This window comes from Taudactylus pleione, unplaced genomic scaffold, assembly GCF_031769625.1.
Source record: "Taudactylus pleione unplaced genomic scaffold, aTauple2 ptg000258l, whole genome shotgun sequence".
NCBI lineage: Eukaryota > Metazoa > Chordata > Amphibia > Anura > Myobatrachidae > Taudactylus > Taudactylus pleione.
In genome coordinates this window covers 3,565,757-3,637,845 of record NW_028284660.1, presented here as the reverse complement: position 1 = coordinate 3,637,845, position 72,089 = coordinate 3,565,757, and the positions used below count along the sequence as shown (strand labels likewise).

General features: G+C 46.5%; 1 long non-coding RNA gene across 1 annotated transcript; it reads left to right on the top strand.

Moving 5' to 3' along the window:
* The first annotated feature begins 13,328 nt into the window (after positions 1–13,328).
* On the top strand, positions 13,329–41,284 carry LOC148514816 (uncharacterized). The gene is made up of 3 exons (XR_015879454.1): positions 13,329–13,573; positions 17,036–17,089; positions 41,201–41,284. It is a non-coding gene; the product is annotated as an uncharacterized LOC148514816 (long non-coding RNA).
* The last annotated feature ends 30,805 nt before the right edge of the window (positions 41,285–72,089 follow it).

Sequence of the window (72,089 nt, the reverse complement as noted above, 5' to 3'; positions counted from 1 at the left end):
AGCAGGAGATATCTGTGATACTAGTGTATGGGGACAGCGGGACATTCCGGGAGAGGAAGGTAAGCAGGAGATATCTGTGATACTAGTGTATGGGGACAGCGGGCCATTTCGGGAGAGGAAGGGAAGTAGGAGATATCTGTGATGTTAGTGTATAAGGACAGCAGGCAATTCCGGGAGAGGAAGGTAAGCAGGAGATATCTGTGATACTAGTGTATGGGGACAGCGGCCATTCCGGGAGAGGAAGGTAAGCAGTAGATATTTGTGATACTAGTGTATGAGGGCAGTGGCCATTCCGGGAGAGGAAGGTAAGCAGGAGATATCTGTGATACTAGTGTATGGGGACAGCGGCAATTCCGGGAGAGGAAGGTAAGTAGGAGATATCTGTGATATTAGTGTCTGAGGACAGCGGACCATTCCGGGAGAGGAAGGTAAGCAGGAGATATCTGTGATAGTAGTGTATGGGGACAGCGGGCCATTCCGGGAGAGAAAGGTAAGTAGCAGATATCTGTAATACTAGTGTATGAGGACAGCGGCCATTCTGGGAGAGGAAGGTAAGTGGGAGATGTCTGTGATAATAGTGTATGGGGACAGCAGACCAATCAGGGACAGAAAGGTAAGCAGGAGATATCTGTGATATCTCCTGCTTAACCTTATTGATGAATGGCCCAGACACTTAAGTTTTACTAGTTTTTGTTGAAATTAAGTGATGATGAAAAGACCCCCATCTGTGTCTCTATTCAACCTGACCATGTGTGCCTCTGCTTACACTGATCATGTGTGCCTCTGCCCACATGTGCCTCTGCTCACTCTGTCCATGTGTGCCTCTGGTCTCCCTGCCCATGTGTGCCTCTGGTCTCCCTGCCCATGTGTGCCTCTGCTCACCCTGACCATGTGTGCCTCTGCTCCCCCTGCCTATGTTGGGATTTTATATGCCCTGTACTATTACATTGGGCATTGGCCTTGGCAGACAATGTTGATGCCATTTCATCGTCTATGTCAATAATGTCATGACTAGTGGCAGCAGCTTCAGCACTAGGAGGAAGTGGTTCTTGATCTTTCGCTATTTTATTTTTATCTGACAAACTTGTCCTCCATTTATGTGATATTGATATACTTGCTAAGGCACACACAAACAGAAAAAAAATATATATATTTTTTTGGAGCACTTTGGGGGTTACACCACCCTTCAACAGACGAGCAGCCGGCCCTTGACTTATGACACAGGCGCACACTTGACTATGCAACTTTGTTGATGAACGTGCGGCTAATGCGCACACAAACAGAAAAAAAATATTTTTTTTTGCAGTTGGGGGGAGCACCCCTGATGGACAGAGCACCCCCTGGACAACACTACAGCACCCCTTTAGGACTACAGCCTTTATGGGACAACAGCACTGCACAACACAGCCCAGCCAGCCCCTATGGACTTTGGACACAGCTCCTATGGACAACATCAGCACCAGCACATAAAACCCCCACCCTCCCTATTCACTGTCCTCAGCCTGTGTGAAAAATGGCACTGACGCGGGGACCTTTTATAGAATCCAAAACCCGCGAGAATGTGACAGCGGGATGATGACGTTTTGCCTCGATTTCAGATCTGAGCTAGGCGGGAAAACCCGAGCCGGCCTCGGTTCCCGGCTCGGATCGGGGGGGCTCCGGGGGGTTCGGATTTCAGAAATCCGAACCCGCTCATCCCTAGTAGTAACTATTAAGTATAGGGATATATGGCATGTAACATAGGAGATGTTAGTAATTATATATGCTTTGTAATGTTTGATACACAGTATTCCCTAAATTCTTATAGATAGATAGATAAATATAGTACACTGTATTCAATAGTCAAATAAGAGATCTTTCAATTATCCACCCCTAAAGAGTGATCCCTCTCTCTTTAGAGATGTATTTTATGTAAATTACACTTATGGAGTCAATTATGTTGGAATATGAGTTTTTGATTTTCTGAACATACACATATTCACAGTATAGTAAACTGAAGAGAGAATACTCATTTATGCCTCAGGTCTTTTTCCCCCTCCCTATCCCTAATCTATACCCCTACAACCCCTTAGCCTAACCCTACTCTCCCCCTACTGCCTAACCCTACTCTCCCCCAACTTCCTAATCCTCCCATCCTGCAGCCTAACCCTACTCTTCCCCTACTGCCTAATTCTAACCCCCCCATCCTGCAGCCTAACCCTACTCTCCCCATACTACCTAACCCTAACCCTCCCATCCCGCAGCCTAACCCTACTCTCCCCCTACTGCCTAACTCTAACCCCCCATCCTGCAGCCTAACCCTACTCTCCCCCTACTACCTAACCCTAACCCTCCCATCCCGCAGCCTAACCCTACTCTCCCCCTACTGCCTAACCCTAACCCTCCCATCCCGCAGCCTAACCCTACTCTCCCCCTACTGCCTAACACTCCTGACCCACAGCCTAACCCTACTCTCCCCTTACTGCCTAACCCTAACCCTCTAATCCTGCAGCCTAACCCTACTCTCCCCCTACTACCTAACCCTAACCCTCCCATCCCGCAGCCTAACCCTACTCTCCCCCTACTGCCTAACCCTAACCCTCCCATCCCGCAGCCTAACCCTATTCTCCCCCTACTGCCTAACCCTAACCCTCTCATCCTGCAGCCTAACCCTACTCGCCCCTTACTGCCTAACCCTAACCCTCTCATCCTGCAGCCTAACCCTACTCTCCCCCTTCTGCCTAACACTCCTATCCCACAGCCTAATCCTACTCTCCGCCTACTGCCTAACCCTCCCATACCGCAGCCTAACGTTAATGTTGACATTCTAAGAAAGTCGCGATTTCACATGTCGACATTTCAGATGTCCATATTATGAACATGTCAACATTCTGAGGATGCCGACATGTTGGCTGTCAAAATTTCAACAATTCTACATCATAACTATCGACATGATTGCCTACATTGTGAATGTCAACCATATGCCCGTATCCTGTAAATTGCCACACTATAGGTCAGGCTATGCATACTATATGCTTTTATTTTTATCTTACAGTCTGAGAACACTTTTTGGAAAGTCCACAATGTTTAGGTAATTTACATACTGGGAACAAGAAGTAGAGAGAGGGGCTCTCAGGCAGCGCTTCTGGGGAAATTATTCAAATAACGCTCTTCACATTCATTTTTTCATTTTTCATCTCTCACATCCTGATCTTAGTTTCACCCTCCAGAAATGTCGCCTGTGATGCTGACTCTAGAATTACATCTGTCACTTATATAATAAACTTTTCATTTAAAAAAAAAAAAAAAAAACTTTGTAGCTGTATATGGATTTCTTTCACCTTGCACAATATATTCTTTGTTTACACATTATTATTCTTATTACAATAATAATAATAATAATAAATATACTCGGTAAATCACAGGTTGTCTGTCTGTGGCCTCAGGCTTGCAGAGTTATGGTATATATTATTATTTATTATTATTATAAATTATTAGGATACTGTATACAATTCATTTGTATGTCCGGATAGACCTGCCATGTAACATGTAATGAGGCAGCCAATGATGAATCACCTGCCACCATTGCTGTTAAGGCCCCTCCTCAAATGACCAATATATCTGGATGGTAATAGGACAACAACACATTAGCATGAACAGGGGCGTAGAGAGGCCCGACGGGCCCAGACGAAGGGGGCGTGGCCTAATTGAGGGAGGCCTGGCCACGTCCCCTTAGTATTTAAAAGAAAAAGTTTTTTGCAGCCCTGCGTAGCGGCGCTGCACGCTGGGGAGGGGCGCGCAGCGAGATCACCACCCCCCCACACACACACACAGGCATTGGAGACTGCTGCAGCTCCCAATGCAGCCCAGCACCTGCAGCTCCCTCTCGGCCCCTTTGAACATGGATAGATTTTAACACTGCCACATCAAGTCAACCATATGCTCCTGCAATACAGAGAACTGATCACTGCACTGCTCTGGATCATAGGTGGAGAGCAGGGTGAGGACAGGATCTGCTGAGTCTATACCAGCCATCTCTGGAAGAGCCCTGCTATTGGACACGCTCTCACCCATGTATCCCCCTCAATGCTGCCCCTTTATAACCCACAGGAGGAAAACTTTCTATTTCAAGCACTCTGAATATTATTCCCTAAAATTCAAAATGTATAGAATGATATATGAGCACGCACACAGTGGGGATGGTACTGAGTTGGGCACAAAAACAAAAGAAAGAAAGTAAAGGTGCGTACACACGGACAGATATATCGTTACGATATGAATGATAACGATTTCGTTCAACGATATATCATTCATATCTGTCATTTTTTATTCAGTGAATGACCAACGATGCGCGTTCCTGCATGAATGATAACGATATCTATGATCGTCCGTACATGCAGGCCAATCTGGACAATATCGTCAACTTTGCCTGTTCAGAGATGTGGCAGGATGACTCACTGAAAGATATCTTTCAAGTCATTGGTGGTACAGATCGTACCGTGTGTATGCAGCTTAAAGGTGCATACACACGGTCAGATATGTCATATGAACGACTTAACGATTGAACGATTTGCAAACGATTGAACGATAAAATGAATGGAAATAAGTCCAAAACTGACTGCAAACACCTATCTTTCTCAGTACACGTCATCTCCAGGAAGTGTGTGATTAATCGGATACATCGAGAGCCATTGGAGCTGCACGCAGCGCTTGAGGTAGACCCTTCCCCGCCGCAAGCACTGCGATCACTGCAGTGAAGTGTACAATGACGCTTCATTGCTAATTATGCACACCCATAAAACTCTGTTTTGACTCCCAGACATGCCTGCATTTGCAGCACCACTCCCCATTCACAAGCACCTTCTCCTGTCACCACCCACAAACGGCGCTGTCACTCAAAGTAGCGTCCAGTCTGTGTACTACGAGCGCATGATTCCCAGATGCAGTGGCTGATTCGAGCATTCGTACTTTGATGCATACGCATGCGCAAACGTGCTATAATCACCCATAGCGTGCTTTCACAGCTTAGCGAACGGGTCTGATTCAGGCCCACTGTACCATACAGAAAGAATTCTAGTTGCAGATACATAGCACAGGGAGCATCGAAAAGACCCAAATAAAATATAGACACCAGGGCCGTAACCAGGGTGGTGCGGTATGTGCCACCGCACAGAGGGCCTGATTCAGAGCCGCTCGTAAGCGGCCGCTCGTTCGCTCCGAGCGATGTTCGCACAACTTCGCATGCGTACGGGTTTTAGTACGCATGCGTGAACCAGTCAGTGCGGCCGAAAATCGTGTGCTTGCAAAATAGCGAATGCCTGCTAATTTGAGTGACAGGATGAGGCGTTTGTGGGTGGTAACAGGGGAAGGTGCTTGAAAACGGGGAGTGGAGATCCGAACGCAGGCGTGCTTAAAGGTCAAAACAGTTGTTTTAAAGGGTGTGCATAATTAACAAAACAGCGTCATCGACCACGTCAGTTGGTTGTCTTTTAGCCAGAACTGCTCGCATGATTGCGGTAGGAAAATGCAACCACAAGAATAGCGAGCAGTTCATTCGCCTTTCGATGTACTCGATTAATCAAATAAATAGCAGAGATGACGTATGATGCGAGCAGCCAGGGGGTGTTTTTTTCAAAATAACGACCGCATGTTTTGTTCGCTCGTTCAGACATGGAGGCGTCAACAGACCGCAAAGAGCAAACGCTCAATTTAAATAGCCAGCCCCTTTTTATGAACGAGCGAGCGCAAATAGCGGGTTGCTCTGAATGAGATCCAGGGCCAAGGCTGGCTGTGTGCACCAGCTTGACAGAGCAGCTCCTCGCTAAGATCAGTGATCAGTGCTCCTGCTCACAGGGAAGCAGGCACACACACTGTCAGCTTCATATTTCGTTTGTTTCCTCACTTCTCATGTAGAAGCTTGGGATGGGAATCATTTGATGTTTCATCGGAAACATCAGTTAAATGGTTTCGATGTTCGATGTTTAACCCTGCAATGTTTTTCATTCAATGTGTCATTACCATCGCAAGATTTCTCCCCCGATGTTTTTCCCTGCTTTTCCAATGTTTTTTTTTTTTATGTGACACTGTGTGTGGTGCCGTCACTGCTGTGTGACACTGTGTGTGGTGCTGTCACTGCTGTGTGACACTGTGTGTGGTGCTGTCACTGCTGTGTGGCACTGTGTGTGGTGCTGTCACTGCTTTGGGCTGCCAGCTGGCTCTCTCCTTATTTTATAGTCCGTTACAACTTAGGAAAAGAGTACAAAACACTGACTGGGCTATGGCTGCTGTGTGCATGCTGCTGCTGGGGGAGGTGGCTGACAGAGTGACAGACACTCTAGTCAGCCAATTAGCAGCAACACATAGGACAGTCCAACCCCTGGCTCACTGTCACTGGTGCTGCTCTCAGTGAACACTGGTTGGCTGATGGGGGTCTGGCTGCTGCAGCTATTGGTAACTGAGCAGTCAGTCTCAGTGTCACTGTCAGGCACTCACTGGACTGCATGTGACAGACCCAGTGGTGCCAAGTGTCTGGTGTGACATCATTAGTGAGGAGCTGAGAGAGCGAGAGGGAGGACTTGAGGAGACAGAGGGGGCGATTCAATGCAACGCGAATTGAATAGCGCCAGGAGCGAGCTCCCGGAGCTATTCAATACAGTGCGCTGTATGGTCGGAGAATGCTGGTTATCACGCCTTAACAAGGGTGTTAAGGCACGTTAACCGGCAATTTATGACCAAAGTGTCGGGCGTATGGCTGTTAGCGCCACACTAAGCAGAAAAACAGCTCTCTCACTTCCCCTTCAGGAGCCAACATGTATGAGACATGAGAAGCTGCAGTGCAGCCCCAGCAGTGGCAAGGGTCCAACACAGTGGCAGAACTATGGGAGACAATAGAGGCACCTGCCGCAGGGCTCCAGATCTGAAGGGGCACCTTCTCCATTGTACACAACATATTCACCCCACTTAAGTCTGTAAATATGTACCCGGAGTGAACCGTAACAGCCACCCAATACATGGCACCTCTTCCTGGCACCTGAGAAGCCACCATAACCATATACTAGTGGAGGGCTCTGTGCCAGACCATCAGTTGCAGCTATCATCTACAGTATCTACAGTTTATAGCCCTTGTCCCTGCTCCTCAGCAGCTTTTTTTGCTAGTGAGATATGTTTGAAAAAGGGTGTTTTTGGGGTATATCCTGCAAATTAAATTGAGTAACTAGGCCTAATGGAAACATAGGACCTGATTCAGACCCGCTCAATAGATGTGTTTGCACGCACCCAGCGTGTGCAAATCTGGCCAACCCACAGCAAGGCAGGCGATCACACGGCAAGGCATTAGCACGCCCACTATGTCTTGGTGTGTGTTTGCTTTGTGTATGCAGACGCCCACCAGCCTGTCTTAAGATGCCCACTTGTGCACGTCATCTCCAGGAAGTTTATGCAACCATCGGTACCATCGGATGCATACGCAGCGCTTGTGGTTGACCATACCCTACCGCAAGTACTGCGAGCACTTCAGTGTAAAATTCAACCAAGTGATGTGTACTATGACACTGCCTCTTAATTATGCACGCCTCTGAAATGGCGTTGAGACGCTCAGGCACGCCTGCATTCACACCTCCACTCCCCCGTTTTTAATGTCCAGCCCCTGTTACCATTCACAAATGGCTTCTCCTGTCACTCATTCAGTCTGGCTGTCTATACGCGGTGAGCGAACGCTTCCCGATCGCTCGCACAGGTTTAGCGTAGCGTTCCCGCTAGGCTGTTTTAGCGGGGCGCGGCTCCCTGCCCTCCTTCTGGAAGGCAAAAAGCGCCCTGCCCTAACAGCCTACGGGTGCCGTCTTCACCCGCGGGGGTAGAAATGTGCGGTGACCTGGTCACCACCGGAGAATAGACGCCGGGCGCATGCGCCCGGCAGCTATTCTCCCTGTCTGCAGCACTTGGGGGTTGCCCGGCGTGTCCGTAAGTGCCGGGCACGACCCCAAGAGTGACGAAAAGGGAACGCGTCTTATAGACACGCCCCCTTTTCAATGGCCACGCCCCCGCACAAACGTGCCATATCTAGCTCCGGCGCCCTGCCTGCCGCCGGAGCTAGAGTGAATACTATTAGCGTACGTGCACTGCGATGCGTATGGATGCGCATGATGCAAATATCGGCAGCCTACGCGCAAACACTTCCTAGTGAGTGTGTCTGAATCTGGTCCATGGTCACATATTCGGGGGTGGGGAGTGTCTAAAATTACCTTTAACAGGTGTTGTTCCATAATAAGTAATATACTCCAAACCAGTATACTTAAGAATTTGTCATTTTATTAATTAATTAAATAATTAGATCAAGCCCTTTTAACTGGGACATATTCTCCCAGGGTTATAATGCAGGAATAACAATGATTGACATTGTCACACAATACTTATACATTATTACAATATTCAGATTATACGCCCCTTTAACGCCCACTACCATTATCAGATAATAGACAAAGCTTATTTTTGTTAACTCCTCCTTGACAATCAGAATAGAATCTGAATTCCTTTTGAGTGATACTCATGGAGTACTACATCCCATATTTAGTCTGAATAGTTTCCCCAGCACAAGGACACATATATGGGCATGATCTCTTCACTGTGTTAGATAAACAGTTTCCCTCGGGTGCGGCCTTAAACACATACACTCATTTCCATTTAAAACTAAGGCCCTCATTCAGAGCCGTACGCTCTGAGCAGAGCGCACGCTCTGAATGAGGGCCGGCCTCCATGAAATGGAGCGTCCTTCTGGACGCTCGTATAGCTGTGGGTCACTACCCACAGGCTATACGAGCGTGCATTTTGATGGCCGCGATGGTCGAGACCATCGCGACCATCGAAATTGCGAGCCGGAGCCTGCGGTTGAGGTTTTCAACCGCAAGCTCCGGAGTGATTTTGGCTCTATCAGAGCCAAAATCACTCCCACTGACATCACTAGTGATGTCAGTGGGCCGGCTTTTGACGGGAGGCGTTCCCGTGGGAACGCCCCCGTCAGGGAGGCACGCCTACCAAAGGGGGCGTGCTGTCAATCAACATTGACAGCACGCCCCCTTTGATCGGACACAACGAGCGAAGGACTTTCCTTCGCTCGTCGCGTCTGGTGCATGCGCACGACGGAGCTCCCTCCGTCGTGCGCATGCTCAGTCCAGAACATCGACCCACTTGCGAGCGGACAGCCGCTCGCGAGTGGGTCTGAATCAGGCCCTAAGTTTGGACAGAGAAACAAAATGGAAGTACCAATGCCCTGTTAAATCTCATGTACTGCTTCATTATACAGCATAAAGCATATGTAAATATGGAATTATGTAAATTAGTCTTCGACAGGAGGCACCAAATGATGACTTGCCTCCCGGCGTCTGGGATGAACTTACGCCACTGATCCAACAGCCGGAGCCAGGTCAGAGGTTGTGGGATTTTTATGTTTGTAACTAAAGACAATGCATTTTCCCATTCACTGATGGTCTGGTCAGGGGAAGAGGAAACCTTTGGTCTTATTAACTCTGAGAGTACAACCTGATGATAAGTGTACAGAGTGGGCCTGATTCAGAGGCACTCACTATTTTGCGAGCGCTCGCTCTGAATCAGGGCGGATTTAAAAAAAATAAAAATCCGCCATCTGGCTGCTCGCACAGCTTTTGCGAGCGGCCTGGCAATGGTCTCACTCTCTCCAGGGCTCGCACACGTGCATTGCGCACGCTGCACGTACGCACTGGCCAGCCATCGACCCGCTTGCGAGTGCTATGCGCTCGCGAGCGGGTCTCCATCAGGCCCTGTGTCTGTTGTGTGTCCATCAGCTGATAATTGCTATAGCTTAACATTCTAACACCTGGGGGGTAAATTTACTAAAGGTCGATTTGCAGCACAATTTGAAGAGTGATTTAGCACTTCTCAAATTGACTCAAATTGAAGGCAGTGAAAACCGTTTTTTCACTGCATTTACTATTATTCGATTTGTTTTGCGATTTGTTTTTGATATGTTTCGAGTCGGTTTTGAACAGTGATTTTCAGTTCGATTTGGCATGTTCATGTCCAAATCGAACGGCAAATCACCCTTCAAAACGAACTGCAAATCCCCGACACCATGAATTGCTTCATGATTTCACTTTCATGAGCAGTTCGTTCTCACACAGATACATACAGACATCAGTGAGATGCCTGCATGTATCTGCCTTAAAAAAGTGTTGTAAAGAGTTAAAAAAAGAAAGTGAGGTCACCACCCAAAACAAAACCAGCCCTGGACTGCTGAAACCCAGTTCTGGTTGACTATATACAGGGAAAAAATTACGTAGGGTCTCTCTGTACTCAGTACAACCAGCACTGGGCTCTGTGAACCAGTACTGGTTCTGGATTTACAGGGAAAAATTTGCATAGGGTCTCCCTGTAAATCACAGAACCAGCCTTGGACCCTTTCTAATGGGGGACTGATGCCACAGCCAGGGGAGCCCTATCACCGGGCCCCCCAGCCGCAGCATCAGCCCTGTCCGCTAGTCAGCCCAGGCCAGGGATCCCTGGGGAGTTGGAGACCCCTTCAAAAAACAGGGTCTCCCTCTCCAGGGCACCCCTAGCCTAGGCTGATAGCCCGGGGCTATCTCCATCACCCCTAGGCAGCGGGTGGCGGGTAGATTGTGTGAGTGATGTGTAAAAATAAAAGTGATAAAACATTGTCTTTCCAGTAGAACTGCAGGTCCCAGCAAGCCTCCCCCACATGTTGGTACTTGGAGAATCACAAGTACCAGCATGCGGGGCATTAAGGGCCCACTGGGACCTGTAGTTCACCTGTAAAGTAATGTTGAAAGAAACACAGACACACCTTACACAGTATAACTTTAATACATACTGTACATACATACACACACTCACACATACTCACCTATATTACCTCGAGTGGTCCCCTTGTTCAGTAGGCATCCATGGGTTAAAATAAAAAAATGAAAAACCCGACCATCGAATTAAGGAATAATTATTCTATCCAGAATGATTACTCCTTCCCGAATGAAGCGCACAGAATGATTAGAATGATTATTCCTTAATGCGATGGTCCGGTTTTTCGTTTGTATGTATGTATTAAAGTTATACTGTGTAAGGTGTGTGTTTCTTTCAACATTTCTTTACAGGTGAACTACAGGTCCCAGTGGGCCCTTAATGCCCCGCATGCTGGTACTTGTGGTTCTCCAAGTACCAGCATGTGGGGGAGGCTTGCTCAGACCTGCAGTTATACTGGAAAGACAATGGACCTCATTCAGAGGTGGTCACAAGAAGCGATCGCTCTCTCTGAATGAGGGCGGGTGCTTCTTTATTTTGGTGCGGCCTCCTGGTCACAAGCTAAGCTGTGGGTTACCACCCACAGCTTAGCTAGCGACCAGGGTGATGGTCGCGATGGTGATCACCATCGCGACCATCGGGGCTTGCGACCAGATCCTAAGGTTGGGTCTGGGCACTCGCAAGCCCCAGGGAGCTTTCTGCTCTGATGGAGCAGGAAGCTCCCCACTGACATCACTGACGATGTAAGTGCGGCTGCCCACAAAACGGTAGGAATTCCTTAAGGAACGCCTCCATTTTGGAAACCACCCCCCAGGTCCGCCTACAAAAACATCGATCAACATCGACAGCCGTCCCTTTTGTAGCGAGCTTCGGAGTGAGAGAGTTTCTCTCTCGCTACGGGGCTTGTGCACGTGCAGTGCGGCCGCTGCGCGTGCGCAGGGCTACCTATCGACCCGGTTGTGAGCACATTGGTGCTTGCGACCGGGTCTGAATGACCCCCAATGTTTTATCACTTCAATTTTTACACATCACTCACACAATCAACCCGCCACCCACCACCCAGGGGTGATGGGGATAGCCCCGGGCTATCAGCCTAGGGTAGGGGTGTCCTGGAGAGGGAGACCCCTTTTTTTGAAGGGGTCTCCAACTCCCCAGGGATCCCTGGCCTGGGCTGTCTAACGGCCAGGGCTGGTGCTGCGGCTGGGGGGCCTGGTGATAGGGCTCCCCTGGCTGTGGCATCAGTCCCCCGTTAGAAAGGATTCAGGGCTGGTTCTGTGATTTACAGGGAGACCCTACGCAAATGTTTCCATTGTAAATCCAGAACCAGCCCTGCTTCCCATACCCCAGTGCTGGTTGTACTGAGTACAGGGAGACCCTACGTCATGTTTTCCCTGTACTTAGTTAACCAGAACTGGGTTTCAGCTGGCCGGGGCTGGTTCTGATTTGAGAGGGGACCTCACATCAATTTTTTTCTAACTTTAACTGTTTAATTACTTTTTCCAGCCAGATACTTGCAGGCATCTCACTGATGTCTGCATGTATCTGTGTCAATCCGACCTACTCATGCTCAAATCGAAAGCATGAAGCAGGTCTATTGTATTGGGGATTTGAAGTTTGATTTGAAGTCCGATTTTGAGGTCGATTTCAAATCAAATGATAGTAAATAAGGGTTTTGTGTATTGGGCTATGTGAAAGTACCAATGTTTTTCCAATGGTGGATTTGAGGCCGATTTGACTCAAAATTCGATTTGAAGTCCGATTTTACATTCGATTTGGACTTTAGTAATACCCAAAAGCAATATCGAAGCCAAGTCGAATGAAAATCTCACCTCTAATCACTCAAAATGCCAAATCGACCGTTAGTAAATTTACCCCCTGATGTGAGCTGGGTCTTGTGCAATAAATGGCCCTTATGTTTTTTTTTTCTCCTTTTAAAAAGTTGCCAGTTTTAGAGTTAACCCCACTGATGCCAGAGAAGACTGCAGCACTTAAATGAGAGGGGTTATGTGTATTTCTTTCAGCCTTATGTAACCACTTTCCATTGTGTATTATTTTAGAAGTCTTTAACTACGCATTTTGCAAAAGTCTTCCCATTTACTATTTGTGTAGCATACTGCTGTACTAATGTGATACCCTGGAATTAGGGGATCCCACCTTTGTGTGAAGTTATGCCAGTAATTAGTTAGGAATGTACTTAGGATGTGTAGGGATATAAAAATTTATTTTATTGAGGGTAGGGTATGTTGAAACACAGGTGTTGTCAGGGTGGGCTGGCGTGAACTACCCCCCCCATAGGGCGAAGTCATGGTGCTGTCCAGGCAGGGTGACCCTGTGCAACTTGGGGGCCTCACGAGGCCAGGACTATACCAGGGGACTCTAGCTAGGGGAGCAAACACCCCCACTGGACGTTAAGGAAGTGTACAAGTAGCGCACGGGACCAAGGGCCCCGTTGGAGGTATGTCCACGAGGAAAGAGGGAGCCTATAAAATGCCCTGGGCACGGGACTGTGGCGCAGTTGTTCCCGCAGTGACCGGAGCTCAGTGACACACGGCTGTGCTAGTCTTACTTGTAGGAGACGGGTGGCGACGGCTAGCGGTCCGGAGGAGAGGAGAGACGTCAGGTGCATCCCTGAGTAGAGGAGAGACATCTCGGCAGGAAGCGGAAGCCCTGTCGGGAGGAGGCGTGGCTGAGACGGGGTGTTGGAGATTGACACCGAGTGGAGGCTGCGACTGGTCCAGGCAAGTGGAAGCTGCGACTGGCTCTGCAAGGGGAGAGACAGGACGAGAAACTTCAGAAAGACTCCCGGGGGGGGGTAAGAGACTTTACCACACAACTCCCACTACAATGCAAACAGCCAGCAAAAGTCACAGAGCATAGCAGCCGCCCGTACAGCATATAGTGAAAGAATTAACCCCCTCCGTCATTACTCCAACTACAGTTACCGGCTGCCGACGGCCGTGGACAGCTAATTAAGCATAGCAGGTCCTTTGCACAGTACACAGTCATTAGTGCAGAGAGTTGTTCTTGTCTAGAAGGGATTACCCTTAAAAAGGAAATTCACTGACTATGGACATATCAGCATCCCAGACTCACTCTGATAAATTACTGCAGCGAGGGGAGTCCGGCTAGGAAATAAAGAAACTAGCAGCAGCAGCAGTTAAATAAACTCCGCATTTTTGCCAGCCTTCAGAAAAATCCGCAGCTAAGTCACAGTGTAGCAAAAGGACATCGCAAATGAGCTACTCCTATTAGTTTGATTTATAGATGTGAACTCGCAACAATAGTCGCAATACGATCCTGATTACCCTCATATGATTGTGTTCATTACAAAGTAGCAAAAAGTCGTCAGCCAGGATTTGTAAAAAGAGACAGCTGCATTTAGGATCAGCTCAGCTTATACAGCCATATACAGTGGAACTATTATTACTGTTAAACCGGTTAAAATCAGAGCAGTTAACTACTAGCCCGGGCAACGAAGTGTACACCAACAAGACTTTAGGGGTACATGAGCTCATGAACTTTGGGGTAGTGTTTTAGTCAATAGGTTTTAGGGAAAATAGGTAGCTACAGGCTACAAAGATATAAACTGTTATTCTTTTTTTTTATTACTTAAGCTGGCCACACACTAGACCAACTTACATCCAACCAGCCAACTTGTTGATTGGTTGGAATTAAAATCTGGTAACGTATGGGAGTAACCGATGATCATCAATTTGCCCCTAAATGCCAGAAAACAGATGAAAATGGTCGTCAGACAAGTTTGTTAAATGTTTGATCTAAACTATTTGTTCAAACAACAGTTTTTGTCCATTTTCCGGCGTTTGGGAGCAAATTGCAGATTGTCATTTGCTTTCATACCTTACCAGATTTTCATTCCAACCAATCAACTAGTTGGCTGGTTGGACAGATAATCTTTAGATGTGTGGCCAGCTTTACTGTTTGATAAATACACTGAGGTTATTGATTTTATGTATTCCTGTTTAAATGTTGCTTAAAGAGTATTACATGTATTAACCCTTTGACATTAGCAGGAGGAGAGGAATATGTGGCGATAACAAGGAAGCATCGTTCCTGAATAATAAAACTTGGTTGATTGCTTTATTTGGTGTGAATTGACATTGTAAATGTAGTTGTTATTGCAGATGCAATTTGTTATGTCATAATTTCTTTTGCTGCAATAAAATACCCAATACTTTTGTTCCAAACCGTTTCATACGTACCTCTTTACCTCTCTGTAAATTAAGAAAGAACCTAGAAATACCATTCCTATAGAACCCAGTTTAGGGGTGTTACACTAAGGTTTAAACATATTTTTATATTGGGCTTAGGAATGGCTCTTCAATTGTTGTGGAACTACAAGACCCAGCATGCCCTGCAAGCTGTATTTTTAATAAATGAGCAAAAATGATATAAGAAATGATATTCCCCTTCCTAAAAAAAAATAAAATGTTTGAATATCTGCAACTCTCGCTCCTCCTCATATATCAGGAACACCAGCCAATCGCAGCTTTTCAGACAGAACAAAGTAGAGTGTGACCTACGAATGGCTGTGAGGCGATTGCCGTAGGATTGCCTTGGATAGGAGACCATGCCCTATTTAATTTTATTTTTATTATGGGGGGGCGCCAATGCTCTTCCTGGCACAGGGCACAAAAAAGTCTAGTTACGGCTCTGAGAGACACCATTCTAGTCATCGATATACAGGGGAGGATTGGGATTTTAGAGCATCCCAGGAAAATATTCTGAAAGCACCTGTATAAACCTCCACATTATGGGGCATACAGGTGTGTCCTCCGTCATTGTTGCTGCAGTCACGTTAATCAGCTCTTCTAGTCATGTCTACTGTAGCTCCATGCAAGTTTACTCATGCCGAGCAAGAATAATTCATATTGCTGCTTTGTAAATAAGTGGGCAATGGAATGGTAAAACACGTAATGCATCCCTTTTTGTACTGGTGTCACATGTAGTTCCTGAGCTTAATTGTGCTCTGTCTCAGTTGTTCCTGAGAGTTGATTTGTTGCTATGGACAACTTCTCCCCTGATCCACTTCTCCACGCTTTTCACTGCTTAATACAAAAACCCTTACTCACAGGTTGAGGACAGATGAGTGTGGTGTGGCTGGTCTCTTAAGAGAATTCTTTTTGGTTCTATCGGGAGAATATTTCACAACAGAGAGGCAAGGACTCCCTCCCCTGACTTAGCAACCAACAACTTTCTTTATTTCCCGAAAAGACTAAGGAGCTTTCCTGAAGAGTCTGAGAATATTTTCTCATACATTTACTACTTATATAGACTAGATTTAACTCTCTATTCAACACTCGCAACTTTAAATGCTTTTGTTCCACATGAGCAACAGAAAAACAAATGAATCAAATCTTACCAACGGTTTATGTTACCACAGGTGTGAGTTGAGTAACAAAATTCAACAAAATGTAAAGTGTCTTTCCTAAAAACTTTACTTTGGGCCTGGCTCAGTATGGATCGCAGCTGTGATTATGCACACAGTCTGACTGCGAGGATGTTAATCACAGCGATCGCAATGAAATCTTAGCAATACATAAGGACGCCCACTTCCCCTTACTCACATCCGTATTCCTTAGTAAAACTGCAAAATCATCGGTAACATTGAGAAACATCAGACCATCATGCACAATTGCACAAGGTTAGACCTTACTCAGAAATTGCTAAGCCCATAACACACTATCAGTGCTCAAGCTGCATATGCAGTGGGTAATTTATGCACGCCCCTGCAACAGCGTTCAAACGCACTGGCACGCCTGCGTTCTGCCAACCCCCCCACCTGTCACCACTCACAAACGGTACTTCCTGTCAATCAATCAGCGATGGGTCTGTGTACTCACTGCGATCACAGTGACAATTGCAGTGGTGAGTTCATGCACACACACTGCGATGCATACACATTCCCAGAATGCAACAATAGGCCAATTACGTGCGTGGTTGCAGTTGCGATCCTTGCTGAATCAGATCAGGCCCTCTATGCTGAGCTCCATCCCAATATTAATACCTGAGTAAACAAATTTAAGTCATACTTCACCCTACAATTTATTGTCCTAACTACTCATAGTAAATAGTCTGATATATGAAAGTTTATTTATACACAAGAATTCCAGTATTCGTCTATCTCAGAACAACTGAATGATATTTGGCCCATATATCTAATCAATGCAGAGCACTATATTATATTTAACCCAGGTTAACAGAGTTATTAATTAAAGTGTCTGTTTCTCTCCCTTATTTCTTTTATGATCTGCAGACGGGAACACAGTATGGTTGTATTGGAAGTTTTTGCGATTTCCCCAGTCATAAAGTAAGTTTTCTGCAGAGCTAATACTTTGTAGCTACTTTATAGCTGCTGAAGTGAAGACTTTTTATAACTGCCAGGTCAAGGATTTATAACCCACTGATGATATGTAATAAAAACTGTTACAGTATGTAATAAAAACAAATGATTTATATCCAGCTGGATGATAAGGTCTTTATGAAATAACAGCTGCCAGGGCAGAGGATTTATATCCCACTGATGATAAGGTCTTTACAGGGCTTAGGTATGGGATCCTGGCTCTCAGGATCCCGGCAGTCAGAATCCAGATGCCGGCATCCCGATAGGGTTAGGATACAGACACCTGTTGGCAAGTATCCTAACCCTACATCTACCCCTAACCAGTGGCAGATCTTGACTTTACTTTTAGAGGAGGGTGGTTTTAGAATGAATGTTAACTCCACCCCTCTCTATTCATTACTCCTCCCACTTACAGGTCTGCCCCTCCCATTTTCAACAAATACTGAAAAAATAAAACAAACTGAATATGAATATTCATTAACATACAATGTGCACCAGACTCCCCCCCACCCGCCTCACATAATAATAAGCTCCACTCACAGTCTGCAAAAGGGACAGGCAGGACCCATAACGCTCTGCACGGCAATCCGGCCACTGCACGAGCACTGCTCCGCAGCTGCTGCTGAAGATGATGCCGGGGACCTGGTAATATGTTCCAGAGACAGAGAATCAAACATCCTCACATACAATGTGTACCAGACCCCCCCTAATAATAATAAGCCCCACAGAGAAGGCTCGCCCAAGCCCCACATATGCACCAGACCACCCCTGGGACCCCACAATAATAAAAAGCCTCACAGAGCAGGCTCCCTCTAGCCCCACATGTGCACCAGACACCCACTGAGAACACACAATAATAATAAGCCACCACAGAAGGCTTTCCCAACCCCCACATGTACACCAGACCAGACCCCTCTGGGCCCCCTCAATAATAATAAGTCCCACAGAGCAGGCTCCCTCCTGGCTTCAGCCCCACATGTGCACCAGACCCCAGAACTGCTCCCTTCCCCTCCCCCTGACCCCTAATGATATGTTCCACTACTCACTGGCAGCACTCTACAATAAAAAGTGACAGGCAGGACTCAGGTGAAGATAAGTCTGCAACTCAGTCTGACCACCATCAGCCTGCCCAGTCTGCTCCGCTGCTATTAAAATGGCTCCCACCTCGACGGATCCGGAGTCCTCACTGTGCATGTCAGAATTCTGACCTTGCACGTGCGCAAAGGAGGATAAGGGGGCCAGCCATGGAAGAGACTTTTAACTCAGTCTCTATGCCTACCCGTCACACTGCCCGGCCTCGGAGAATATTTTTGTGTCAGTCACAGTAGAATATTTTTGTGTGAGTCACAGTAGACAGTCTGTCACTGTCACACTACTCACATCGCGATGTTGCGCCATGGCCGCCATGCTGCCCAGCCCCAGAGTGTCTATCTGTGTGAGTCAGACAGTCTGTCACTGTCAATCACATGACACATCACGATGCTGCGTTGCAGCTGCACTGACTGCTCACAGCTGCCTGAGCTTGCCTGACACACTAATGTTAAGTAGGCGGTGCTTTTGGGAATCAGGGCTATATGTACGGGGGGCGATCGCCCTGATCGCCCCCGTGGATCCACCACTGCCCCTAACCCTCAACCCCCCCCCCCAACCTGGATACTAAACTACAGATAGACAGCTGAAAGGTCGACAATGTCTAGATCATACTTGCCCAATTTTGAAAAAGCATTTCCGGGGGATTGTGAAAGCAACACCTGAGTGCGGCAGTAAAGTGAGCGTGTATTGCTACATCTGAGAGGCGCAGGCCCGGCAACAGGGGGGGGGGCTACAGGGACACTCATACCAAGCCCCAAGGTCCAGAAGGGCCCCGATGTCTAGACAGGCACAATGTGGGCCGTGGACGGCAGATAGCTCTGGCTGGCACACCTTGGCTGCCAGTACCCACCACCCAGCTTCCTTGTAGTCTGGCCCGGGCAGCGCTGAGCTCTTTGATGTCCCTCAGATGCAGTCCAGGCCGGACATGACCTTCATCAATGCGGCGGCATGACGTCATAGGTCATGCTGCTGCACATCTTCCCCGTCTTTCAGGTAGGCTGCGGTGGAGAGGGGAAGAGGGTAGGGCTTTAGGGCTGAAGAAAGTGATGGAGGTTCTGGGCTGAAGAAGGTAAAAGGGGCAGAGGGCTGGGAAAGGTGATGGGAGTTGGACTAAGGGCTGGGGAAGGTAATAGGAGTCATGGGAGTGGGACTAAAGGCTGGGGAAGGTGATAGGAGTCATGGGACTAAGGGCTGGGGAAGGTGATGGGAATCATGGGAGTGGGACTAAGGGCTGGGGGAGGTGATAGAAGTCATGGAACTAAGGGCCTGATTCAGACCCACTTGCAAGTGCTATGCACTCACAAGCGCGTCGATGGCCGGGCAGTGCGCACTGCGCGTGTGCAAGCCCCGGAGTGAGAGAGAAATTCTCTCGCTCCGGGGTTCGCTACACACTGGGTGGCTGTCGATGTTGATCGACAGCTCGCCCCATTTTGTAGGCGGGGAGGGGGTGTGGCTGGCCAAAAGGAGGTGTTCTTGAAGGAATGCCTGCCATTTGGGGGCGGCCCTACTGACATCATACGTAATGTCAGTAGTGGGCGTCCGGCTCTATTAGAGCCGGAAGCTCACTGTGGCTTGCGACGGACGAGACCATATCACAAGGGTCTCGTCGCAAGCCTGATGGTTGCGATGGACACGACCATCGCAACTGTCACATGGCCACTTGCAAAAGCTGTGGGTGGTCACCCACAGCATAGCGAGCAGCCAGGAGGCTGGCTCTAAAAAAAACAGGGGCCGCCCTGATTCAGGCCCTAAGGGCTGGGGAAGGTGATGAGAGTCATGGGTGTAGGTCTAAGAGTTGGGGAAGGTAATGGGAGTCATTTGAGTGGAACTAAGAGCTGGGGAAGGTGATGGAAGTCACGGGAGTGGGACTAAGAGCTGGGGAAGGTGATGGGAGACATGGAACTAAGGGCTGGGGAAGGTGAAGGGTGTTGGGGGCTAAGGAAGGTTATGAGTTGGACTAAGGGCTCGGGAAGGTGATGGGAATCATGGGAGTGGACTAAAGGCTGCGGAAGGTGATAGGAGTCATGGGACTAAGGGCTGGGGAAGGTGATGAGAGTCATGGGAGTGGGTCTAAGAGCTGGGGAAGGTGATGGATGTCATGGGAGTGGGAATAAGAGCTGGGGAAGGTGATGGGAGTCATGGGAGTGGGACTAAGGGCTGGGGAAGGTGATAGGAGTCATGGGACTAAACCTGGGGAATGTGATGGGAGTCATGGAAGTGGGACTAAAGGCTGGGAAAGGTGATGGGAGACATGGAACTAAGGGCTGGGGAAGGTGAAGTGTGTTGGGGGCTAAGGAAGGTGATAGGCTGAGGAAGGTGATGGTGATCTGACAAATGTGCTGAGGTCTGAGGATGGTGATGTGGGTCTGAGGCTGAGGAAGGTAATGAGTAGCTTTTGGGCTGAGGATGGTGATGAGGGTCTGTGGCTGAGAAAGGTGATGAGGGTCTGAGGCTGAGGAAGGTGATGAGGAGCTTTTGGAGCTTTATGAGTATAGTGATGAGAAGCTGAATTTGAGGAAGGTGATAAGAGGCTGAGGACTGAGGATGGCTGGCTGCAGACACCATCCCTCCTACCCCTGAGGCATCCACAGCACTGTCATCAAGAAGACCATGGAAGATATGGTAGACAAGAACTACAGCCTGCATCATAAGTGACAGAGAGACAGGCCCTCATGCAGAGGCGGTCGCAAGAAGCGATCGCTCTCTCTGAATGAGAGTGACCACTTCACTTTTGAAGTGCGGCCTCCTGGTGGCTAGCAAAGCTGTGGGTTACCACCCACAGCTCTAGCGAGCGACCAGGGAGATGGTTATGATGGTCAAGACCATCGCGACCATCAGGGCTTGCGACGAGACCCTAAGGTTGGGTCTCGGCACCCGCAAGCCCCAAGGAGCTTCCTGCTCTGATCGAGCAGGAAGCTCCCCACTGACATCATTGCTGATGTCAGTAGGGCCGCCCCCAAACGGCAAGCGTTCCATTGGGAATGCCTCTGTTTGGCCGGCCAGTCCCCCTGCCCGCCTCCCAAATGAGGCGAGCTGTCAAACAACATCGACAGCTTGCCCCATTTGATGCGAGACCTGGAGCGACGGAGCGCCCATCGCTAGCCGGGTCTCACGCATGCGCACATCAGAGCCGGCTCCGACGTGTGCTTGCCCAGTGGGTAAACATCGACCCGGTTGCGAGCGCTCAGCGCTTGCAACCGGGTCTGAATGAGGCCCACAGCGTGGTAAGTCGTAGTCTATACTTACTTTATGTAAAGGTTGGCATATCTTTCAGTTAACATTATCATGCTTCACATATCACACATGCAGGGGAGGTATGTATGGGATCGGGTGTGGTGGTGAGAAGGTGGGGCCCCCAGAGACATCAGTGTACTGGGCCCCGAGATTTATGTTGCCGGCCCTGGAGAGGCATGTCATAAAATACATTTTAATCCAAATGTAAGTGATATTCAAAGCAGTTAGTAAGATCTACATGTTGATGAAAAAACATACAGATACATTTCAGAAAATGCATATAACCATAAGTATCATTGTGCCTTATAATCATTGCAGGGAAATTATACTAATGATCCCATTTGAATGTATATGTCTCTGTTTTCTTTTTTATAGAACAGCTACATAATGGGGGTAAGGTGCAATCAAGGAGTTTGCTAGACTGTTCAGGGAGTCAGGGAGATTGCCACTATTTCAGGGAGTCTCCCTGGTAATCAGGGAGAGTTGGCAAGTATGGTCTAGATAGACACCAGGGGGCAAATGTAATAGGGTGAGAGTTTGGAAAATGAGAGAGTTTAGCAGTAATCTCTCACATTGGTCGAGTTTTATCTTCAAAATGGAAAAACATCTGAATGAGATTTTAAATCGTGAGAGTTTTTTGAGTCTGAAAAACATGCGAGTTTGCTCTGTTGCTTTGTTCTCTGACTCTATTACATTGGCCGAGTTTAAAAAGTGTGAGAAAACTATCACATTTTCTAAACTCTCCCCCTATAACATTTGGCCCCAGATGTTAGACAGGCAATATGTCGACAGGGTCTAAAGATTGACAGGGTCAAAAGGTCAACACACTAATGGCCGACTTGGAAAAATATCGACAGGTTCAAGTGGTTTACAGGGTCAAGAGGTTAAAATGGATGACACACAAATGGTCCCATTTTTTTTAGTTGGCGTTAGGCACTAGGAGGGAGGGTTAGGGTCAGGCACTTACTGGAGGTTTAGGGTTAGGCACTAGAAGGGACATTTAGGGTCAGGAACTTACCCTGATATTTAGTGTTAGGCACCAGGAAGGAGGGTTAGACACCAATGGGAGGGTTAGGATTAGGGTGAAGATTAGGGTAAAAAGCAAAAAATGGGTATTGACCATTTTCATGTCGACCTTTTGATCCTGTCGACCATTTGTACCTGTTGACTTTTTGTCCCTGTCAAATTATTGCCTGTCTAGCATCTGGTGTCTATCTAGACATTGTCGATTTTTTAACTGTCTACCTTTTATGCCACACCCACGCAGCCTAACCCTAACCATCCCCCTAGTGCCTGTGCCTGACCCTATCCCCAATACTTACCATCGGGATGCCAGCGGTCGGGATGCTGGCGTTGGGATTCTGACTGGTGTCAGGATTCCGGCACCTGCATTCTGAGCTGCATCATCTCCACAGCCAAGATACAAATGACATGCCCTTTACAGTACTGTATGTGATAAAAAGTGTTAGGGCAAGGGATTTATATCCAGCTGAATGATGAGGTCTTCATGAAATAACAGCTGCCAGGGCAGAGGGTTCATATCAGGGCCTGGCTGCCATCCTGCAATCCTTACAGCAGTTCTGGCTAGTTCTACTTAGGGCCAAGCCTGAATGCTGTCCTTTCCCCCCCCCTCTCTCCTCCAAATTTCAGAACTCCCTCCTTATGCTAAGGTGAGTATCAGTAACTGACATTCTTTGCAGGTAAAGTATCCTCCATCCAGGCTGGAATCCATATAGTGCCATCAAATGAGTGCCAAGCTACCAAGTCTGCCAAGGTAAGCCTCCTGTCTTCATGGAACAGCTTTGACATAATGGATGCAAAAGACATTGTTAAAATTATTCGAATGTTGTGACCCACCACCGGTGATCTGGACCCTGCCTCAACCAAGGTTTTCATAAGGCGTAAGGACATAATTGGCCCTGTAATTGCAAAAAATTGTTCAATGCTCTTAGCAGACAGGCATTTTTCCAGAACCACTAAAGGACCCCGACTGCATGACCAACTACAGACCGGTATCAAATCTTCCTTTTCTAAGCAAGGTCATTGAGAAAGTGGTGGCAATGCAACTGGAAACCCACCTGTCTATTTTTGATACATTCCAGTCAGGACTCAGGAGAAGACATAGCACTGAAACAGACCTGGTATGTGTACTTAATGATCGTCTAATGGCAAGAGACAGAGGTGATTGTTCAATCTTAAGCCTTCTGGATCTCTCTGCAGCATTTCATACCATGGATCATGGGATTCTAATTAAGCTCCTGTAAAACTTCTGTGGACTGGATCGCTGGTTCAAATAATTTCTCACCAGCAGGTCACAGAGAGTAAATTCTTCATCACCAGTGCCACTGCCCTGCGGTGTCCCACAGGGTTTTATAATATCCCCCGTGCTTTTTCCAGTATACTAAGTTAATAATAAGTCACCAACTTACATAAATGCACATAAAAAGTTAAAATGACCTCACTTGTGCTAAGAATTGTTCCAGCAGCTGACAGAGGACCTCATTCAGAGGCGGTCATTAGATGCAAGAGGTCGCTCTGAATGAGGACATCTTGTTGTGCTACCTCTTGGTCGATCGCTAAGCTGTGGGTTACCACCCACAGCTCTAGCGACTGACCAGGGTGATGGTCATGATGGTCAAGACCATCGCGACCATTGGGGCTTGCGACGAGACCCTAAGGTTGGATCTCGGCTCTCGCAAGCCCCAGGGAGCTTCCTGCTCTGATCGAGCAGGAACCTCCCCACTGACATCATTGCTGATGTCAGTGGAGCCGCCCCCAAATGGCAAGCGTTCCATCGGGAACACCTCCGTTTGGCCGGCCACCCCCCCTGCTCGCCTCCCAAACGGGGCGAGCTGTCACTCACCATTGACAGCTCGCCTTGTTTGTTGAGAGATCCCCTAGCGACGGAGCACCCGTCGCTAGCCGGGTCTCATGCATGCGTACGTCGGAGCCGGCTCCAACATGCGCATGCCCAGTGGGGGAACATCGACCCGGTTGCGAGTGCTCGCCGCTTGCGACCAGGTCTGAATGACCCCCAGAGTCCTTATAGGTAATGCCCAAATGTCTCCAATGATGTGGTCCAAAACATGTAACTAGATCAAAATAAAAACACACAATGGTGTAGTACTGATGAGAAAACTGGTCAGGACACCCCAGAAATGTGTCCACATGACATACAGTATGGAAACAGGTGTATAAGTTCAGGTAGTCCCTCTGCCGTATAGTATCACCTGGACGTGAGCAGAAATTCACACTGTGAATATTCTTACATGTATCCTTACTTTGGTTAATCAATATATAAGGACACAGTGCTATATATTGAAAGCAATGTTGAATGAATTGTGAAAAAACCTATGCAAGAAACTTGTGTGCAATAAATTGATACAATTTATTTTAAAAAAGTAACATTAAAATGTGTGTAATGTGTCTGTATATTTAAAAACTATCACACTACATATCCAGATAATATGGAATAGTGCCTAACACACAGATGCTAATTACTAGCAAGTCCTTGTAAAGTGCAAGCATGAGTCCAAACTAGCAAAGGGATCTTTGTCTACAATCTACTTGTATTTTCGATGTACTTGTATTTCGCTAGAATAATTGCTTAATTATAGTTGCAGTATGAATATAAACTAGTATATCCTGGATGACTGGCCTGTGTGTCAAGGCTATATAGAGAAGCAATAGTTGGTATCCGAGGTGAGGTGCTCCAGAATAGGAAGCCTCCAATCTGTGTTGCAAACACCAAACACCTCTGTATGGCTCCTCTAATATCAGTGTCCATTTCAGCGCCAGCTCACAGCTCTATAATAGAAGGTTTGGGCCAGCAGGAATCCCATTACCTGAATCGTCTCACAGCACTGGCTCATAGCTTGAAGATGATAAACAGTGTTAGCGGGTGCCAGACCTCAAGCATGCTGCTGGGACACAGTCTGTAAGAACACAAGTGAACAGTGGAATGATCTCGGCATGCACCTGATGTTTCCCGTGGCTCCTCCCACGGTTTCGTCAGTGGTTTTCTTCAAATCAACTCGTCTGTAACCTTTTATTTTTACAAACTTTTCTACAATATTCTTAGCTGGTTCTTTATATATTACATCCTCTGAGCAGTTTTGTAGTAACCTTATTAGTTGGCCTTTAGGTATATTATTGAGCCATTGGGGTAAATGATTGCTTTTAATATCAATATAGGTGTTGCAATCCATTGGTTTGACATAATTACTTGCGACAATCCTCCCATCAATAATTTAATCAAATCAATAATTTAAATTTTTAAGTCTGTTTTATTGATGGAGAAACTTACAACAATGTTACGGGTATTATTGTACAGATAATTAGAAAAAATGTTTAAGACTGTTATCATCTTCTTTCCACAAAAGAAAATGTTGTCCATATACCGCGACCAATGCACTAGGTTCATACTCCAGCGATGCCCTGACCATATGTGTGTTTCCTACCACTTGGACATAAAGAGATTTGCAGAGCTGGGCACAAACCTGATGCCCATGGCGGTACTGTCAAGATGATTATAGAAAGAGCCATCAAAATTAAAGTAATTATTCTGCAATATGAATGTGATCCCCTTAATGAGAAAATTGCAGACAGCTCCATCCATTGCTTCTCTTTAAAAAGCACTGTAGTTCTGATGGCACTAATCCCATCCATGTGGGAGATTATAGTATACAGTGATGAAATGTCTGCAGTAATGATGTAGAAATCATTTCCCAAATAAGGTTTGATAGTTGATTGAGGACATCTCTAAAGTATTTTAGATATTATCTCTCTTTAATAAACAGGGGCTATAATTAGGGGTCAATAATTAGCAAAAAATTAGAAGTGATGGAATTTGTGCCCAGTATGATGGGTCTACCGGGAGGGTTACTAATACATTTATGTATTTTCAGCAGTAAGTACAGTACCAGAACTGAAAAGTTATCATTACTCAAATATTCAGAAATATCAGTACTTATAGCCCCTGAATTGACATAATTAGTGCAAAGTGATTTAAATGTTTTAAACATGGCACTGGATGGATCACACTGAAGCTTAGTATAAGTGGTGATTCTGATTATCTTGTGTGGTGCATTGCTCTGATGTAAACGCCTGTAAAATGAAATATAAATGTAAATAGTTGATATCACTGTTGGGTAATAACTTTAGACCCTTCTGCAATACCTGTAGTTCTAATTCATCCAGAACATATTTACTAGGGTCAAACATGCAGATGCATGGGATGTAGTAGGGTCTTCATTTTCAACTATTCCTTGTTTAGAAGATAGTTTGTTATGCTTTTTAAGATTTTATTTTTCATTTTTTCCTGCTCTATTTCTTCTTTTAATCTTTCTATTCTTGGTTGTGAGATTTTGGGGAAAAGCTAAGGGTTCCTTTTAAGAAACCTGCTTTCCATAAAAAATCGTGGTCATAGTTTTAACTATTTAATACCCCAAAACGATTGCGTGTGGAAGTTTCTTGTGTTTGTTGCCTAACAACATTCCACCTTTTCTTTGGTTCTATCCAACATCTGTTATTTCTTTCTTTCCCTAAATATGGGTTACTCCACTTCTGCCAATGGGAACACTGGGCCTGATTCAGCTTTGGGAAGAGATTGAGAAATAACACTTAACTGTGAACCTGGACAAACCATATTGCAATGCAAGGGGTGTAAATACATTTTTTTTTTTGCATGTGGGGAAAATACTGGCTGCTTTTGAATGTAGCCTACAAACACTGCACAGCTTTATTATTACTCTACAGTTTACATGTCAGTTTGGACACCTCCCTCCCAAATCGAAATATCTCTGCACATTTAAATCTGCCCCACCTGCAGTGCAGCATGGTTTCACCAAGATGATCAGTTGAGTGAGATATCTCACTCTATTTCCAAAGCTGAATCAGGCCCACTGTTCAAAAAGGTAATTCACACTATTAGGGATCCAGGTTCTTGCATATTTATAGGTCAGGAATAGATTTTTTCTAAAGCCACGATGAATAAAATTATGGGGGCCTGAGCAGGCAGATTTTTTCTGTTCAGATTTTTTTGAATGGAAACTTTTAATTTTGGTAATATTAGTATATGAAATAGATGGTGCAGTGTCTGAAATATTCATCCTTTTATTATCCAACTGCTGTGTAGGCCTAACACCAGAAAGTACATTAATTTTGTCTCTAGTTTTTCTTCTTTTTAGCAATCAGTCCCCTTTCATTACTTGAATTGTTAGAATGATACAATTGTCAAAGTGTTTATAATCTTCATATCTGTAAAAGGGCTGATAAGGAGTTCATACTGGGCAATCTGTTCCTCAAAATGTGCGTATCCACTTGCCGATGGGGTAACGACAGTGCGATTACAATAGTCGTTCCTCATCCTGTAATGTGCCTACACTGAATGTTATGTCGTTCAGTGCAGACACCCTCTCTCAACCCCGAACATGGCCAATCTGTCATTATCGACAAATTGACCAGCGTGTCCAGGCGATGTTTGATGTCGGAAACGACGAGCTGGAGTACACATCGCTGGTTGTTTCCGACATTATACTGCCCGATTTATGCACAATTAATGAGCGATTGAACGATTACGATGTCGTAATCATTCAACCGCTCATTTATATCGACAAGTTAATACGCACCTTAAGCTTTTCATTTTGCTCCTTCTTTTTTGTAAAATCAATTCAATCAATGAAAAAGAACAGTTGCTAATGATCTGGTTCCACTTACATTTAAATGTTTCTGATATGTTATTGAAAGATACCTTTTTGTCTATTCTGAGTCCCTTGGGGATGATTGGGTAGAGATATAATGCTCTAGGGTAACAGTTGCCAACCAAATTTTGTTTTCTTTGCTGAGAATATTTTTCTAATTTATTCATATGTCCCTCTAAAGTCTCATCCTCTGTGTTAAGTGAATTAGAAAGAGGGGTAGAGGAAAAAGCGTCTTCCAGATAGTTCTATTAATTCTCTGCTGAAACATACACCGAAACCCGTTGAATGAGTGTCTTTTGTGGTGCCGTGTCCTGACCACATATACATTACCATTTGCCTTTTGACTAACTTGGGTCCTATCTTCAGTAGTGCAGTGGATTATGGCCCTGATTCAGACCCACTCGCGAGTGGCTGTCCGCTCGCAAGTGGGTCAATGTTCTGCACTGCGCATGCGCACGACGGCGGGAGCTCCGTCGTGCGCATGCGCCAGACACGACGAGTGAAGGATTTTCCTTCGCTCGTTGTGTCTGATCAAAGGGGGCGTGCTGTCGATGTTGATTGACAGCACGCCCCCTTTGGTGGGCGTGCCGTGGGCATGCCTCCCTGACGGGGGCGTTCCCTAGGGAGCGCCTACCGTCAGAAGCCGGCCCACTGACATCACCAGTGATGTCAGTGGGAGTGATTTTGGCTCTGATAGAGCCAAAATCACTCCGAGCCTTGTTGTTGAAAAACTCAACCACAGGCTTTTGTACGACCATCACGGCCATCAAACTGTACGCTCGTATAGGCTGTGGGTGGTGACCCACAGCTATACGAGTGTCCAGGAGGACGCTCCATAATTATGGAGGGTGGCCCTCATTCAGAGCGTACGCTCTGCTCAGAGCGTACGGCTCTGAATGAGGGCCTATGTCTTTTCCATCTTTAAGGTATGGACACTTCTCCATTTTTTAACAATCAAAGCTTATGTTTGCAACTACATATTGCATTATAGCTTTTTGTTTTTCATTTGTTTTACACTCATCAGGAGTAACCTTCTGTATATAGTGACAATTGTATTGTATAGAAGGATTCAAAGAATCCTATATGTGCCTATACTCCTTTGACCCAAGTAGGCAAATAACACCCTGCTGAGGGTACTGTTCTAGGTGTAGTATGTTGGGGTATTTCCTTACTGAGCATCACTGTCTCTGGATCACATGGATTCATCCGGAATGATAACAAATAGATACAGGCAATAATGGCAATAAAATTATGTATTTATTCAACAAGATCAGTTCACGTTAGTGTCAACTTCTACATTTGCAGTACAGAACAACAATTCATAATGTAATTTGTTATACATACAGGGCCTGATTCAGACCCACTCGCGAGCGCTAAGCGCTCGCAAGCGGGTCGATGTTGCTCAAGTGCGCATGCGCACAACGGAGGCGGCTCCGTCGTGCGCATGTGCGAGACCCAAGCCAAGCCGTCGTTATGGGTCTCGCACCAAAGGGGGCGTGCTGTCGATGTTGATTGACAGCATGCCCCCTTTGGTGGGCGTGCCGGTGACGTGGGAACGCCTACCATCTGGGGCCGGCCCCACTGACATCACTAGTGATGTCAGTGGGAGTGCTTTTGGCTCTGATAGAGCCAAAAGCACTCCAGGGCTTGCGGCAGTGAGACCCTACCGCAGGATCTCGTCGCAAGCCCGATGGTCGCGATGGTCTTGACCATCACGACCATCATTTTGGCCGCTCGCTATAGCTGTGGGGGGTCACCCATGAGGCCGCTCCAAAATGAAGGAGGGACGACCCTGATTCAGAACGAGCGCTCTGTCAGAGCGTCCGGCTCTGAATCAGGGCCACTGTACTTTCAGACAGAAAAGCACACTGGTATCAGGAAATTTTATTATAACTGGAACACTAGACTTGCGACCCAACTGCAGAGAAGAAGGTTAATGGCAAACATATATATATAACGTCACATCTATGTATAACCACATAAGTAAAGTATCTATTCCCACGTTTACCGGGTGCAGCCAAGAAAAAACACAAAATACAATAGTCTCAAAGTTTCTCCCTGCATGCAAGCGATTATCTCAATAGTATTCAGGGTTTGCAAACATTGCCTGGGTTGTTGTAGCTTAACAGAGTTAATAATCTTTCAACCGGTAACAGCCTTCCTGTGTTTGCAAGGATCACTATTTAGGACATCCTGTACTGGTTTCTGACTGTAATCCACTGCTGCTGTATCTTTCACTGGCAGTACACCTTAGCTAATTTAGTGCAACTTGAATAGCTACAGTGACAATGTTCAGCGTCCTGTAGTGTTATGGGGTAATGCTTTCGTAGCATGGCAGAATTATATTATTTGTCTTAACTCAACTGGTTTCTCTCAGGCTACACTAGTAATTGTGTCTCATAAAGATTCAGTAGACTGATGTGGCTATTGCTCATCTCCTCAGCATCTGGTTCTGTAAATACTATAGCTACCGCAGGTTAGTTTTTTTAGCCCCTCTGACAATCAGGGGCGCCAAGACAGGGGGGCGGGTACAATTCACCCAGGCCCTGGCTTCCAGAGAGGCCTGGCGGGGGCCTGGGTCCAGCTCTACCCCCCCCCCCCGCCCTCCTCTTTCCTTGCAGCAGCCCAGCACACAGCGTGAGGGGGGCGTGATCACACTGATCTCGACCCCCGCTGGCTTTGCGCCGGGCCGAGGGGCTCACAGCTCACTACGCAGCGACCACTATGCTCACTACGTGGCACTGCAAAAGTGTGGGGCTTTTTCTTCTCAAGGGGTTGTAGCCACGCCTCCCACGATTAGGCCACGCCCCCTCTTTACCTGGGCCCGGCGGCGATCTCTACGGCCCTGCTGACAATTGAGCACTATGGTATACTTTAAGCCTTCTCTATACAATCCCTGAAGATTAATCTCTTATCTCACTTGCATCACTTGTACAGCTACCCACTGAAAAGGGTTAAGGTCATGCACATAGACTATCAATAGTGCTCCTTTGGGTCCCAGTGGCTATTACTCAAGGGGACTGCTATTAGGACAGCTTGGGGAGGTAATGCTTAGTTGGAGTCACACTGGCTAAACTAAGGTGATCTATTCTCTGACTAGGAGCTACTGGAGGGGTTTCTCAAAGGAGTCTGATACCTCCCGTCTCCTCTTTTGTTGCCCATCCACTAGGCGATTAAACCTAGTGATGGAGCGATAATGACGGTCATTATCGCTCCAACGCTTGGTAATCACCTGCAAATCGGGCAGTAAAGGTTAAAAACAACCAGTGATGACCGCGCGCCCGCTGGTCGTTTTTTACATCAATCATCGGGTTGCCATGTTCAGGGATGATTGATCTGCGTGCAGTTCACCCTGCGGGAGACGACGGCGTCGTAATCGTGCTGTCGTCCCCGCATCGTGTAATGGAGAGGCAGCTTTACTGCTTAGGCTGTCCCCAGAGTACAGTCTCTCCTCCTCCATCAATCCCGGCACTTTGCTTATGAGCTCCACCCAGGCCATGCCTCTGGCTCCCAGCTGTCAGTCACCTCAAGAGGGGGAATGAACGGGCAGTCCTGCTGATGCTGCTTCCTCAATGGACCCGACACTGCCGGAAGCTTCCTCTCAGCTCCGGCTCACAACTCGCTCCAGTAAGTGCAGCCCTGCTCCCGTTGCTGCTACCTCAGGATGGCAGTAGCTTTTTACAGTGCCACTCGGTAAGTCCCGCTCTTCTTACCTCAGGGCAACTCTCTCTCTGCCCGTGGCACCATCACCGATGTCCCTGAGGTACAGGATGCTTTTTACAGTAGCTCTGCTCCACTGCACTGGCTGAGGCCAACCTTCAACGGCCCATGCAGGTGCTCCTTATGTAGCAGCGGTCGCGTGCGGGTCCGCTTCCCGCGGACCGCACGCGGCACTCCACTCACTGGCCACCTATACTATTCTAAGGGGAAGGTTTCCCCTATGCTGGGGTGGTAATGTCCTGTCCCTGACCACGCGCCAACTGGCTCCCTGTGTCCGGAGTGGAAGCTGGCCCCATTCTCCCTCCATGAGGGAGAGGCACATATACAAATAAACTGGACATTTTCACATATGACAACTGTATATAGGTATAACAACTAGCACATACTGTATAAGGTATATTAACTAGCATTCCCCACAATCTACTACTGTGTACATATATGAATCTATACATTTAGCTATATCCTTAACAAAGAACCAAGGACCCAAACAATAAACACTTTTAGGGGTATCACAGGCATACATGGAAGAATCTTCACAGTGTGAATTTCTGTTCATGTCCAGGTGATTCTATACAGCAGTGGCACTACCTGAACTTGGGGAAGGACTTATACACCTGTTTCCATACATAATTTGGATACATTTCTGGGGTGTTCTGCCCTGTTTTCTCAGAAGTATTACTCCAATGTGTGTTTTTATTTTATTCTATTTGTATGTATTGGATCACATCAATGGAGAAATTTGGACATAACCTATAAGGACTCTGGGCCTGATTCAGAGCCGGACGCTCTGACAGAGTGCTCGCTCTGAATCAGGGCCGACCCTCTGGTTTTTTAGAACGGCCTCCTGACCACTCGCATAGCTGTGGGTGACCACCCACAGCTATAGCGAGCGGCCAGGAAAATGGTCGCGATGATCAAGACCATTGCGACCATCGGGCTTGCGACGAGACCCTTGTGGTAGGGTCACGTTGCCGCAAGCCCAAGAGTTCTTTCGGCTCTAACAGAGCCGAAAGCACTCCCACTGACATCACTTGTGATGTCAGTGGGGCCGGCTCCAGACGGTAGGCGTTCCCATGGGAATGCCTCCATCTGGGCAGCCATGCCCCCGGCCCGCCCACCAAAGGGGGCGTGCTGTCACTCAACATCGACAGCACGCCCCCTTTGGTACGAGACCAGGAGCGACGGATTGCCCATCGCTATCCGGGTCTCGCGCATGCGCACGACGGAGCCGGTTCCGTCGTGCGCATGTGCACTGGGCCACCATCGACCCGCTTACGAGCGCATAGAGGGACTGATTCAGAGCAGGATGCTATTTGCGGACGCTCCTTCAGAAAAAGGGGCTGGCTATTTAAAATAAGCTCTCGCTCTTTGCGGTCTGTTGACGCCTCTATGTCTGAATGAGCGAACGAAACATGCGCTCACTATTTTGGAAAATACGCCCCCTGGCCGCTCACATCATACGTCATCTCCGCTATTTATTAGATTAAACGAGTACATCGAAAGGCGTCTGAACTGCTCGCAGTGCTCGTGGTTGGATTTTCCTACCGCAATCATGCGAACAGTTCAGGCTAAAAGACAACCAAGTGACGTGGTAGATGACGCTGCTTTGTTAATTATGCACACCCTTAAAACGGCCGTTTTGACCGTTTGGCACGCCTGCGATCTGATCTGCACTCCCCGTTTCCAAGCACCTTCCCCTGTTACCACCCTCATTCTGTCACTCAAATTAGCAGGCATTCGCTATTTTGCGTGCACACGATTTTCGACCGCAATGACTGGTTCGTGCATGCGTACTAAAACCCATACGCATGTGCAGATGTGCGAACATCGCTCGGAGCGAACGAGCGGCCGCTTACGAGCGCCTCTGAATCAGCCCCAGAGCTCGCGAGCGGGTCTGAATCAGGCCCTCTGTCAGCTGTTGGAACAATTCTTAGGGCAAGTGAGGTAGTTTTTTTTCTTTTTATGTGGCTTTCTCCTCTGTGTATTCCATAACTGCCTACGCCTGCTTCGGACACTCCCACTCTAGATGAGTCTAGCATCTGTGGCTCTAAAGTACTCTTTTCCGGGCCAAGATCTAACCACCATCAATTCTCTGCTCAATACCTGCAGGTGGGTCCACAACTCTGGATATTTATATTACTGCGGCTCGCATCACTCACCTTCCCTCTTCAGGTGTGAGGTTTGGATGGGGGGGTTAGGCTGGTGAGTGGTTGTCTGGCACACGGGTCCCCCAGATCCTCACAGCCCTGACCTGATGATCTGGCCGCCACATTATTGCTGACAATGGGAACATTTATGTGAACAAATTTGCCTGAGTAGTCAGTTTTGAGTTCACACATCACGGCATTGTACTACACTAACAAACAGCTTTATCCTAAAGGCAGATATAGAACACTATAGATAAGTACTACTATATTGTATTACAAGTGTTTTTTGACTCATTATCTTTTTTCCTGTGTGAATGAGCATATAAAGGTCTATGGGATTACCAGCATCTGTCACCGGTCATGAGCTGTCTGTGGTCACCAGTCTCATTTTCTGAATTGTTTCTTATGAAAGAGGCCTGCAGACTAAGAACATGTAATTACCAAATGTCTTACTTCTCTTCTGTATTGTGAAGTATAGAGTTTCAGAACCTGTTTCACAAGTGAGGAGGAGGGGTGATGCTAAATAAAGAAATTGAAACCACAAACAGCTTATGACCTAAATGAATATCTGCTATAATAACATGCTATGGAAAAATACTGACATACCCATGCAATTTCTTAGAGCTGTTTATAATGCAGTCTCACCACTCCTCCCAACAGTTATCACTAACACACACAACACTTGAATGACAGCAAAACGTAATTAATTTATTAATGACCATTAAGTTATGCAGGGTGTCTGAGAAAGCATTGCAGATGATGGCTATATCTCTGCCCATCCCACAGACTGAACTGTAAGAATAACCAACTTCCCTTACTGGGATAAAATCAAAGTTACTCTCCCAGAGCCTGCGGGAGACATCCTTTTTTTTAGGAGTATCACAGGCTCCTAGAAGCATAGGCGGTCCTCCCCCATCCTGCCCATTTTCTATTAAAGTGGACAGCATAATACCAGGAATCGCGGCCCGGGGGGGAGGGGGTGGGGCCAAAGTGACACGATTTTATGATAATTGAGATATTTCGGCTCCTCTTCCTCTTCACAGAGCTGCACTTCTCAATATTTTACCATGAGGAGGAGGGGCCTAATTACGCAACCTGTCTCCCCGAGAGGAGTTTACTAAAGCACAGATGTGCCCAGCTAGTTTGTTGCTCCATACGCCAGAATGTTTAGTAACGGAAAGTAGCATAGCACTGGAAAAAAAGTCATTAAGTGTAATACAAATTTTTGTCCACCAGGTGTCACTTTTCCTAAACTACACAGCGCATGTGTCAGATTTCCAATGCATTTTCTGTATCACCGCCTGATGATTGACTGACAGAAGCAGTGTTTCGGTACACTATAGTACAGTGTTTTCCTCATGGAATCAGAGCTGTAGAAGAATGTCTAATAAAGTTTTAAAACATTACATTAAGTGTGCGAGTCCTGTACTTATTGTAAAAATATTTCACACGCACGCACAGCTCTGTATTACTCTGACTGTGCATTTGAAGCTGCACACTTGCGTCAATGTCGGCACTGTCGGCGCTGTTCCAGACTATAGTGATTTAATGACTTTAGGAACTAGTAGCAGGCTCTGTTTGAAAGAGGGGTCTCTATATTACAAACTGACTGTGCGTTTTACTCTACATACTTGTGCCAATGTTGGCGCTGTCCCCAGACAAACACTATAGTGATTTCATGACTTTAGAAACTAGTAGTGAGCTCCGGGCTTGATTCAGAACCGCTCGCAAGCGCCATGCTCTCGCAAGTGGGTCGATGGCCGGGCAGTGCGCATGTGCCACGAGTGTGCGCGAGCCCCGGAGCGAGCGAGAAATCACTCGCTCCGGGGCTCGCAACAACACGGGGTGGCTGTCTATGTTGATCAACAGCTCGCCCCATTTTGTAGGCGAGGAGGGGGGTGGCTGGCCAAATGGAGGCATTCCCGAAGGAACGCCTGCCATTTGAGGGCGGCCCTACTGACATCACTCGTGATGTCAGTAGTTGAGCTTCCTGCCTGTTAGAGCAGGAAGATCACTGAGATTGTGGGAACGAGACCCTACCACAAGGGTCTTGTCGCAAGCTTGATGGTCGCGACCATTGCGACCATCAGCTGGCCACCCACAGGTAAGCGAGCGGCCAGGTGGCCGGTTCCAAAAAAAAAAAAAACGCCCTGATTCAGAGCGAGCTCTTTTAAAGAGTGTTTGCTCTGAATCAGGGCCTCTGTTTGAAAGAGGGGTTTTAATCTGCACACTTGTGGCACTGTCGGTGCGTCTGGGGGTTGCAATGGCATCTCTGTTGCAAGCCCAATGGTCACGCTATGATGTGGCATATGGAAGCTCATAGTACACATTGGGCCTGACTCAGAGGCGCTTGCTATTTGCGAGCGCGTGCTCTGAATCAGGGTGGGGATTTTTATTTTATTCTCCTGCCTGCTCGCTAAGTTGTGGGTGCCCATCCACACTTTGTGCGAGCGGGCTGGAGATGGTCGTGATAGAGCAGGAAGTCCACTACTGACATCATGAGTGATGTTAGTAGGGCCGCCCACAAACGGCAGGCGTTCCTTCCGGAATGCCTCTGTTTGTGCTGCCATCCCCCCTACCCGCCTACAAATGGGGCGAGCTGTCGATCAACACCGACAGCCACCCCGTTTTGTTGCGAGCCCCGGAGCAAGTGAAGTTCTCACTCGCTATGGGGCTTGCGCACGTGCATTGCGCACACCGCACGTGCGCACTGAGCCACCATCGACCCGCTTGTGAGCGCGATGCGCTCACGAGCGGGTCTGAATCAGGCCCATTGTCTGCTGTCATTTGCAAACGTTACATCATATACACGACAGGTGCAGCTCTTGATATGGCTGGTGTGTGGGTTAGTGGTTAGGTGATCATCTTGCTACAATGCTTGTCCCACGGGTTCGAGACCTGGACATTTTTTTTTGTTTTTTTTAAATCTACACTATAGGATTAAAAAGAAATCACTTGGTGGTGTGTGAGTTCTGTTATTTATACAGATATCTGTGTTGACCAAAAATACGTACTCCCAACATTGCATAAAGACCAAGTTATTGAAGTTCAGTATTGTTATTCAACCCTTATTGAACTCAATACATTATCCACAACTTCCCACCACCTGGCATTTCTATGCTACTTTATTCCACTGCTGTGTGCTCAAGAAAGTGATGTACGGTGCTCTAATACAGTACCCACGTAGCACCCTGCTAGTCGCGCTATGGCATTTAGAGTTTCATTGTACTCTGCACATGACCAGTGTGTCGGGAGTCACACACTGCATCCCAGACTATAGGCATCTCATGACTTTAGAAACTAGTAGTGGCCTCTGTTTAAAAGCGGGGTCTCTATATTACAAACTGACTAAGCATTTTAAAACGCACACTTGCCTCAATGTCGGCGCTGTCCCAGACTTGTGGTGGCTGCCAGCTCTGGGGGTTGCAATGGGATCTCTGGCGCAAGCGCAATGGAGCTGCTCCATGTGCCAGTCGCACTATGCTGTGGCATATGGAGGCTTACAGTACACATTGTATGCTGTAATTCACAGATGACACATCACATACACGAGAGGTGCAGCTCTTGATATGGCTGGCATGTGGGCTAGAGGGTAGTTATTCGCCTTGCTACAGTGCTTTTCCCGCGGGTTCGAGACCTGGAAAATATATATAGATTTTTTTAAATCTTCACTACAGGATTAAAAAGAAATCACTTGGTGGTGTGTGAGTTCTGTCATTTATACAGATATCTGTGTTGACCAAAAAGACGCACTCCCAGCATTGCATAAAGACCAAGCTATTGAAGTTTACTATTGTTATCCAACCATTACTGAACTCAATACATTATCCACAACACCCCACCACCTGGCATTTCTATGCTACTTTATGCCACTGTACTGCTTGATGTACTGAGTGCTCAATAAAGTGGTGTACGGCGCTCCATACAGTACCCAAGTAGCACCCTGCTAGTCGCGCTATGGCGTTTAGAGTCTCATAGTACTGCACATACCCAGTGGGATGGGAGTCACACACTGCAACCCAGACTATAGTGATTTCATGACTTTAGAAACTAGTAGTGGTCTCTGTTTAAAAGTGGGGTCTCTGTATTACAAATGGACTGTGGCCCTGATTCAGAGCTGGATGCTCTTTCAGAGTGCTCGCTCTGAATCAGGGCATTTTTTTTGTGGAGCCAGCCTCCTGGCCACTTGCTATGCTGTGGGTGACCACTCACAGCTTTTGTGAGCGGCCAGGTGATCCTCGCAATGGTCACGATCATCGCGACCATCGGGCTTGTGAAGAGACCCTTGTGGTAAGGTCTCGTTCCCGCAAGCTCCAGTGAGCTTCCTGCTCTAATAGAGCAGGAAGCTCAACTACTGACATCATGAGTGATGTCAGTAGGGCCGCCCTCAAATGGCAGGCATTCCTTCAGGAATGCATCCGTTTGGCCAGCCACCCCCCCTCCCCGCCAACAAGATGGGGTGAGCTGTCGATCCAACATCGACAGCCACCCCATTTTGTTGCGAGCCCCGGAGCGAGTGATTTCTTGCTCGCTCCGGGGCTTGCGCACACACAGTGCGCATGAGGCACATGTGCACTGCCCGGCCATCGACCCGCTTGCGAGCGCATAGCGTTTGCGAGCGGGTCTGAATCAGGCCCTGTGCTTTAAAGTGCACACTTGCGGCACTGTCATCATGTCTGCGCTGTGGTAGCTGACAGCTCCGGGCCTTGCACATGGGATCTTGGGCGCATGGCCAGTGGAGCCGCTCCATGCACCATGTAGCGCCTTGCTAGTCGTGCTACACTGTGGCATATTGAGTCTCATAGTACTGCGGATTGAGTGTTCTTCATGACCCATCCCAGTTCCCCTTAGAAGAGCCGGACCCCGCACCTTATTTCAAAGGGAAAGGAGCCGCATAATCCTACTGTATCAGGAGTGACCAAAATTGAGTTTACAAGCCATTTTATTGTTTTTCTGCTCTCAGGGCCTGATTCAGAGACGGACACTCTTTCAGAGCACTCGCTCTGAATTAGTGCCCGCCTATTGTTTTTTTTTAGCGGCCTCCTGGCCGCTCGCATAGCTGTCGGTGACCACCCACAGCTAGTGCGAGTGGCCAGGATGATGGTTGCGATGGTCAAGACCATCGTGACCATCGGACTTGTGACGAGACCCTTGTGGTAGGGTCTCTTTTCCGCAAGTTCCAGTGGACTTCTTGCTCTTACAGAGCAAGAAGTCCACCCACTGACATCACTTATGATGTCAGTGGGGCCAGCCCCAGACGGTAAAGGTTCCCATGGGAACACCTCTGTCTGGGCAGCCACACCCCCGGCACGCCCACCAAAGGTGCGAGACCCGGAGCGACGGCTTGCACATGCGCACAACGGAGGCTGCGCACTTGCCCAGCATCGACCCGCTTGTGAGCGCTCAGCGCTCGCAAACGGGTCTGAATCAGGCCCTCAGTCTGTCTTTGCATCATATACAAATTGTGTCAAAGTCCAGTAAATGTCAACATGCTTTAGAATGCTGGCTAGTTAGCCATTACAAATGTCAGGTTTGTAACAGACTATAATCAATCAACAGTTTCATAAATGTTCACAATTTAATTTGGTAATTACATCTATGTTCTGTTTTGTAAACAATGTAAGCTTAAGAATGGGTGGTTTGTTATACAGATATAAATGGTGTCTTTTAAAGGATAATTTGGATTAATATATATCCGTGACTTGTGTTTGCTAAAGAGAGAATCAAGCTGGATCTACAGACTGCATATGGTTGCGCCCAAGGGGCTGAATGAGTACAATTATCTGAACATCTTTTTGTAGCTTGCATCTCTCTATATACATACGGATGTTTGATTAGGAAACTCGGTGCATCTGATTTCTATGATTATTTCATAGAGATACCTTTTATAAGGATTGTTTTGTGACAGGGATTGGTTTCCCAGTCTTTCAAATGCAAGTTTATAAATGTATTGTCTATTTTTAGGTTTGTATTTTTTGTACAGTCATTTTGGTATAATTGTTTGGATTTTTTGTGCAATATATCTATATCTGTATCTACTGTATATCTATATACTGTGTTTATATATATATACTACCTGTTTGGTAGTATGATAGAAGCTATGTTTGGTGACAGCCTTGCCTCTAAAAGCCATTAGTTGGCAATGAGCTTTAAACCAGTTAACATTTTTTCAGTTTAAACTCTGTGATAGCAGCTACCAGGATTCCATAAGTATCACAGATAGTGTAGGACCTGCAGAGAAGTTTGGCCCCGTGATGAGGGCTGCAGGCTTAAATGCATGGATCAATCTATGAACCAAAGCCCAATTATTTATTAACAATGATGAGTGCTGAGTTTTCTGTTTTGATATATAATATATATATATATATATTGTAATATGACCAGGGTAGGGTCTCCACTCCTGGGGTAGACAGACGCCTCCTTACACACAGCAGCCAGGAAACAGTAGTAGTCTTGGGTTTTCATGCAAGCTGGTCGGCACCAGTTTTTATTGTGTGACACCAATAATCAAACAAACAAAACATAAAAATATACCCTAGCCCGTCTGGGCTCTAACTAGACAGGTAACTCCCTCTCTACATGTGGCAGGGCCTACTGTCTTACCACAAACATAGCACATACCAATGTCACAGTGTCTCAGAACAAAACCTCAATGTCTGTTCTCCCCAGGGTGTGTGAGACACTGCATTAAAAACTCTACACAGCTCTTATGAGCCACTTCCAGGTGTAATCATTAATTAGCCTGGTCTCAGGCTAAAAATCCCAACACCTGAAGCGGCCCTGTGGATGGAGCTCTCCCTTCTCTCTCACACCCACACCCCCAGGACCCATTATCCGGCTTTTACCAAAAGCCGACACTTAAATCTGCTTAGTAAAACATACTTTTCCTGGGGGTTTAAATACATATGACAGGAATCTGGGACACACATACATGCCATCCCCAAATTCTCCAGTGCCTCTATCACATATCCCCCCCTCTGTTTCGACCTATGGGCGGAACAACTGCAGCCCCCAAACAATGGACATGTGACAAAGCATCTGCACTGGCCAGCTGGCTTCCTGGCCTGTGTTCTACTGTGAACTTGAAACTTTGTAACGCCAAGAACCACCTTGTTATTAAGCTGTGGCTTTATTAAACCTCTGCCAACGGTGTAACCAAGATACTTTACTTCTTCCATCCCTAGGCAAAATTTCTTTGGGTTGGCTGTCAACCCTGCCCTAAAGGTGGAGTCTAACACTGCTTGTACTCTGGGCAAATGAGCCTGCCAATCAGGACTATGAATGACTACATCACCTAGACAAGCAGCAGCATACCGTTTATGGGGTCTTAGAATTCTGTCCATCATCCTTTGGAAGGTAGTCGGTGCCACACGTAACCCAAAGTGCAACATCTTGTATTGGAACAACCCTTCTGGTGTCGAAAAAGCTGTCTTTTCTTTGGCACTCTCAGTTAACGGCACTTGCCAATACTCTTTAGTTAAGTCTAGAGTGGTTAAATACCTGGCTGTTCCTAGCCCTTCAATCAGTTCATCCACCCATGGCATTGGGTAGGCATCAAACTTTGACACACTGTTCAATTTTCGGAAATCATTGCCGAAACGTACACTCCCATCAGGCTTTGGAATAAGCACAATGGGACTTGACCACTCACTATGCGATATTTCAATTACACCCAGTTCCAACATTTTTTAAATTTCTTTAGACACTGATTCTCTTTGGGCTTCTGGTAACCTACAGGGCTTTAGGTTAATCTTAACCCCTGGGTCAGTGATTATGTCATGTTTAATAACTGTGGTTTTGCCCGGTACATCTGAGAACAAAACCCTATTTCTGATAAGAAATTCCTTAACTTCTTGTTGTTGAATGGTCAACAGGGTTTTAGCTATTGTCACTTCAGTAACCAAAGGCCCTGGGTTTACTGGAGGGGTTGGGATGGCTGACAGAGCTGCTCTATCCTTCCAAGGTTTGATAAGATTTACATTTTCCCTGCTTTTACCAGAGTAGGGTCATTGAACTGCTCCACTGCAAAGATCTCTTTTCTGACCTCAAGATTAGACAGACGATCAACTGGCTTAACAACACTTTCCATCTCAGTATTCTCTGGTTCTCCAATCATGCTAGAAAAAAGGAACTTCTCAGACTCGGAAGAAACTTCCCCTGCTTACTGCATCAGCAACCTTCTCAAATAGGTCGGGGTTATTTACTTCGGTAACAAATCGGTTTTCCCACAACTTCCAGAAGTGAGCAAAGTCTCTCCCCAACATTATATCATACCTCAAGCCATGCACAAAACCCACAGAGACTATAGCAGAACCACAGTGTTTCTATGCTCACTTCCACAGTACCATAATAGCGAGTATCTCCATGTATGCAGGTCACACCAACAGCTCTTCCCTTGTGCTTAAAGGGGTTCACCAGTTCAGCGTTCATAAGTGTAACCAGGCTGCAAGAATCTAACAGGGTCGCTACTTGATTGCCTTCTACAATAACCTTACACATTTGCTTATCTGTCTTAGCCTGTCGGTCGGCAGTACAGGCGGGCTGTGCAAAGAAAAACATTCTGCGACAGACATAAGCAGTATCACATTGCATAGGTTCAGAGGTGAGTGGACAATTTGCAGCAATATGGCCCAATTCACTACATCGGAAACATTGTATCATATTATTATCAAGTCTCTTATGGGGTAAGAACCTTCCTGGCCTGGCTGGCCTATCCCCAGGTTCCAAATCCACAGCCTTAATCTCATTCCACCGCCCAGCACCCTTCTTCCCTGGAACAGTCTTACCAGTAGTCATGGGAGACCGTCATTGCGGAATCGAGGCTCGGTGGAACACACTCAACAGTTCCTCAGCCGCCACATACCTCTCCACCAGTTCAACTAACTGCTCTGCAGACTTAGGGTCTGCATGGCTCACCCACTTGTGCAGAGATGCAGGTAGCAATCGCAGATACCGGTCCATCATGACTCTTTCGACGATCTGTGGTCCTGTCAGCGTCTCGGGCTGTAGCCATTTTGTGGTTAGATGGACAAGGTCATGCATCTGTGAGCGTGGAGGCTTTTACATTTGAAATTCCCAGTGGTGAACTCATTGGGCATGAACAAACGAGGTGACCCCCAAGCGAGTTAGGATCTCCTGTTTTAGCTTTTCATAGTCCTTTGCATCAGCCAGGCACAAATCATAGTAGGCCTTTTGAGGTTCTCCAGACAGGAAGGGTGCCACAAGACTTGCCCACTGTTCTTTGGGCCAACTCTCCCTTTCTGCGGTTCTCTCAAAGGAAGTAAGATACGCTTCCACATCATCACTCTCGGTCAACATTTGCAGAAAGTGACTGGCCCGTATGGAATGAGCGTTGTTTGGAAGTCCAGTGGAAGCATCTCCAGACCAGACTACTAACTGTTGTACCACGTCTTTTAAGGCCTGGCGGGTTTCCTCTATGGCAACTTGTTGTTGCCTCAGGACTTCCTCCATGGTGACTTTGTGTTGCCTCTGAGCTGCCTCCATGGCCATTAGTTGCACATTGGTAGATTCCTGCTGAGCTCTGTTAGTTTCCTGCTGAGCTCTGGTAGCTTCCTGCTGTGCTCTGGTAGCTTCTTGCTGAGCCCTGGTAGCTTCTTGCTGAGCTTTGTTGGTTTCCTGCTGAGCTTTGTTAGCTTGGAGCAAGGCCTTAAGAATGTCCTCCATGTTGTCTTTAGGTGTAGGTTTGTAGCAAAACCTGGCTTCTCTAAGCATCTGTCAATTCCACCTTCATGGACTTCACAGAACACGAGTTGATATCCAACACAACAAATTGGTGACTGTCACTTTAAATTTTAAATGTAGAAATTTTCCTCTTGCTGCAATCTCCAGTGTGCATTGCCCGCATTCTCCACCAATGATATATGATCAGGGTAGGGATCCCTCTCCTGGGGTAGACAGATGCCTCCTTACACACAGCAGCCAGGAAACAGCAGTAGTCATGGATTTTCGTGCAAGCTGGTTGGCACCAGTTTTTATTGTGTGTCACCAATAATCAAACAAACAAAACATAAAAATATACCCTAGCCCGTCTGGGCTCTAACTGGATAGGTAACTCCCTCTCTACATGTGGCAGGGCCTACTGTCTTACCACAAACATAGTACATACCAATGTCAAAGTGTCTCAGAACAAAACCTCAATGTCAGTTCTCCCCAGGGTGTGTGAGACACTGTGTCAAAACTCTACACAGCTCTTATGAGCCAATTCCAGGTGTATTCATTAATTAGCCTGGTTTCAGGCTGAAAAGGCCAACACCTGAAGCGACCCTATGGATGTAGACCTCCCTTCTGTCTCACACCCACACCCCCCATTATCAGTTTTTTACCAAAAGCCAACACTCAAATCTGCTTGATAAAACAGACTTTTCCTGGGGGTTTAAACTACATATGACAGGAATCTGGGACACATATACATGCCATCCCCAACTTCTCCAGTGCCTCTATCACAATATATATATATATATATATATATATATATATATGTGGTTTATGGTTTATGGTTTAAGTCTCCCCCAGGGCCCCCCGATAATATCCACTTATTAAGTGAAGGGATGGGTCCCCCCGTAGGTGCTGATTTTGCATTTGGCTTTATGCCACTCCTGGCGCTGAGCTCTCGGCTGTAGTGGAATGCAAGCTGGAAGCAGAAGTTGGAGGCACTGTGCCAGACTTCCAGTTGCAGTCGAACACACAACTGGAAGTGCGGGTGTGCAAAATGGAGCTCCGCGAGCAGGGGGCTCGGCGATGGGCTAGAAGATATATGCAGCTTATGCAGGTGGGTCCCATGTTTTTCACTTAGGTTAGTGAGTGGATGACTCTTTTTTAGAGTGTTCTTCCTGGAGACGTCACTTCCGGTCACGGAAGACAGAGGGGATGAGGAGCTGCAGCTTTATTTGATTGCTTAGGGCAGAGGTTCTCAAACCCGGTCCTCAGGACCCCACACAGTTCACGTTTTCCAGGTCACCCAGCAGGTGTACAGGTGTATTCATTACTCACTGACACATTTTAAAAGTTCCACTGGTGGAGATAATTATTTAACTTGTGGTCCTGTAAAGAGACCTGGAAAACATGCACTGTTTGGGGTCCTGAGGACTGAGTTTGTCGAACCTGTGGCTCAGCGTATTTAAGGAGGATGTCTGTTTCTTGTGGTACACTGGTGATGTCTTGAAGAAGACCATATATTTGTATGGCTGAAACGTCGACCTATATATGGTCAAATGTCTGCTGCTTGCAATATGTGAGGATTAAAGCACATTTATTGCTGTTTATATATGAAGAAGCCCTGGTGAGTGCACTCAGTTTTTTGCCTTGGATTCTATATATGGTTCATGTCAGGTTGCGGGTTAGGATCGGCAGTTACTCACCTCAGCACCGGCTTCGCCTAATCTTTAGCGCAGTCAGACACCAGGTGCGGCAGCGAGTGAAGCGCTGAGGATTATACCTAGGGTCTGCTTGCTCCGTGATGTGGTTTCTGCGGTTACCGTCATGGACGCAGCCATGACCATCTATTTTCACCTGACTAACCCTTTACCCAATGGTAGCATTGGTTGCTGTCAGCTGAGAGTGTCCTCCAATGAACTGCTACCTTAGGGTATATAACCGGACTCTGGACAACAGGTAGTTGCCTGTACAGTGTTGTTACTTCCAGTGTAAGCTTGCTGTCACAGCATTCCAGGTTCCAAGCTTCGTTCTCTGTAGTGACATGTTCCTAGTGTTTTCCATGGTGTGGCCAGAAAGTTGCAGGTAACATTAGTCCAATATGGAGATAAGCAGTGAGTGAATGAGAGTCTTAGTTTTCTTCATGGGGAGAAAGGGTCTGATCCTGGAGATGTTTCTGAGATAGATATGGCAGATATGAGAGAGGTACTGGATGTGTGGTTTGAAGTAGAAAGAGGAGTCAAGGATAACTCCAAAACAGTAGACTTGTGGGCTAGTTAAGATGGTTGTGCCATCAATAGATACTGAAATTGAGGTCGGGGAGGAGAGGTAGATCTGAGTGTCATCAGCATAGACATGATAATGGAGTCCAAAAGAGCTGATTTATTCATATAAGAAGGACAAATAGAGGGAGAATAGGAGAGGTCCAAGAAAAGAACCTTGGGGGACACCTAAAAATAGTAGAAGTGGGAGGGAAGTAGAGTCATGAGAGAAGATTGGGAAAGAATGGTCAGAGAGATAGGAGTACAGCCAGGAGAGGGCAAAGTCATGCAGACCAAGGGAGTGAAGGATTTGCAATAGGAGAGGGTGGTCCACATTGTCACAAGCAGCAGCGGGGGTTGAGGAAAATAACAAGAGAGTAGTGGCCCTTGAATTTGGAAGAAAGGAAGTCATTGATGACTTTCTTAAGGGCAGTTTCTGTGGAGTGGAGAGGACAAAAGCCAGTGGGAGGAGAGAAAGGCAGTAAGGCAGTTGAAGACACTCTGCTCAAGAAGTTTGGAGGCAAATGGGAGGAGAGAGATAGGATGTTAGATGGAGAGAGTGAAAGGATCAAGGGTGGCTTTTTTAAGAATGGGGGAGACAGTGCCTGATGAGTGGGAGAGGTTGAAGAGATGGACCAGATGGCAAGAGGCAGCAGGAGAGAGATTGTGGAGGAGTTGGGAGGGGATAGGTTAAAGGGAGAGGTGGTAGGGGACAAACCAGATGAGAGCCATGACTTCATCTCCAGATACTGTGGAAAGAGAGGTCAGAGTTTGTAGGATGGAAGGGGTGGGGTAGGTTGGAAAAGGAAGGGGTGGGGTGCTAAGAGTCTGGTGGGATGTGATGTCCTGATGTATGTAGACAATTTTAGATGTGAAGTGAGTGGCAGAGTCAAGGGTAGAGAGAGAGGAGGGGAGGCAAGGAGGGGGGGCAGAGAATGGAGTTGAAAGTGGTGATGTCACAGTGTGCCAGACACCGGTACTCCCTCACCAAGTCCAGCAACACTGGAGTCCCATGCAGCAGCAGACTGTGACCAGGAAGTCCCCGGCCCCCACTGCCAGAGTCCCTGCTTTGGGCTCCATCCTGAGCTGTGCTGCGGCTGCAGAGCGCAGACAGCTTCGGCTCACTTAGGGGAGCACACGTCGACCTCTGATGCACCAAACATGATGTCACTTTTGGCGCGAGAATTTAACTCCTCTCTATAAAAGGGAGTCCCTGGGCACTAGGCAGGTGCCAGAGTATAGGATCCTAAACCATACTCCAGCATCCCAGTGACCATACTTCAGCATCCCAGTGATTATGTCTACTCGTTTCTGACCTTGGCTTCATTTGTGACATGACTCCATCGCCTTCCTCATACTGCAAGTGGTATTCCGGTTTTGACCTTGGCTTTCCTCTGTTACCTGTTTTACATCTGCTCCCTGGTACCATCTTGTCCATTTGGTTTCAACACTGCTTTTTGACTACATGGTACACCTGCATTGTACTCTGCTCTGTCCAGAGAACACCAGCAGCTGTACAAAGAAAGGTCTGAAGATAGGAAGTGGGGGAGCCAGGAATAAAAGTTTTAAGTAATTTGAAGCTAAAGCCAGGGGGACAATAAATGACAGCTACTCGAAGGTGAACAGGTTGGTAGAGGTGAATAGCATGAACTTCGAATGTAGAGAATGAAAAGGAGGGTTCTGAGGGTATGAGTTGGCAGGATGAAGGACCCCAACACCACCACCATGGCAATGCCTGAACCACACTGTGTGAGAGAATGTGAGGCCCCTAAAGGAGAGAGCTGCAGGAGAAGTGGTGTCAGATGGGAAAATCCAGGATTTGGTGATGGCTAGGAAATTTATTCCAGATGGCACAAGAGAGAGGGACTGCTAAAAGGGGAGATGAAAATGGGATAATTAGGTTTGCTGTAGCATGGAGGTGAGATCAATTTAGAGAAGAAGGATGAGGAGAATGTGAGGATTGTGTGGCTTCTAAATGAGGAAGGGTGACAGCAGATGATGGACAAGGTGGAAGTTTAGAGTGGTGTGGGTGGAGAAAAGGAGAGGTGACTGGGAGAGAAAGGACAGTGCAGTTCTTAGTGTGGGGTAGCAGGGCCATGGTGGAAGCAAACTAATTGATAATGGAGTAAAGGGAGATGCACTGGTGAGTACTAGATGTGATGAAGGGAGACAGTTGGGGCATAAGAAAAAACTTATAACTGCCAATCCCCCAAAAGGAACAAACTCGCAACAATGACACCGGGCCATAGAACTGTAACACTCTTGAACAAGCCAACAACAGCAGAAACCTCTAACAGAAAGGGAACAGCAGAACCACCCAGCCAAAAGACAAATGGACCCACCACAGGGCTGTCCTGCCACAACAGCACCAGTACTATGTGGTAACCACCACACCATTTGGAGAACAATCCCAGACCAACCGATGCACCGCCTCATCCATCGACACTGTGTGGCAGCCAGGTTGAACATTAGATGAAGGATGAGCATGCAAAGGACTTCAAATCTGAACCATCCAACCCAACACTACCCATCAACTCCAACTCCAAACCAGCAATCAGGCTTGCTTCCCCAAAAAGAGAAGGCTCAGCGAGCCAAGTGAAGACACCAACCTAGAAAGTAAGAGAACCAGCAAACCAAATAAATGAACAAAGAAATAAAGAAGCAATAAATCCAAAACACAACAAGAAAATCACAAGAAAATCTGGACATAACAAGTAAATGCAGGGATAGGGTAAATGAGGAATCTTCTAGGCCCATAGCCAATCATGTCCCATAAATGATATATTGTATATAGAAGTTAAATCAAACTGCCCATGGTAGCAAAGCATGTCGCACAAACCAGGTCTATGGGGGGAGGGCAAGGCCCACTCTGAAACAGAGATCACACTCTTTAGCAATGTGGTTGCAACAACCCTAGAACTGAAAGGACCAGACAAAGAAGTAGGCACCAAGGAAACAGAGATCAAAACTAAGCAGGTGCAGAGACCGCAGTCCTGATGTGCCCGGGTTGTCCCTTGAGCTGAGGTGGTCTCATGTAGTCTGTGTACATGCTTAGTTTTGAGCTCTGTTTCTTTGACAAGACCACCACAGATCAAGGGATGGAGGGTACACACAGTGCCACCTACACCAAAAATAAAAAGCACTCCTTGAACAAAAATGGGCAGGACAGTACTTAATGTTGCTGATTACACACACAGCGGTCAAGTGGCAAGATCTAAAAAATTGGGAATCATGTTGCCCTATGGTCAGACAGGAACAGGACACCTACTGCAGGTAGGTAAAGCCTACTTACGCCTTCAGTGTCTCCAACCACCAGTTTGAGGGTTTTGGTCCAGCATCTTTTAATGGGCTGGTGTTTTTTAAACACTTGGGTTCAATAGTTTAGTGTGTTGTTGGTCCCATTATATAGGCCATGTGAGTATTTCACTTTGGGGAAATAATAAAAACTGTGTTCTTTTGTCGGGTTGGGAACGAGATCCAGTTGGTTAGCATGCCAGTGATCAGAATACCGACAGCAGCATACCAACCCAATTAGGTAAGTTTCCTAACCCTAACCCTCCCCCTAACATTAACCCACCTTCCCCGCAACCTAACCTTAACCCGCCCCCCTGCAGCATAACCCTAACCCTCCCCCTGCAGCCTAACCTTCTCCCTAGTGCCTAAACCTAGAACTCCTTTTAACCCTAATAATTACTGTCTGGATGCCATTCTGGTGCCAGGATCCTGATTGCTGTCAGCATTCTGGCGCCGGTATCCCGACAGCCAGTTTGATAACTACATCCCCTCTTGTCTCTACTAAATTTATATTAAGATGTGTTTTACCTTTCTTCTTTGTCTTTTACATATATATTTTGTTCTTGCAGTGACATTATGGAAGTTGCTTAACATCGATTTGTAACAGCAGGTGCTAGAAAGTAAATGGTTATCTAGTAAAAAAAAAAAAAAAAAAAAACCCAGCACACTGCTGACAATCAGGAAAATGCTGACATTCTATATGTACATAAAATGCAGAAGTCTTAGTTACACAATTTGCAAAATCGCCATAAAGTGGCTTATCATACAGTAGACTTGCTGTACATAATTGTGTAACTGAGGCTTCTGCATTTTATTTATTTATAATTATCAGATTTTTATGGAGGGGGGGTTATGTGTGTGTTTTTTTGGTGTGTTCTTGCGTAGGACAATTGGTAAGACAGATGATACATGAATGATGATGACTAGACAGTACTTGAATGCAACAAACTAACCTGACCAATTGCTACATCTGTGTTTTATTCTGGAGGAAGAATATTTCCCATGATATTCCTAAACTGAAAGAATTGCTGCAGACTTCTGGCTGCCTTTCTCTGTGGTCATCGTGGCACTGCCGTACTATACAATGACGTGGTTACTGACATTGTGAAGTGGGGTGGGGCCACTATGGCGTGACTCAGTATGAATTGCATCAGCAGCAGCCCGGGCTGCCCACTTAATTCGGAAAGTGGGCAGCTGCAGTTGACTGGCAGGTGACCTTCTTGAGACTTGACCTCTGTTCTGGGCATCTGGAAGAGCCAGGTAAGATTCGTGAGACTCGTGAGACTGGACATTCTGACAGATTAGGCAGGTATGTTTGAAAGTGAAAGTAGAAAGGGAAAGATAAGGAGCAATATGTAGACACACTTCTCTAAAAAGATCATTGTCAGTAAGTATAGGAAACAGCTAGGGAGTGCCCACAGCAACATCTTCACTTCTAAAAACCTGCACTTAGTAAATATACCCACTAGTATAACTTCACAAGATCTCCCAACCAGTGGTGGCTCCAGAGGTGGGGGCTGCAGCACAGTCCAAAATTCAAATAAGGGAGCCACACCAACTGCCGTTTCACACACTGCCCAACATCACTGGCCGGGACTCACTGGCTGTTGGTGTGACTCCCCTATTTGAATTTTGGACTGTACTGCAGCCTGGCCTCTGGAGCCGCCACTGGTCCCAACCATGCCAATTTTTGCAGAGCAGTCTGGCTTTTCGAGCTCTGTCACCGCTCACCCATTCCCCGTGTATCACAGGGGGGAAAAATGATGGGATAGCATAGCAGAGGACTGTAAACACTAAAGAGATGGACGTTCCCCCAGCAATACAAAAAATGGAGGCATAATGTATGGTTGTGTCCCCATGCCACAAGGCCACAACCCCACGTCATTCGGCCAAGCCTCTTTTGTGTGTATGCCGAAGGCATACAAAGTATCACTGTACAATGCCATATAAAAGTGTTCAATCGATTCATATTAATGGATCAAATCACAATCTCAATCTTGTAATTAATACAGTAAATAACACATACAGTAGGGTCTGGTTCTGAGTCAGATGCTGCTGAGACTGTATTAGAATCAGTTGTTTTAGCCGCATCTGTGACATTATGCTAATGTTAGAATAAATCCCTCCCGTGGTGTACAGCCGTGCGTCTGACTGTGCCAGGACTGAGACACCCACTTACAGCATCTTGAGATGGTAAAATCCCACTTGGTGCATCTTATACACAACTTGCACCATGCTAGGGGCAGATACTCTATCATAGTACGGCCTCCAATGCGAGTGTATAATGTCTGAGTTCACGACCTCTTTGGCGACACGTCCATGACACGCCCATATTATCCATTATCTCTTTGCAGCCACATAGACACCACCCAAGAACGCTCAGTACATTTTACAGTACATCTCAATCAGTAGTGGCGCTCTGTGCGTACACACCGTGCAACACATGCGCCCTGCGAGTTTATGAGGATATTCGTGCATGTGCAGTAGCAATAAATCCCTCATCACCGTGAATAGCGGAATTGTGTGCGACGCAGATTCTGGCCCATATTCTATACACTGGCTTAGTAATATATAAAAATAAAAGCATTATTAAGATACAAATAGATAAGATATATGTAATAACATATTCATGTAATATATAACTATCACACAGTTGGGATGAATAATGAATATCGGAAATCATTTATCCTACAAGATACGAGTTAACCTTTTACCTGCCAATATCGGCTTTATGAAGCTGTCACTATTGAAATATTAGTTTAAGCCGCTGGACATTTGAAGAACATTGTGTAGAAGGCATGTAACACATATACCCCTTCTGACACTGCCATCAAGTAACCTGGGTTATTGCACATGAACACGCAGCAAACCGGATTATTGTGCAGCATGAAAGAGTCCAGTTGAAATATCCCGGGTCGATCCGGCATTTCAACCTGTGCAATGAGCAGGCTTGTGGTGCAGTGTGAATGGGTAACCCGGGTCGAGGCGTCCCAGGTCGCGTTCACTGAATAGGGAGAGCCGGATCTTGCAGATGAGATCATCTCCAACCGCCGGCTCAGCAGCGATGGCGGTGATGTCATAATGCCGGTTTGGGCTGCTAGTTTGAAAGGGGTCTCAGGCGGGTCGCACCTGGGATGGACTCGTGCACAAATCCATAATGTGAAAAGGGTAATAGTGAGGTACTATTGTGTATTGTTGTGTTGTTTTCAATCTGCAGCTTGTTGAACTGTCAGAAAAAAATGCTAATATTAAAATAAGCTTTTAGCTCTAACTGTATGAGGGGCCGTTCAAGTCAAAATTACAGGTTTCTGGATATGTCATATACACAAGTTATTGCTTTCTGGATATGACTTATGCTGAAATGGATATGACGTATACTGAAATGGATATGACGTATGCTGAAATGGATATGACGTATGATGAATATGACGTATGCTGAAATGAATATGACATATACTGAAATGGATATGATGTATACTGAAATGGATATGACTTATGCTGAAATGGATATGACGTATGCTGAAATGGATATGACGTATGCTGAAATGGATATGACGTATGCTGAAGTGGATATGACGTATGCTGAAGTGGATATGACATATACTGAAGTGGATATGACGTATACTGAAGTGGATATGACGTATGCTGAAGTGGATATGACTTATGCTGAAATGAATATGACATATGCTGAAATGAATATGACATATGCTGAAATGAATATGACATATGCTGAAATGAATATGACATATGCTGAAATGAATATAACATACACTGAAAAGCACATGACAGTGCCAGCCAATCACAGCTCTCTTATATAAGCAGGGCTGCTGGGAAGGAAGAGCAGGAGTACAGTGTGGCAGAGCTGGAAAGTGGAGGTGAGTGCTAACACCATAGTCAGTGGTGTAATAACTGTTGCTGTACTGATGATGGTAATGTAACACATAACTACTACTGCATGTACTATTAGTTACAGCTGCAGATAGGAGACTGACTCTTTTCAGCTTTCTTCTCCTGTGAGGATCAGGCTCCAGCTGCACGTTATGTATTAATGTTACTTTCACTTTCCCTTCTGTCCTCATTCTCTCTCATCTCAGCTCTTTCTTTACTCTCCTTTCTCTTCTTTCTCTATATCTGATATCTTGCCAGTACCCCAGGTCCCTGCTCATGTTACAGTATACCAGCGGTGGCCAACCCATGGCTCTCAAGCCACATGAGGCTCTTCTGAGATTCTAATGCGGCTCGCGGCTCGGCCGACCCCCATTGTTACTGGGAACGCTGGTCTCTAAAGCCATCAGAGACTAAAGAAGCCTCTGATCGCTTCAGAGGCCAGCGTTCCCAGTAATGCAGTGCGCGGGTGACGTCATGACGTCACCCGTGATGTGAGGAGTCCGTACGTCTGCTGGATCCAGTTAGATCCAGCAGGAAGCAGAAGAAGCAGCAGTGAGGCAGAAGCAGCAGTGACGGCGCGGCGGGACTTGGGAACCCTGACGTCGTGGAGCGGTGCCAGCACAAAGGTAAGATTCTTCATGGGGGGGAGCTAGTGCTGGGGGCACGACTACAGGGAGCATTGCAGAAGGGGAAACTGCTACAGGGGGCATTGCAGGAGGGGAACTGCTACAGGGGGCATTGCTTAATGGGCACAGCTAAAGGGGACAGTGCAGAAGGGGCACAACTATTGGGGGGCAATGCTTAATGGGCACAGCTACAGGGGGCATTGCAGAAGGGCAACTACTGGGGGCATGGCATAATGGGCACAGTACAGGAAGCATTGCATAAGGGCCACAACTAATGGGGCATTGCTTAATTGGCACAGCTACAGGGTCATTGCATAAGGGCCACAACTACTTGGGGCATTGCTTAATGGGTAGAGCTACAGGGGGCATTGCAGAAGGGGCACAGCTTCAGGGTGCATTGCAGAAGGGGCACAACTACTGGGGGCATTGCATAATGGGCACAGCTACAGGGGGCATTGCATAAGGGCCACAACTACTGGGGGCATTGCATATGGGGCACAACTACAGGGGGCACAGCATAATGGGCACTGGCATTCTCAATATATTTATATATATTTTTAGTCTCTTTGCCGTCGACTGGTTGGCCACTCTTGCAGTATATGCACTAAATAAACACACAAAGCCATGTAAGTGTTATAACATACCTCCCAACATTTGAAGAGCTCCACTCGGGACATCCGCACGTCGAAGCTGCGTGCGTTCCTGAAAAGGGACGTGACCTTTGTGAAAAAAAGGCGTGACCTAGCGGCACGCCCCATTTACATCGCTAAGGGGCGTGCCCAGCATCTTCATGATGCTGGGCTGCCCCCAGGCTTGCCCCCATACTGTGAAAAGATACTGAGCCTGACTAAGACCCGATCGCAAGTGCTATGTGCTCGCAAGTGGGTCGATAGCCAGGCAGTGTGCACGCGAGACCCGGAGTGAGCGAGAAATCACTTGCTCTGGGGCTGGCAACAAAACTGGGCAGCTGTCGATGTTGATCGACAGCTTGCCCCGTATTGTAGGCGGGGAGGGGGGGTGGCTGGCCAAACGGAGGTGTTCCCGAAGGAACACCTGCCATTTGAGGGCGGCCCTACTGACATCACTCGTGATGTCTGTAGTTGAGCTTCCTGCTCTATTAGAGCAGGAAGCTCACTGGGGTTTGCGGGAACAAGACCCTGCTATATGGGTCTCGTCATAAGCCCGATGGTCGCGACCATTGCGACCATCACCTGGCCGCTCACAAAATCTGTGGGTGGACACCCACAGCTAGGTGAGCAGCCAGGAGGCTGGCTTAAAAATAAAAAAAACATCCTGTTTCAGAGCGAGCACTCTGAAAGAGCGTCCGGCTCTGAATCAGGCCCACTGTGCGCATGCGCACAACATCTATTCTCGCTCTGCGTACACGCTGCTCTGCAGAGCAGCGGTGTATGCTTCCCCAACATCCCCCCCATCGCGGGACACTGCAGCCCACAAGTGGGACAGCGGGACAGTCCCACAAAAACAGGACTGTCCCGCTGAATGCGAGACAGTTGGGTGGTATGGTTATAATAATGCTTGGCACGTGTGGGGTGTGAAAACCACAGCCTACTGCCAAATGTGGCAGACTATAACCCTCTGACCCAGCAGTAACAGTACATCTAGCCAGACAATAGGGGAATCCTCCCCCACCGGCTGGATTATGAAGGAGCCATCTTGCTAGGAGTCATGGCACTCCCTAACATGAGCAGGGACCTGGGGTACTGGCAAGAAATCAGACATAGAGAAAGAAGAGAAAGGAGAGTAAAGAAAGAGCTGGGATGAGAGAGAACGAGGACAGAAAGGAAAGTGAAAGTAACATTAATACATAACCTGCCTGGAGCAGCAGCCTGATCCTCACAGGAGAAAAAAGCTGAAAGAGACAGTCTCCTATCTGCAGCTGTAACTAATAGTACATGCAGTAGTAGTTATGTGTTACATTACCATCATCAGTACAGCAAAAGTATTTACACCACTGACTATGGTGTTAGCACCAGGGCCGGCTCCAGGGTTCGGAGCACCCTGTGCCGGCCCTGGAGATGACACCCTAACATTTTTGGGTGTGGCCTAATTACCATAGGTGATGTTATTTGGAGGTGTGCCCGCATGGCACACCTCCAAATAACATCAGGCTGGGGGTAAAGCCCAGCACTCCGTCACTGGCTGGGCTACCCCCAGCCCTCTCCCATCAGTGAATGGTTGCCACGCGCATGTGCGTGGCATCCACTCATCCTCTGGGGGTCCGGCACCGCCACACAGCTGCAGCGGTGGGGGTCCCCAGCCTCCCGATTTGACCACCCACGGGCCACTTAGGCCCACGGGTGGAACAGCGGGACATTACTGTCCCGCTGAAATCAGGATGCTGGGGAGGGGTGCCGCCCTCTACAGGTGGCACCCCTGTGCAACCACACTGGTCGAACACCCCTAGAGCCAGCCCTGGTCAGCACTCACCTTCACTTTCCAGCTCTGCCACACTGTACTCCTGCTCTTCCTTCCCATCAGCCCTGCTTATATAGGAGAGCTGTGATTGGCTGGCACTGTCATGTGCTTTTCAGTATATGTTATATCCATTTCAGCATATGTGATATCCATTTCAGCATACGTCATATCCATTTCAGCGTAATTCATATCCAGAAAGCAGTAACTTAGGTATATGACATATCCAGAAAGCTGTAATACTAACTGTGCATGTGAAACTCACATTGGTGCCCATCCCTGTGATAGTTATATTGTGTAGTGTTTGGCACATATTTGTATGTATAAAACAATGTTCTATCTTAGTATTCCGTGTATCTTTGAATGGCAGTATGTGGAACACATGTCTATCTTCCAATCTATTTTATATAGCAGCCACAAATGTTTTACACAGCCTCAGTATTAATCTAAATTCACCATATTAAACTTTCAAAGAAGTTATCTGATGGGTGGTTCAGAGGATGACGTGTAAAGCTTGATATGCAACCGAAAGTCTGTAACAATTACTGGAAATACCACAAAGTTTCCTGTGTCTTGTAACAGTATTGCCGAGTAGTTGCATTTTGTTTCATATATACAGTCAGGTGCATAAATATTGGGACATTGACAGAATTTTCATAATTTGGCCTCTATTCACCACCACAATGGCTTTGAAATGAAATAAACAAGATGTGCTTTAACTCCAGACTTTCAGATTTAATTTGAGGGTAATTACATCCAAATCAGGTGAACGGTGTAGGAATTACGGGTTCTATATGTGCCTCCCACTTTTTAAGGGGCCAAAAGTAATGGGACAAACTAAACAATCCTAAATCTAACTTTCACTTTTTAATACTTTGTTGCAAATCCTTTGCAGGCAATTACAGCCTGAAGTCTGGAACGCATAGACATCTCCAGACGCTGAGTTTCATCCCTGGTGATGCTCTGCCAGGCCTCTATTGCAAATATCTTCAGTTCCTGCTTGTTCTTGGGGCATTTTCCCTTCAGTTTTGTCTTCATCAAGTGAAATGCATGCTCAATCGGATTCAGGTCAGGGGATTGACTTGGCCATTGCATAACATTCCACTTTTTAGCCTTAAAAAAACTCTTTGGTTGCTTTTGCAGTATGCTTCGGGTCATTGTCCATCTGCACTGTGAAGCGCCGTCCAATGAGATCTGAAGCTTTTGACTGAATATGAGCATATATTATTGCCCGAAACACTTCAGAATTCATTCTGCTGCTTTTGTCATCAGTCACATCATCAATAAATACAAGGGAACCAGTTCCATTGGCAGCTATACATGCCCACGCCATGACACTACCACCACCATGCTTCACTGATGAGGTGGTATGTTTTGGATCATGAGCAGTTCCTTTCCTTCTCCATATTTTCTCTTCCCATCACTCTGGTACAAGTTGATCTTTGTCTCATCTGTCCATAGGATGTTGTTCCAGAACTGTAATGGCTTTTTTAGATGTTGTTTGGCAAACTCTAATCTGGTCTTCCTGTTTTTGTGGCTCACCAATGGTTTACTTCTTGTGGTGAACCCTCTATATTCCTGAAGTCTTCTCTTGATTGTTGACTTTGACACATATACACCTACCTCCTGGAGAGTGTTCTTGATTTGGCCAACTGTTGTGAAGGTGTTTTTCTTCACCAGGGAAATAATTCTTCTGTCATCCACCACAGTTGTTTTACGTGGTCTTCCGGGTCTTTTGGTGTTGCTAATCTCTCCGGTGCATTCTTTCTTTTTAAGAATATTCCAAACACTTGATTTGGCCACATCTAATGTATTTGCTATCTCTCTGATGGGTTTGTTTTGATTTTTCAGCCTAATGATGGCTTACTTCACTGATAGTGACAGCTCTTTGGATCTTATATTGAGAGTCGACAGCAACTGATTCCAAATGCAAATGTCACACCTAGAATCAACTCCAGACCTTTTACCTGCTTAATTGATAATGAAATAACGAGGGAATAGCCCACACCTGTCCATGAAATAGCTTTTGAGATGATAGTCCCATTACTTTTGGCCCTTTAAAAAGTGGGAGGCACATATAGAAACCGTTGTAATTCCAACACCGTTCACCTGATTTGGATGTAATTACCCTCAAATTAAATCTGAAAGTCTGCAGTTAAAGCACATCTTGTTTGTTTCATTTCAAATCCATTGTGGTGGTGAATAGAGGCCAAAATATGAAAATTCTGTCAATGTCCCAATATTTATGCACCTGACTGTATATAACTTACCGTAGTAATATGTAGGTTTGTAGATACAAAATGTTTCATTTATAAAAACTGAAAATTATATAAATTAATAAAGTATGTTTTATAAAATATTTGTAAAAGTTTTGTCTTTCTTAATGTAAATACTGGCCCTATTGTATTTGCCATAGTCTAGAATGTTTATTGTCTGTTCACAGATGATCAACTAACCAAAGCCATAAGTAGATATATTAGTGCCCTGTGTGATATAGAACACCGGCGTCCCCTCCCCTGAGACCCCATCTTTTATTGCCATTTATGCTCCTCCATGCCTCTCTCTCTCTAGTATATTGTATCCCTTGTAAATGATTGGGTGCCATCGTCACTGCTCTACCCCACCCTGTGTATACTGTTTATTGATTAGGTGCCTTTTATATCCTAGAGACCCTTCTACATATTTTTGCTTTATTGATTGCACGCCCTTTTCTTTCCTCCTCACCCCCCTTATATATATATATATATATATATATATATATATAATTTTTTTTAAATTATTTATTTATTTATTTTTTCATTTCCGTGAGTTGCAGTTTACCCGGTACAACCGATCTCATATCCTATATATGCCAAGGTGACTGGTCTCCTCTACATTGGACATTACACTGGATCTACCGGCTAGAACAAAACTCCTGAAAGTCACTTATAAAACTGCCCATACAGTCAGAAGGGGAAGCAGTCGGGAAGCCGATGGATGCAATCCCGACCGCCAGCTTCCCGACTGTCTTATCCTGGCAAGAGTTAAATGACAGGCGTCAAAATCACTACACCTGTCATTTTACCTACGCTGGGAGACCGGCATCTGGCATCCCGATCTAAGGGATGCTGGGCGCCAGGCGCAGACAGCCGCGGAGGGGGGAGGGTTAGATTTAGTGATCCTGGGGGGGACAAGGTTAGGCACCCCCCCGGGAGGTTAGGGATAGGCTAGGGGAAGGGGGTGTTAGGGTTAGGCACACCCAGGGGGAGGTAAGGGTTAGGCACCCCCCCGGGGGAGGTAAGGGTTAGGCACCCCCCCGGGGGACTTAGGTTTAGGCAGCAGGGAAGGGGGGGTTAGGGTTAGGCACTTAGAGGGGGGATTAGGGTTATGCACTTGGGGGGGAGGTTAGGGTTAGGCACCCCTAAGAGAGGGTTAGGGTTGGGGGTACAATAGGTTAGCAAATACTTACCTTGGGACGATCAGGATCTTCCCTGCTGCCGGGATTTGAACCGCCGGCCTCATCATACTGAATCCATCTGAAGTGTATAGGAAAGGGTCCTGGACTGCACACCCTGAATATATATAATAGGAGGTGCTACCTGTTGAGACTGTTATTGCAGGCACAGAAACAGACTAATCCCAGGTGCACAACTCCAAATTACTGATTATATATAAATACATTATGCAATCAAATTTTGCAATAAATAGAGGTTTTTTGCATAATCATGGCCAAGGTTATGGGCCTACCCACCATATTCAGGTATCTTCTGTAGGGTGGGTACCTAACATACTAGGGTTCAAATCCAGAGCGCATGAAACCCCCAAACCAGCTAAGCCGAGCCACCCCAGGGCACCGCTCTAATGAGAAAAGTGAAGTGTGAAGTAAGAAATATAAGAGGAGCTGCTGCATGTATAGGATATAGAAGTGAAAATACAAATATAGTAAAAACAAACAGTAAAAGTGTTAAAATGTCTGAAGGTCAGCCCGCTTCCTGAACCTGCACTGGAATGTAATATGGTGGCTAAAGTGAGGTTAGTTCACAAGCACCCCCTCACATTCCTAGGATGCTCTAGTTTATAAGAAGACGCTAGAGTGGCCAAGCACAGCAAACATTACATGACTTATTAAGCACAGTATGTACAGCGAGCAACATCTACTTAATATCAATCTTGGGATATAAGACATTCAGCTACAGATACAGAGCTGTAATATCCAATCTAGAAACACAAATAGAAGAAGAGTTCATATAATCACTACTGTAATATATTCAGAGATGTACACTCATACCTGCCACTGCCTAATATAAACCACTCAACACTTAAATAGTAAAAATTGTACTAAAACAGTCACTTAAGAAAACAAATTTGTTTGATATAGTTTTATATTCTTGTAAAATAATGACATTAAAATACAGTTTAGCCATTATTATAAGGGAACTATTGTACTACTACATAAAATGGGTTGAGTATGGAATCCCGGCTGTCGGGATGTAGCTGGTCAGAATACCGACAGCGGTATCCCGATAGCCAGAATCCCGACACCCATAGGGAATAAAGCAAAATCTTTTCCTAACCCTTACGCTAACCTCTAACCTAACCCTAACCCTCCCTCCCTGATGCCTAACCCTAACCTCCCCCCTAGTGTCTAAACCTAACCTCCCCCTCCCCCCACCCTAAACGTAACATTACCTTCAAAGTGCCTTAACCTACCCTCCCCCCTAGTGATTAAACCTAACCTCCCCTCCCCGCACCCTAAACCTAATACTCCCTCCCTGGTGCCTAAACCTAACCTCCCCCTAGTGCCTAAACTTAAACACCCCTCTCCGCACCCTAATCCTAACCCTCTCTTCCCGATGCCTAACTCTAACCTCCCCCTAGTGTCTAAACTTAACCACCCCTCCCTGCACCCTAATCCTAACCCTCTGTGCCCGGTGCCTAACCCTAACCCTCTAACTAGTGCCTAACCCTAAGCCCGCACCTTAACCTCCCCCTAACACCCCGATACTTACCTTTGGGATACCGGCGGTTGGGATACTGTCTGGATTTTGGCGCCAGTATCCAGATCATTGCCATTCCGCATGCCAGGATGCCAACTACATCCAAATAAAATACATTTTAATACATTCAGAATCCCATTTATCAACGTAACTTATTACCAGTGGTATAATTTTTGTATCGCAGTGATACTAACGAATATGCCACTGGTATTCCGCATTACTTACCCATCCAGGGAGGTCTGGCGAGGTCCAGCGACGATCCCTCTCTTCGGTGGCATCTTCTCTTCTGTTACTGGTAGCCTAGCTCTGCCAGTGATGGGTTACTGTGTCATATAGAAGAAGATTGTGTTGTGCTCAGCCTGGTATGTATGTAAGTGAATAGTGCATGTCTTAGTAGTGTTACATACTGTATATCTTTTATGTATTTGTGTTGCCCTATGTAATTTAAATTTAAGGATGGAAAATATGGAAGGATGGAAATAAACAATGGTGTGTATATAAAGGTACTTTACTTCTAGTATTAAAATCAACTCAATACAGTCCTGTCAATTCTCAGAAAAACACTTGCTTCTGATAATGAGGGTACAGATCAGAGTGATGAAAGTGAATCAATAATGTACAATAACCCCACAGGGTATAAAATGTAACCGTTGTTTCAGGTATTGTCTAGATGGTGAGTGATTAAGAACAATGTGTCAGGTATTTAGTAGAGTGACTGCAGTGTCCCGTGTCACAACTGGATTATTCCACTGAGACAAGATCAGTTTAAAATTGAAGCGTGCGCGACGCCATCTTGTAAATGGCAGCTAGACTCCATTTTACAAACAAGAATCTGCAAGACGCCATTTTGCGACCAGCGTCACTTTAAGTTACAACTCAGGAGCTAAGAACAGATGGCAATGTTTTTGGTAATCTACCAAGGGCAACTGGAAGAAAAAGCTTCTTGAGAAAAAGTAAATAGAATAGACAATGCACCAGAAACTGTGAGTGCTTTACATACAAATTGGGAATCCCAGTATGCAGATAAGTATAGTTGTGGCAATTGTAATATAATCCAGGCATTTATCTACACAATTGAATGTGTCTGAATCCTAATCAGGTTTTAGTTTCACACCCAGACACATTTGCATTGCAGTCTGAAACTGTGAGTGAGGAATGATATGTGTGTGTGTATGTATGTACATATATATATATATATATATATATATATATAAATATGATAAGTCCATCATGGATGGAATCTCATGCATAAACACCGCACGTTACCCACAATTGAACTGCTAACATGACGCCCAGTAGCGAATGCACAATTATTAGCATCATGCGATTGCATTTTACACCATTTCACATACACACATTATGCTTAAGACCCTGAATGAAAATACCGTTTATTAGCTCTATGCGCATGCATCTGCCCCAAGTTAACTAGCATCCTTATATCAAACCCCGAACACTCACACATTACATATTCACACATAACGTTTAATAAGCTTTAAAGTGTATGATTTAAGTTGGTTCAGTTACTTTAAATGCTGAGAAATAAAGATATTTGATAACTAAGGTATTATACATGCTAAACAAGTCGTGCTTGGATTTGTACTGATGCGAACTCTTTTTACAGTATTACGGTGTTATCGGTGGGGAGATCGCATCATGCATTCTTGAATTATGGATCGCAGAGCCTACAAGCAAAAAAATTTATATTTCATGAGGATGTTGCAGGGGGCGGGAAGGGAAAGATCCCCAGCTGTGAGAGGCTGGGATGAGTCTATTTGAACCAGCCTGTTAAATGCTTTGTAACAGATGCTTCTCCCCTGGGAAACAATGACATCAGCAGCAAACTTCTCTATTGTCCTGTCTATTCTGGGGGGGTATAAATATGTGTGCTCCAACACTGGGTCTTTAGTCTTCTTGCTGAATGCTGACTGAGGGGTTTCTTGCTGATGCCTAACATCTGGTACCGGAAGCGCTGCGTATGTATACTGTACTTGGGTCTGTATAATTCCTTTTGCGCCTAAATTGTGTCTGGATCAATTGCGTGTAACTGTCTGAACTTTTACTTGAATAACACTTGTGCTTTGGAACCACAGATTCCAGGTCTAAGTCTCTATTTACTGTATGACTGCGTACGCAAATTAGCGTCTTCCTTAGAGGTTTATAGGAAGGATTTTAGAAGGTACTGGCAGGGGTATACAGAGGTTCATTTTAATATCATCACCCGCTTTCATTCATATATAGAAAGTAGATACAGAGTAATTGACTCAATAAATTCCTGGTGTCGGCATTGCCCGGGTTTAGCTTCTTAAGGTAGGCAGTACGGTGGCCGGAGAAATAAAGGTTACCCTGGACTTGGCTTTCCTCTATGCGGGAACGAACTCCAGTGTTAAGCCTGTCTCCAGGCTCCCTCTGTGAGCATGCTTCCAGAGAGATGTGCCGCTGTCTGGGGAGGAGGTACCGCGGTAGTGGTTCAACCGAATCAGTTGCCACGTACCCCCTCCGATACAGAGAACTTACCTTGGATGTTCTCGACAGCCGACTGCTCCTTCCCCTCGCCGGTTCGTTGTTCGGGTAGCGTCTTCTCATGCTGCGGCAGGTTCCAGTCCATCCAGCTTGTGATCACGTGATAGCGGCTTCCCAGCAGGCCGTACGAGATGGTCACTCATTGTTAGCGGATAAATGTTTGCAGTTAGGATGTTACGATCTCCAATGCATTTCAGCCGTGGTGGCCTAACTCTGGGAGTAATGCTGTGCTTGTTTGTGATGGTGACTGGGATATAAAGGAGCCGGTTTATCTGCTGATTGGTGCTCTTATAGTTAGTCCATTTCCATTGGTTCCAGCTCTTTGCCTCTTCAATAGGTGGGACAGGTTGTCTGTCACTGATGGGGAGTGGGTCACGGACGATTGATACCTTGTTTAAGTAGTTCAGGATGTTTAAAAGGTATGTAGATTCAGTAAATGATTACAGTTATTCTTCTGCATGGTATTAAGTCATTCAATTTCAATATGATCATACTGTATGTTATTTACTTCTTTGATTTGATTTTAGTTCAATTGTACAGGTACGCTTAATTGATACATGATAGAAATATATTGGTTCGTGTAACTAGTATAAACAGTAAAGTGCAAACATTTTCTATTGATAACAAGTGTCAATATTGATCTTATATTAATATGGATGGCAAGGACCATAGGGTTCTTAGGGGTTTCTGTGGTTCTGAGATTTGTACTCTCTGGGCCTGATTCAGAGCCGCTCGTAAGCGGCCGCTCGTTCGCTCCGAGTGATGTTCGCACATCTGCGCATGCATATGGGTCGCATTGTGCATGCACCAACCAGTCAGTGCAGTCAGAAATTGTGTGCTCGCTATATAGCTAGTGCCTGCTAATTTGAGTGACAGGATGAGGCGTTTGTGGGTGGTAACAGGGGAAGGTGCTTGAAAATGGGGAGTGGAGATCCAAACGCAGGTGTGCCAAACGGTCAAAACGGGCGTTTTAAGGGTGTGCATAATTAACAAAGCAGCGTCATCGACCACGTCAGTGGTTGTCTTTTAGCCTGAACTGCTCGCATGATTGCAGTAGGAAAATGCTACCACAAGAATAGCGAGCAGTTCATACGCCTTTCGATGTACTCGTTTAATCTAATAAATAGCGGAGATGACGTATGATGCGAGTGGCCAAGGGGCGTCTTTACAAAATAGCGAGCGTATGTTTTGTTCGCTCGCTCAGACATAAAGGCGTCAACAGACCGCAAAGAGCGAGCGCTCAATTTAAATAGCCAGCCCCTTTTTCTGAACGAGCGTCCGCAAATAGCGTCCAGCTCTGATTTAGGCCCTCTGTCCCTTATATGTCTATAATCAATAGTCTTATGCTGCCCATCAACTAGGCGATTTTACCTAGTGATGGAGCGATAACGACGGTCGTTATTGCTCCATCGCTTGGTAATCGCTCGCAAATCGGGCAGTAAAAGGTTAAAAACGACCAGCGATGCACACGCTCGCTGGTCGTTTTTAACATCAATCATCGCCCGAACATGACGGTCAACCTGACGACCACCGTCAGGTTGCCATGTTCGGGGATGATTGATCTGCATACACTGAATGTCTGGACGTTCAGTGTCTGCAGTTCACCCTGCGGGAGATGATGGCGTCGTAATTGTGCCGTTGTCCCCCGCATCGTTAAATGGATGGGCAGTGTTAGGGTATAATAGAGTATGAGCCATATTGATGCTTGATTTATGATGTTGTTGTCTCTATCCTGTTGTAAGATTTAATTTTTTACAAATGATTGACTTGACTTCATTGTCAACTTTTAAACCTCTTGGTGCAAATATTTGGAGCTCGTAGATCCATCTCAATTGTATTGATCTTGTTATTGAAGTCACCGCCCCTCCAATTAGGTGTTACTTCTTGTATGCCCAAGAATGTAAGTGATCTAGGGTCACTGTTGTGGTAGTTATTGAAATGTCTAGAGAGGTTATGTTCCTCTACACTACTTTTAATATTTCTAATATGTTCACTGACACTCGTCTTGAGGGGTCTTATGGTTCTGCCTATATATTGTTTATTACAGCCACATTCTAACATATATATTATCCCCTTGTTGTTACATGTTAGTCTGTCTTTCATAGTATAGATTATGCCTCTGTGGTTTGATTTGAAACATTCTATAGGCTTAGTACTTCTGTGGTTAGAATTGATGCAGCCTAAACAAGTACCGCAGTGAAAAAAACCTTTAGTTGGATTGGTGTTTCCTATGGTAGTTTGTCTTGATATTTTTGGAGGGATGTGGTTGTGTATCAATTTTTGTCTGAGATCTGGTGCTCTCCTATAAACCAATCAGGGTTTGGAAGGTGAAAAGTCTGCTAGTGTGTAATCTTCCAATAATATTGGCCAATGTTTGTTGAGTATGTGCTGTATTTCTTTGGCTTGCTTAGAATATTGTGTGATGAAATATACCTTAATTTGTTCTTTCAGTAGTGCCTTGTTTATATATTTTAGCAATTCACTTCGATCATGGGAACTTGCTGTCACAAGCCACCGCACGGCTAATGCCGTGCGAGCCAAATGCTGGGCTAGTGTTTGTTGAAGACTCCACCTACCTCCTGTCTGTCATTCTGCAGCTGGTCTGGATTGGCTCTGGAATCCATATCCTGGTGCTGTCAGCGCTGCTCCGATGCCAGTGCCACACCGCAGCATCCAAAGTGGGTTATCTGGTGCACCATTGTCAGTGTCAACATGGTGGCACTGGCCTCACCTCAGCGTCCAAAGTGCGCAATCCTGCGCACCACCTCCAGTTTCTTCCCGTTGACATAAGTCACACATCAGCATCCAAAGTGCACAATCCGGTGCACCACCACCAGTGTCAACCTGGCGACATTGGCCGCACCTCAGCGTCCAAAGTGCGCAATCTGGCGCACCATCACCAGTGTCAACCCGGCGACACTGACCACACCTCCACGTCTTTGTGCAGATAACATCAAAGACTCCCCAGCCCTCAAGGCTGCTTCCACAGCCCAAAGGCTGCATCTCATCCTCGACCCTCAGGCTACAACTTGCCAAGGCAAACCAGCCCTCAATGCTGCTTCCACAGCCCAAAGGCTGCATCTCATCCTTGGCCCTCAGGCCACAACTTGCCAATGCAAACCAGCCCTCAAGGCTGCTTCCACAGCCCAGAGGCTGCACCTCATCCGTTGCCCTCAGGACACCACTTGCCAAGGCAAACCAGCCCTCAAGGCTGCTTCCACAGTCCAGAGGCTGCACCTCATCCGTGGCCCTCAGGACACAACTAGCGTAGGCAAACCTGCCCTCAAGGCTGCTTCCACTGCCCAAAGGCTGCAACTCGCCCTTGGCCCTCTGGCCATGACTAGTCAATGCAAACCAGCTCTCAAAGCTGTAGTACGGCTACATCCAGCCAAGAATTACCAGCCCTCAAGGTGGTTATTAGACTCTACCCTCAAAGTCACCCCGGTGGCATAACACTTGCTTCATCAAAGGCTTTTTCTATCAATGGTTTTGTATACTGTTTCTCTAGAAATTGTTTAGTTAGTTCTTGTCCTTGTTGTTTAAGATCATCTAATTTAGAGCAATTTCTCCTCAATCTCAAGAATTGTCCTTTGGGGATTGTGTTTAGCCAGGTGGGTTGGTGCCAATTTGTGGAAAGAATAAAGCTATTAATGTCTACTACCTTTCTAAATGTATTGTGTGTATTTGGTTGTTGTCTATGAATATGTTTAGGTCTTGAAATTCAATGTTGGTTTTACTGTAGTTTGCGGTGAAACGGAGCTGGTTCATGTTATTGTTGATAGTTGCTATGAAGTTGGTTAGTGTTTTTTCTTCTCCCCTCCAAATAAAGAATACATCATCAATGTATCTCCTCCGGAGTACGAGATTTTCCCCAAGGTCTTGGTTACGCCAAATATTCAGATCTTCCCACCAGCTCATGAATAGATTGGAATAACTTGGGGCAATCTCATACCGATTGTTGTGCCAGTGGTTTGGAGGTAAAAGTGATCCTCGAACCAGACATAATTGTGTTTGAGTGTTAAGTCTATACTGTCATGAATGAAGTTGAGTTGTGTTGCCATAAGTTCTTTGTCCTGTTCCAAATGGTACTTGATGCTAGTGATGCCTTGTGTGTGGTCAGAATAGGGTGAAGTGACATCTGTGGATACCAACCACAGTTGTTCATCCCATTGGATGTTCTGTGTCATGCACATGCCCATGGCACTTTCATCCGGTGGGGATCTGGCAGTGCCTGGAAGGCTTTGCTGAAGCCAGAAAGGCTGCTGCCTGGTCCTCATTCCCCATTGCCAGCAGTGACACACAGGGGTAATCTAAGATTAATGCTGTTTGTTAAATATTGAAAGCATGACGCAAGTAAGTTATGTATCATTCATAAATGGGGCCCTCGGTCTCAAAGCACATACAGTATTTGCACTATATATTGTATTATATTTATATTGTATTACCACATAACATTTGTGCCAGTACCTACCCCCCATAACACATAATGAATGCAGGAATATGGATAAAAAAATAGCAAAACTGCTGACACCTCCTCTCCCATTCTCATCCTCCCTGTCTTTTACCCTCCGCTCCTCTTCCCTCTGACTTCATTCTTACAGTTGTATCCTCATGTACCTAGCCTAAATATGCCCTGTGTGACTGAGCCGCTCTGAGAGGTGTAGCCTACCGCCTTTTTCATGGAATTTTGTGTCATATTTGCATCGCAGATGCAGCGAGACACCAATTGCAGTGCACTACAGATGCTGGGCTGGGTCTTTAACCACACAGGAATTAGTTTAAAACACTTACAAAGTCACAGATGAAGCACGGAACTGCACTTCTTGGTGTGAAAAGAATCCGTGGCTGCTGCATCGTAGCACCTCGTATATAGATTCAGACTCAGATGTACAGATGAAACGCAACACATTGTTGTTCATTGCAAGACAGTAATGTCATTTTGTCACCTCCAGTTGTTTTATTTCTTCGAATAACATGCACATTTTAAGCGAAAAAGATGCTTCTTTATACCCCACAACCATGCACAGCAGCTCCTCATCAGGGCTCCATTTCTGTCACTGAGAAGTTATGATGTTTCATCACGTGCGCCGCACTCTGGGCCTGGTTCAGACCCGCTCGCGAGTGCTGAGCGCTCACAAGCGGGTCGATGTTGCCCAAGTCTGCATGCGCACGACGGAGGCGGCTCCGTCGTGCGCATGTGCGAGACCCGGATAACAATGGCCAAACCGTCGTTATGGGTCTCGCACCAAAGGGGGCGTGCTGTCGATGGTGATTGACAGCACGCCCCCTTTGTTGGGCGTGCCGGGGGCGTGGCTGCCCAGACGGAGGCATTCCCATGGGAACGCCTACTGTCTGGGGCCGGCCCCACTGACATCACTAGTGATGTCAGTGGGAGTGCTTTTGGCTCTGATAGAGCCAAAAGCACTCCAGGGCTTGCGGCAGACGAGACCCTACCACAAGGGTCTCGTCGCAAGCCCGATGGTCGCGATGGTCTTGACCATCGCGACCATCATTTTGGCCGCTCGCTATAGCTGTGGGTGGTCACCCACAGCTATGCAAGCGGCCATGAGGCCGCTCCAAAAAGTAAGAGGAACGGCCCTGATTCAGAGTGAGCGCTCCGTCAGAGCATCCGGCTCTGAATCAGGGCCTCTGCACACTGACTGCAGTTGGAGTATGGTTCTGGGACCAGACCATACTTACAGACATTTGAAGTCTTCTGTCTGGGAGAAAACTCCATCCTTCCCTAGATGCAGGTGGGCAGTGATGGGGCGTAGCTGGATGGTCACATCGTTAAGCTCCGCCCCTTCAAAATTAAATACTGGTATTGATGTACATTTGGATAGGGGGGATAGGGGACGGAGCCAAATTACATGAATATCGTAGAATCACATCATTAAGCCCTGCCTCCTCCTGACAGATTGCAAAATGATGGTAATATTCTACCCAGTCTCCCCCAGTAGTGGCTACTCTTCCGGTCGTGCGGGCCTCTACCTGAAAAATTGGGAGGCTCCAGCAGGTAAGTATGGGCCAGAATGCGGACATGGGCATCTAGACATTGCTGAGTGGCATGCTTGCACTTTTTTGACTGCCAGTCAGGGGCAGGCATCTTGCTTCCCCTAGGATATCTAGCCTTGCTAGAGGTGGATACAGTGTTGATGTTGTATGCAAATAGCTGATATTTTAAGCCTGCACATGTGCCCGAGTCACACGTGAACGAATTTAGTTGCAGAAAGAGGTAATTTTGGTGCCTGTTTCTCGGGGTTAACAGAGGGTGGCTACTCAGGTGTGGGAATTTCATGGGTGTGCTGCTGACAGTGGCTGTGTCTAAAGACGCAGAACTGCTCACACAAAACGTTATGTACAAATGGAGAAATTGCACCTGCAGGTGGTACAAGTTTCATTGGTAAAACCGGTGGTGCACTGAGACAGATTTGCACTGTAGCCAGTGGGCATCTCAATAAGAAGATCATTGCTGCACCATTAGAATAAAGATGCACACGCGGCTGCAGCAAATGAAGCAACCGTGATCGCGTTTGTTCCAACTCGGAATCAACCCCAAGATCTGGTATTGGATTTACTTATTCAAACAAGGGTCTCCTGTATCTATAGGAGCCAGGATAAGATAGATTAAGAGACATTAGAGGAAACGTAGTAAAAACGAAGCTGCGCTGGAATCACTGCAGCGGCCAGGAGCAAGGTAAGTCACCGCTGACCCCCAGGGACGATATGTCGACACTCTAACATGTTGGCATTTCCTCACTGTTGACATGATGAATGTCAACATTATGATCAGGACAACATTTTCATTCTGATGTCCATATTATGACTGACAACAGATCATACCACGTCCCTTTAGAGCATCCCCCCATCCACAGCATCTTCCTAATCAATGTTCATGAATGGCGAGACATTGCTTTCTAGCTGGACCTGTGCTTTCTAAGAATGAGTAGGACTCACCTTTTCCAGTAATGTGGTATTTCTGCACTGTGAGTCCCACTGATCCTTAGCAGTGAAGGAGTTAACTTTTTAGAGCATGCTGGGAGTTCCAGTGTAACAGCTGGTGACTGTAAGATAGCATTCTGTACTTTTATAGTGTAGCAAGTTCCGCTTTTTCCAGTAACAATGCTCTGTTGTAACGAGGAAGATGAAATAAAATAACATGAGGCGTTATCAGTTTTTAACTTGCAAAAATATAATTTGATATACAATAAATATTCAATATGATGGTACACAAACTGATGTGTAGGTAGGGGCATAGCCAGAACTTTGTTGGCCCCATAGCAACATTTTGAAGGGGCCCCTTTCCTAATGTGTTTTTCATGGAACTTTGTGTCATATTTGCATCGCAGATGCAGCGAAACACCACTTGCAGTGCACTACAGATGCTGGGCTGGGTCTTTAACCACACAGGAATTAGTTTAAAACACTTACACGGAACTGCACTTCTTGGTGTGAAAAGAATCCGCGGCTGCTGCATCGTAGCACCTCGTATATAGATTCAGACTCAGATGTACAGATGAAACGCAACACATTGTTGTTCATTGCAAGACAGTAATGTCATTTTGTCACCTCCAGTTGTTTTATTTCTTCGAATAACATGCACATTTTAAGCGAAAAAGATGCTTCTTTATACCCCACAACCATGCACAGCAGCTCCTCATCAGGGCTCCATTTCTGTCACTGAGAAGTTATGATGTTTCATCACGTGCGCCGCACTCTGGGCCTGGTTCAGACCCGCTCGCGAGTGCTGAGCGCTCGCAAGCGGGTCGATGTTGCCCAAGTCTGCATGCGCACGATTGAGGTGGCTCCGTCGTGCGCATGTGCGGGACCCGGATAACAACGGCCAAGCCGTCGTTATGGGTCTCGCACCAAAGGGGGCGTGCTGTCGATGGTGATTGACAGCATGCCCCCTTTGTTGGGCGTGCCGGCGGCGTGGCTGCCCAGACGGAGGCATTCCCATGGGAACGCCTACTGTCTGGGGCCGGCCCCACTGACATCACTAGTGATGTCAGTGGGAGTGCTTTTGGCTCTGATAGAGCCAAAAGCACTCCAGGGCTTGCGGCAGATGAGACCCTACCACAAGGGTCTCATCGCAAGCCTGATGGTCGTGATGGTCTTGACCATCGCGACCATCATTTTGGCCGCTCGCTATAGCTGTGGGTGGTCACCCACAGCTATGCAAGCGGCCATGAGGCCGCTCCAAAAAGTAAGAGGAACGGCCCTGATTCAGAGTGAGCGCTCCGTCAGAGCATCCAGCTCTGAATCAGGGCCTCTGCACACTGACTGCAGTTGGAGTATGGTTCTGGGACCAGACCATACTTACAGACATTTGAAGTCTTCTGTCTGGGAGAAAACTCCATCCTTCCCTAGATGCAGGTGGGCAGTGATGGGGCGTAGCTGGAT